The sequence below is a fragment of the Apium graveolens genome, chromosome 6, assembly GCF_009905375.1.
Source record: "Apium graveolens cultivar Ventura chromosome 6, ASM990537v1, whole genome shotgun sequence".
Taxonomy (NCBI): domain Eukaryota; kingdom Viridiplantae; phylum Streptophyta; class Magnoliopsida; order Apiales; family Apiaceae; genus Apium; species Apium graveolens.
Window position 1 is genome coordinate 301,956,594 of NC_133652.1, and position 72,089 is coordinate 302,028,682.

Below are 72,089 nucleotides of genomic sequence, written 5' to 3' on the forward strand. Positions count from 1 at the left end.
CTTTCCCCAGCTCCCTTGTATCTGAACACCAATCTCTCTGGTAGCTGTCTGTAGGCAGCTATTCCCCTTACTTCCTCCAGCTCATCCAGATAGAGATTAATGTCTGAAGCTTCTTTTATGTCACAGATGTGAACATAATCATCTTTAGAAATGGGTGGCTTAGGGTTAGGTTTTTGTTTCTGAGTGAATTTCTTAGAGGTTAGGGGAGGTGTAGATTTAGATTTTCTTTTCTGTTTCTTTGGTAGTGGTAGAGTGGTTAAAAAGGTAGGCAATGTGATGTTGTCCCAATCAATAGGTTCCTCTTTTGGAATGATTGGTTCACCATGGATGTTTATAGAGGGATCAGCAATAAAGGGTTCAGGTATGGAAGGTAGTGGTTTAGATATAGATTTGGTTTGTTCAGGGTTATCTTCACTCCTTCTGTGTGCCTTGGCCTTTCTTCTGTTTCCCTTCTGCCATTCCTCTCTTTCCTCCATACTCTCACCAAATATACTCCCAAAAACCTCATCTAGGTTTGCAATTTAGTCTTCACCCCTGACTTCAATTCCTTTCTCTCCTTCAACTTGACTTGACTTTAGCTGTTGTTCAAGCTTTGCTTGTGCTCTTTTATCAGCCTTGAGTTTTACAGCTTCTTTCTTCAACCTTCTGGTTTCTTCCCTCTTGGCCTTTGTAAATTTGGGATGTCCTTGCATCACACAGATACTCTTTCCCTCTCTATAGATAAAGGCCATGTTCATTCTCTCAGCTTTGTCCTTGGTCTCCTTCTTTTTAATGATGCTAGCACTCAGAACTTTGTCTTCATCAGGCTTTGGAAGAGGAAAGTCTTCTTCTTTCATCTGAGCAAAGTCTAAGGGGTTCTTTGTGGAGTCCATGCTGGATCTAGTGTTGGGCTTAAGAACCATAGGTTTTAAATTCTTGAAAGAGGTCTCTCCACCCTTATTTCTCCTTTCTGGCTTGTGCTCCATTTTGATTGGCTCAACCTTTGTGCTATGTTTCACAGATATTGATTTATCTTGTGTAGAGCCAAACAACTGTTGCACCCTTTCATCAATTCTCCTCCTTTGCTCTTTTACTTGAATTTCAGCTGCTGCCAGTTGAATTAAATCAATTCCATCAGGCTTTCCTTTGATTTGAATGATTGGAGAAGTAGTGATGGCAGGAACTAGCACTTTAGATATCTGGATTTTTGTAGATGGCTCTCCTTCCCCTTCCCTTTTACTCTCCCCCTTTTTGTTATCATCAAGGAGAGGGGTCAAGCCCTGTGCTTTTGCCAGCTGCATGAGTAGACTTGTTTGAGATTGTTGGTTGTGAAGAATGGTGGCCACAGAATCTTCAATACCTTGAACTCTATCTTCCAACTTGGCCAGTCTCTTTTCAGCATTTGTTTCCTTTTTCAATCTCAACAGCAAGTCCTGCATGGTACCATAAGGCATGACTGAATCCAATTTTTCAGAATTGTAGGATTTCAAGTCAGCAATATCCTTTCTGAGTTCATCCACACTCAGATTCTGTCTTACTTGCTGCAGCTTCATGAGATGCAGTGAGTCTAGATGAGCTGTTAGGATTGCCTTGGTACCAGCATGGGAAGTCTTCTGAATGGCCTGTTGTATAGTACTGATTTGTTTGACTAAGGAGACATTGAATTGCCCTGGTGTAGACTCCTTTGTCCAGGCCCATTCAGGTAGATTTAAAATTGAACTAGGGCCTTCATCTCCCCCTAAATTCATGTTTCCATCAGTAGAAACAGAGTCATCATCATCAGAATTTACTCCAAATTCCTCAGATGACTCACCAGCTGTAGAAGGCATCTTGTTAATAGCAGCTTTATCCCTTTGAAGAGATTCTGTTGTATGTACTAGATGTAGTGTTTTCTCTGCCTTCTCATTGCCCTGAGCAGCCAACAATTGATAGGCTGACACAGGATGAGTAAAAGTGTCAGCATCCAAGGAAATGTTATCAATTACAGCTTTGTAATGTTGCTGAAATTGTCTTTCCTTTTCAGCATCATCCACAATCATTGACTCATTAGCAATGGCCGGATCCACCCTTATAGCTTCTGTACCTGCTATTCTCTCAAGTTCTCTATATTCTTGCATCAGGGGCTCCCCCTGGCTCACACAACTCACTCCCTCACCTTCACCTACTAAGGTGGAACTCCTCTCACTTACTTTTGCCATGCTGGAAGAAATAGCATGCATTGTGTGACTCTCAACCTCTCCTTTTGCCTGGGAGCAACCCAGCCTCTCACTCAAAATGTCACTCCCTTCCCTCAAGCCTAAAAGAGATTATACAGTTGCCATGTCCTCTACAGTTGGAATAGTTTCTGTTAAGTGTGTAGAGGCCATCAACGGATAAGGAGTATCCGTTGAAGTGGAAACTGATGATATCAACGGATAACTGCTGTTAAGCTTATCCGTTGAAGAACAACCACTTGTCAACGGATGAGTGATATCCGTTGAAGAAGGAAAAGAAGTAGAAATTGAAAGTGATATAACTGTTGAATCTGTGTGGATTGATTTGAGAATTGGTGACACAGATTCTTCAATTACATCTGAAAGAATTTGTGGGTGATCCAACAAATCATCTAAAAGATGATGATCACCTATATTTGAGTGGGGCTCCTCCCTGAGTTTTAATGAGGGAGAATCAGGAATTGATGTGAATATCATATCCACATCCAGAGAGGGTGTTGGGGAGTTTGATAAATGGTGTGTTTCTATATTGAGAGAATGGGGCTGTGATTCCATATTTGCTGGAATCACATCAAGCTGAATTTGAGAAGGCACAGATACTGGTGGATGTATCTGTGCTGTGTGTGTCCCTTGTGTGGAAACTAGGGTTTTGGCCTTCTTCTTTCTTGAAAAGGCTTTAATTGGTGAATGTGTGGCTTCAGTGTCCCTCCCTCTTTTGTTCTGTGTCCCTGGTTGGGGACTCTTTTCAATAGTTACATCCTTTTGGGAGGATGCAACTAGGGATGTGCTGGACTCCTTTTGAACCACCACAGTCTTTTGAGAGACTGTGGCTTGGCTGGTTTGGGTACCACTCACCTCTCCCACCTTATCCTGGGGGGCTTTTTGATGTTCACCCCTCCCCTCACCACTCACACCCTGTTCACTCCCTTCAGGGTTTTTGGTAGTTGTTACAACTGTTGTCTTTTGAGAGACAACAGAGGTAGGCTTCTTTGACTTGACTTTGGAAATTTTAGTTTTGGTGGCTTTGGTAGGAGCCTGTTTGGTCAAAGACACAGGTTCCATAGCCACACTAGAAGGCAAAGAAACAATGGGGTTGGAAATAGTAGGAGTTATGGAAACATTTACCTCACTTACCTGTGGTGCATTCATAATTGGCAAGTATACCAATGGCACCTGGCTGTTGAGGTTCATTCTCAAAAGGTCTGCAAGGACCCTTTTCTCTTGTGCCCAGCATTTGAGCTTATTATTCTCATTGGATATAACCAAACCTTCAGCAACATGGTTAGCTAACAACATAAAGTATCTAGCAAAGTAGATGTTATGTGGTCTATTAGCTTTGTTACCTAATCTGGAACCTAATTCTAGCATAACACAGTTGCTAAAATTAAAATACCTATCAGAAACAAGCATATAGAGCATATTAATTAGAGATGAAGTTATGGCATCAAAATTACTAATTTTCCCAGAGAAAACCTTGATAAAGGCATCTCCAAGAAAACTCCATTCTTTCCTAAGGCCTTTCCTTCTAATACTACCTAAACTAGCAGAATCAAAAGCATAGCCTATGGAATCTAGCATTGCAGAGACATCTTTATCAGTGTGTGGTGTCATGGCATTATTCTCAGGCAACTTAAAGCAAGATTGTATATCATCACAATTAATGCAATAGTCCTTACCTTTGAGAGAGAAGGCAATAGTCATATCTGTGGAGTTAAACTCTGCAGTTGTCCAAATTTCCTCTACCACCTCACAGTAGATGGTTGGGGCTTCCAACATCGCATAGCTCAGTTTGCAGTTCTTGATGAAGTCCATCATCTTGTGATAATCAGAATGGGCTTCATTCTTTTCAACCAAGACTATGAAATTATTCTTTTCATAAACAAATCCTGTTTGAGACATAATTTTGACTACTGGTGCCATTGTTGTGAGTAGAGGTTGCAGAGAAGAACTTGAGAAATAAGAGAGAGAGAGAGAATGATAATTGCAAGAAAGCGTAAAGTGAGAATAAGAAATCAATTGGGCTTTTATACTTTCTTGAATTAAAACGTAAATAAAATAATTAAAAGATACTTTTAAGTAAGTGATAGCCGTTCAGGAATAAATAAAACTGTAGAAATTCTGAAAACTACCGTAAATACACATACATACAACACTGTATATTTGTATCAACGGTTGAGTAAAAGAATCAACGGCTGTGAAACACCTGAAACGACTGATGTGACATTTCAACGGATAAGGTAAACTATTATCCGTTGAAAAGCACTTCAGCTTTATCCGTTGACGGATAAAAGTTCCAGAAATGTATTTGTCTTTCCACGGATAATGAACATCCGTTGACAGAACAATTTTGACTTTCAACGGATAGGGAACATCCGTTGATGGAATAATCTGTGTTAGAAGTCAAATTTGTTCTAGTAGCTAATACATTTCAGGCTTCAGTTCAAATTGCAATAAGGACATGAATTTTAAGAGTAATTAAGCATACCTAGCTCACTTACTAACCTTGTGAATGTTGATTCATCAAGTGGCTTGGTAAATATGTCTGCAATTTGTTGTTCACTTGGAACAAAATGTAGTTCCACTGTACCATTCATGACATGCTCCCTAATGAAGTGGTACTTGATATCAATGTGCTTGGTTCTTGAGTGCTGTACAGGATTCTCTGTTATGGCTATGGCACTTGTGTTGTCACAAAAGATAGGAATTCTATCAACATGAAGTCCATAGTCAAGGAGTTGATTTCTCATCCATAACACTTGAGAGCAGCAACTTCCAGCAGCAATGTATTCAGCCTCAGCTGTAGAAGTAGAGACTGAATTTTGCTTTTTGCTAAACCATGATACAAGCTTGTTTCCCAGGAATTGGCAGGAGCCTGTTGTACTTTTCCTGTCTATTTTACAACCTGCATAGTCTGCATCTGAATAACCAATTAGATCAAAGCCAGATTCTCTAGGATACCAAATACCTAAATTTGGTGTACCCTTGAGATATCTGAAAATCCTTTTGATAGCTATTAAGTGAGACTCTCTAGGATCAGCTTGAAATCTAGCACACAGACATGTAGCAAACATTATATCTGGTCTGCTAGCAGTTAAATATAAAAGTGAACCAACCATGCCTCTATAACTTGTAATGTCCACAGACCTTTCAGTCTTATTTAATTCAAGTTTGGTGGCAGTGGCCATGGGAGTTTTTGCAGATGAACATTCCATTAAGTCAAACTTCTTTAAAAGATCATGAATATATTTAGTTTGACTAATGAAAATTCCATTACTAACTTGTTTAATTTGTAAACCAAGAAAATAGGTTAGTTCTCCCATAAGGCTCATTTCATAATTACTTTGCATTAGCTTAGCAAACTTTTTACAAAGTTTATCATCTTTAGAACCAAATATTATGTCATCTACATAAATTTGAACAAGTATACTAGAGCCATTAACATTTCTAAAGAAGAGAGTTTTATCAACAGTACCTCTAGTGAAGTGATTCTCCAAAAGAAATTTTGATAAGGTTTCATACCAGGCTCTAGGTGCTTGCTTCAGTCCATAGAGTGCTTTCAACAGATAATACACATAGTCTGGAAAATTTGGATCTTCAAATCCTGGAGGTTGACTTACATAGACTTCTTCCTCTAATTTCCCATTTAGAAATGCACTCTTGACATCCATTTGATAGACTTTGAAATTGGCATGAGCTGCATAGGCTAGAAAAATTCTGATGGCTTCAAGTCTTGCAACAGGAGCATATGTCTCATCAAAATCTATTCCCTCTTGCTGAGAATAGCCTTTAGCAACCAATCTGGCTTTATTCCTTATGATAATGCCATTTTCATCCATCTTGTTTCTGAATACCCATTTTGTGTCAATAGGACTCTTGTACTTTGGTTTGGGTACCAGCTTCCAAACTTGGTTTCTCTCAAATTGGTTTAGCTTTTCCTGCATAGCTAATATCCAATCTAGATCCAATAAGGCTTCTTCCACTTTCTTAGGTTCCTCCTGAGATAGAAAACTACTATACAGACATTCATCTTGAGTAGCTCTTCTTGTTTGCACTTTAGATGATGCATCACCAATGATCAGTTCAAAGGGATGATTCTTGGTCCATTTCCTTTGAAGTGGAAGATGTGCTCTAGATGAGGTGGCCTCAGTATTGTCATGATGTGAGACAGAGTGTTGACTAGTTGAAACTCCCCCTATGTTGTTGGTCCTTTGCAGGGAACTTGGAGTTCTATCAACTGATGATGTAAATCGATTATCCGTTGATAAACTATGATCAACGGATGCTTCATTTAGTACTTCAACGGATGATACACCATGTCTTTCAACGGATACTGCATTGCCTCTATCAACGGATGCAGAATTCTGACTTTCAACGGATGCAGTATTTTGTGCATTATCCAAGGGCATGTTTTGAATCCCTTTTGAAGTGTCATCTCCATCAGTCTCCTCTTCACTATCATCACAATATATCTCAATGTTGTCAAATTTGAGTCTCTCATATTGTCCCTCATCTGTTAGTCCATCAATATTTTTATCATCAAACACAACATGCACAGATTCCATAACAATGTTGGTTCTTAGATTGTAGACCCTATAAGATTTTCCAGCTGAATAACCAACAAATATCTTGCATCAAACTTCCCTTTATGGTCAGATTGATTCCTTAGTATAAAGCATTTACATCCAAAGACATGAAGAAAGTTTAGAGTTGGTTTTCTTCTCTTGAACAACTGATAAGGAGTCATGCCTTTAGCTTGATTGATCAAAGAGATATTTTGAGTGAAACAGGCACAATTAACAGTTTCAGCCCAGAAATATGTTGGTAACTTTGATTCTTCAAGCATTGTTCTGGCAGCCTCAATTAAAGATCTGTTCTTTCTTTCAACTACCCCATTTTGCTGAGGTGTTCTTGGAGCTGAGAACTCATGCATGATTCCATTTTCTTCACAGAACAGCCTCATTGATAAATTCTTGAACTCAGTTCCATTGTCACTCCTGATATTCCTAACCTTCAGGTCAGGATGATTATTGACTTGCCTGATGTGATTGATAATGATTTCAATTGCTTCATTCTTTGATCCAAGAAAATAGACCCATGAAAACTTTGAGAAATCATCTACAATCACTAAGCAATATCTTTTTCTTGCAATTGACAATACATTGACTGGTCCAAACAAATCCACATGTAGCAGCTGTAAGGGTTCATCAATTGTTGTTTCAAGCTTCTTTTTGAATGATGCTTTCCTTTGTTTGCCTTTCTGACAAGCATCACACAAACCATCCCTTGAGAATTCAACAAGAGGAATTCCTCTTACTAGGTCCTTTTTGACTAGATCATTCATTGTCTTGAAATTCAAATGGGATAGCTTCTTGTGCCATAGCCAACTCTCAACTGAACTTGCTTTGCTGAAGAGACAAGTAATAGATTCTGCATTTGCAGAGTTGAAGTCAGCTAAGTACACATTTCCTTTTCTAACTCCAGTTAGAACCACTTTGTTGTCTTTCTTACTAGTGACAACACAGGCTTCAGAATTGAAGGAAACTGTATTCCCTTTATCACATAGTTGACTGATGCTCAGTAAGTTATGTTTGAGACCATCAACTAATGCAACTTCATCAATGATGACATTCCTTGTTGAAATCAAGCCATATCCCATAGTAAACCCTTTGCTGTCATCTCCAAAGGTTATGCTAGGGCCAGCTCTTTCCTTAAACTCTGTGAGCAGGGAGAAATCTCTTGTCATGTGTCTTGAACAGCCACTGTCCAAGTACCATAGATTTCTTCTATTTCCCTGATTGCTTGATGAACTAACTTCATTTTCCTCAGAATCAGCCATGAGAGCTAAGTTGACATACTCCACATCTTCATTCTCTTCCTCTCCATCAGCTGCCCAATCTTTTTCTTGAGTAATGAAAGCCCTTTCCTTTTGCTTGAGCAGATCAAAATATTTCTTCTTGTAATCTACTTGGTCAAATTTCTTCTTTTCAGAAGTTGGCTTTCTGCACTCACTTGCAAAGTGTCCACTTATACCACAATTGAAACACTTGAACTTTGATTTGTCCACCATGTTCTTATGAGGTTTAGTGGCTCTAGTGTTTTTCTTAAACTTCATCTTTGCAAATCTCCTGGACAGAAATGCAAGATGCTCATCAACACTATCAGAGTCATCTTGACTGGAGTTGTCTTCATTCTCAGCAACTTGCTCTTTTCCTTTGCTTGATTCCTGATATTTTGTACCACCTTTGGAGTTTGATGTAGATCTCACAGTTTCTTGTCTGCATTCCCTCTCATTTTCAGCTACCAATGCAACTGAACTTCCTTTCTTTCTCCCCTTCTCCAATACCTCATCCTGTTCCAACTCTAGTTCATAAGTCTTCAAGATTCCATATAATCTTTCAAGAGTGAAGTCCTTATAATCCTGAGAGTTTCTTAAGGAGACAGTCATGGGTTTCCATTCCTTTGGCAAGGATCTTAAGAATTTAAGATTTGAATCATTCACCTGGTACACTCTACCATACAGCTTCAATCCATTCAACAGCTTTTGGAATCTGTTAAATGTGTCATTTAAAGATTCATTTTCTTCAAAATGAAAATACTCATACTGTTGAATGAGAAGCTGCATCTTGTTCTCTTTTACTTGTTCTGTACCTTCACACAGCAGCTGAACTGTGTCCCAAACCTCTTTGGCAGTTGAGCAATTTATCACATTATCAAACATATCCTTGTCAAGACCATTAAACAAAATGTTCATAGCCTTCTTATCCTTGTGGACTTCTTCTGTGTCTTCCATTGTCCATTCTGCTCTAGGTTTTGGAATGGATTGACCAACAGCAATTGTGGCCGTAGCAACTGTAGCTACTTTGTGGGGAATGTGAGGACCATTCTCAATACAGTTTACATAACCTTCATCTTGGGAGAGTGGATGAAGGTGCATTTTCACCTTCCAGTGGTGATAACTGTCTCTGTCAAGAACTGGGATTTTTACTCCAATATCCTTCTTACTCATCTTTATTAGATTCCAAGATCTTTAAACTCTTTGTTTGTCAAGAGCCTGCTCTGATACCAATTGTTATTTCTAGTGAACTAACAATGAGATTTACAGAAGGGGGGTTGAATGTAAATCTCAAAACTTTTTCAAGTTTTGAGCAGTTTATAAAGACTGTGTGTTCAAGATGAACAAGTGTGTGAATTGCTTTAGGCTGATACAGACAGATATATATTCAAACACAAATGTAAAGAACACAATAAACCTTTAAAAACTTTTCTGGTGGATTTGTTGTTCCACCAGAGATGGTATTTCAGAAATTCTGTGATCTAAGAATTTGATCACAGCTGCATCCTAGTACAAACTAGATAATTTTTCTCTCAAGATTTTTCTAAACAGCTCTGGAAAAATTCTTATCTAATTACTAGCTACTACTTGGTTTATATATTACCAAGTTTACAAGTGAAGACAAGGATATAATAAAATAATAAAGTAAGATCTCCACTTGTTTCTTCTCCAGTTCACTCCAGTACTTTGTTGACTTAATGTCTCTTTATACTAGAGTAGAACGGCTGCTTTTTCTGATGTTCCTGAAATTAGGCTGCCACATTTCAGTTATCTCTGTTCACCCACGTGCCTCTGTTTGTAAGTACAACTACCACTTATCAACGGTTAATCACCAGAACATCCGTTGAAGCTTTCATCCGTTGATGCACTCATCCGTTGAAGGATGTTATTCGTTGAAGCTTTCATCCGTTGATGCACTCATCTGTTGAAGGATGTTATCCGTTGAAGCTTTAGAGACATCCGTTGAAGCTTAGCTTCTCATCCGTTGAAGGTCTTTAAGTCATCCGTTGATACCACTTCATTTATACAAAATTACAAGGCATGAAATATTTACAATTGGCCTTCCTATCTGCATATCTTCTAGTAGCCAACATGACTTATAGTTTCTCTCAACTTCTAAGAATTACATCATAAATACAGAGACTGAAATATGCTATAACACTAGACTTATTTCTAAGTAAAGCTACACCATCAACGGATGGCCAAAGTGGTCTTATCCGTTGAGGCTACAGACACTAGATTTCTACTTAAGTGTTTTGTTTAATATATCATCAAACTAATACATATATATTCCTAACAGCAAGACAAAGTTTTCTCTCATTCTTCTCAATTAAGACTAATTTCAGCAAATGATATGAGCTTAGGGAGTATGGAAAGAGGTCAATGCTCATCCATCAAATCTCCAAAGGCTAGTGTGATTTTTAAACCCAAGAGAAATTATCCAAAGAAATCAGATAAAAATTCATTGGACCTAAGGTATGAAACTCCTAAGCCAGATGAAAAGAAGCTGCTTGGAAGGTCCATTGCTTTCTTCAAAGATCCCAAAGACACAGTGTCAAAGAAAATAATTACTAAGATCTACCGGAATGGTAATTAATCTGTGTAGTCGCTGGACATCCACAGTTTGCAGAGGCTAAGAAAGAAGAAAAGGTGAGGCTCATACAACAACAATATCAAGCTGCCTTAGAAGCCAAGAATCTAGCTAAGAAGACTGCAATCACAGAAGTTGTTATGCCTACTGAGACAACTGAGAATCTGGTTGGAGAAAAGCAAGAAAAACCAAATCAGACAAAAAGGAAGTTTAACTACAAGCTCCATGCAAAGAGGAAGCTAAATTTCAGTGAAGACAAGGAAGAATGCATGGCAACCCAATCTACAACTTCAAGTCAAACAATCTTACCTATATTGAAGGAGGATGAATTCAAGGTTGATCCTAACATTATTTTCCATGGTGAACCAGTAATTCTAAAGGATGAACCCATAGATTGGGATAGCCTGCCTCTTCCTGATCTAATATTCCAATCTTTGCCAAACCAAGAAAGACAAAGAAAAGAGTAGTCAAAACAGCCAAGCCTATCAAACTTCAATCCAAGACAGTGGCCAAACCCAAACCTATTGTCAACAAGGGAGATCAACTCTACATTTGTGACATCAAAGAATTCTCAGACATAAATTTGTATCTGGAAGAGATAGATGAAGTAAGAGCCATTGATGCTTACAAACATCTTCCAGAAAGATTAGTCTTCAGGTACAAGGGTGGAAGAGAGATGACATGGCCACTTCATAAAATTCTCAATGAAGGCTATTCAACTTTGATGATTGTCTTCTCCTCAATCAAGAAAAACTTTGGATTTAAAATAATTGCCAAGAAAATGGTACTAAACAAGATTGAGGAGATAAGGAATAGATGGAGAGGACCAAATGCACTCCCAAGAGTATTGACAATTCCTTTTACTGGAAATAGGGTGCATTTGAGGCCTTACTGGATAATGGAGTTCAAGGATGAGAAATGCATCAGAAGATTCTTCAGACTGGAAGATCAGCTAAAAATCTCTAACAATGAAACTCTCAAGGAGATGCAAGAAAAGCTGGATCAGTCAAATGAAGATGAATTTGAATTCTATAGGAAGCTCCAACACCAGATTGAGGAAAATAATGTAAAGCCAAGAAATAAGTCAAGGCAATCAAGGAAATGATCTAAATTTGCTCAGTCTAAAGGAGCACCTTGAAATTGATCTGTAAGACACTCTACAAATCTTTCTTTGTGAGGATTTTCAAAAAGTTGCAACACTTGTTAATTCTATCTACCAGAAATCTATCTGTATTCATAGGGTATTTTGTTATCATCAAGTTTCTCTTAATTTATGGCTACAATTACAATAGACATAAATTGGGGGAGATTGTTAGAAATATGTTGTGCACTTGATGATATGTTGAACAAAACACTTAGTAGATTTAATTCATTGATATTGTAGCTTTCAACGGATGATCAATTAAACATCCGTTGAAAGAGTAGCTTATGTAATAATGAGTTTAGTAGCACATTCCTGCATATAATAATGCTTTAGTGATCTAGATATTGCAGAATGTTTTAGTCATATTGACTACTAGATTGATATGCAAGATAGGTTGGTTAAATGTAAATATTAGATGCCTTGTAATCTTGTATAAATGAAATGGAGTCCACAACCAAGAAAATAGTTTCAACGGATAATTCATGAAGCTTCAACAGATGATCAACTGAAGTCTCAACGGATGTTCAATCAGATCCTCAACGGATGAACAAATTCAACAGGGCAGTTGATAGTGACTTGACAGTCACATTCGTTGGTTGTATGCAAATGGAAGGTGGCAGCCTAATTCAGGTTTTAGAGAACAAAGAAGCATTCCCTTTTTCATGCTAAACTGAAGATATTCAAAGATTCTGGATTGAGAAATGAAGAAGCATGAAAATTAGACTAGAGACATTTTATCTTATTTGTTTGTCTTTTTGTCATGTATCTTGGTGATATATAAACCAAGAGTAGCAAGTTGAAAAATAACCAAGTTAGTAAGCAATTACCAGAGAAATAGACAAAGCTACATCTGTAAAGAATTTCTCTGTTCTTTGTAAGTTCAACTTGTAAGCAGCTGTGTGCAAACATTGCATCACAGAGTTCTCATATCAATATGTATCTCCGGTGGAAAAGATCAATCCGCCAGAAAGTTTTTAAATACTTGTATTTGATTACTTTGTGCTTTGATTTCAATACTACTTTTATTCCGCACCATTGCTAAATCAAACACAGTTATATATTTATAGAATAACTGTTTTTAAAATTGAAAAGAAGCCAGAATTACATTCAACCCCCCTTTCGTAATTCTTGTCTAGATTGTTTGGGAATAACAAGTATAACTTTAAAATTGCAGCTGTCTTCTTTAACCTCGGTCTATACCATGTCTTCAATTATTCAAATTCTTATGCTTCGAACACTTTTATCTTCAATCAATGCCAATACACTAAAATCTTCTGATGGCACTTTTACACTGAATCTTCAACACTTCCGAAATCCTGAAAGTCTTTAACCTTTATTCTACACTGACGCATGAACATACTAATGAACTTCTTTTATTGACCTGTAAACAGACTTCAAGCCTTCTTCTAATCTTTTAATTCTTTGCATTTGCCTTGTCTGCATTTCTTCCTGATATCTTGTGTAGACATGGTATTATTCACCTGTCATGTTCTAGTGTTGAGTTATCATGTCTACTGTTCATACAGCTTCTTAGTCTTACATGCTAATATTGTTTAAAATTTAGATGTGATTTAATTTTCTAATAAAAAAATCATGACTGAAATCATTTCATTTTGAACGAACAAATACGCTAATCTTCGCATAAAAAACGCAACGAATTAGTAAAAATAACGAGCCAAATATGAGAGATAAAAATATAATTAATTGATTCAAATATAAGCCGAATCGAATCACATGGCTGATATTTATAGATCTTCAGCTCGGATACAGTTCTAATTGCCATTAGCATTATAAACAGTTTATAAATAATGTAGATCATGTTTTATACCAAACAGGCCTTGGTTAAGCCAGTATCTCAATGTCTCTCATTCTATTTTTCTAATTTTCTCAATATTTTGAGTTAATAAATATCAAAAACTACAATTACATTATATTCATCTAAATATATTTTCATTGTTCGTAATATTCTCCTAAAATTTCTATAAAATCTTCCAGTACGATTTTTGAAATCAACTTACCATTATATTCTCTTAAAACTTCTACTTTCTATTTAAATCAACTTACCATCTTGATATTCTCATAAATTTCATTTTTACTAAAATTCCTCCTCTTTCTCCAAAAATCAACTTACTATATTCTATTTTTTAGCCTATGCATTATTACAAAGACGGATATCTATAACATTTATCACCATTAATAATATTCTCATAAAATTTATACGACATCTTTCATTAAGATTTTTAAAATCAAATTTGTCATCATAATATTCTCTTAAAACTTCTAATTTCTCTTTAAATCAACTTAACATCTTCATATTTTTCTAAATTTCCTTTTTAATACCACTTCCCCTCTTTTTTCTTAAAAGCAACTTACTGTATTATTTTTTCTGAAATTTTTCTTTTTAATTTTTAACTTTTGAAATATTACAAACACACGTATCTATAAATATATTTTCTCAATATTTTTAAAAATTGTTATATTATATTATATATTATATAAATTATAGTAAAGGAGAAGACGATGACGGTGATGTGGCACCTCTCATATATATTTTTGTAATTTCTCAAATTTTTATATTATTAAATAGACAAAATTATTATATTGATTATTGACTAATAAATAATATAATTTATGATATTATATTCAAACGTAAAAAATTATTATATTGATTATTGACTAATAAATAATATAATTTTATGATATTATATTTTTGAATAATGAGAGAGCGACTTATTGGAGTAAACACGTTTAACGAGAGAACGATTTTATAAACTTTTTGATTTATTTTATTTATTTATTATTCATAATTTCATAATGACAAAGATCAGATAAGAAATAAAAAAAATCGAAACATTATTTTAGAAGGGCGCTGCGAAGCGCGGCTTAAGCAACCGTTTCATTCAAAAAATAATACTTGTTATAAAATACTGGCTATAGTTACACTAAAGAGCTGCTAGGTATGCATTTTGCTTCTTACCGAATGTGGCTATTTATAGCCAAAAGAGGGAACAAGTACATTAAATGAATTGCAAGTTTTCTACTCCTACATGTAGTTTTACTATTTAACCTTTGAATATAACAATCAATTCATAACACTCCCCTTTGATTGTAATTATATAATGGATCATAGACTGCCTCGTTAAAAACCTTGTCAAAAAAACCAGTGGGATAAAAAATTGACAAAGTAAAAAGAGTACAATCTCCCCTTGGAAAAACTAATCATTCTCTGAATTCTGTTGTAATAAATTCTTGAGTCGACGCATTCCAATGTTATGTCGCAACTTCACAAATGTTGAATTTGGTAATGACTTCGTGAATAAATCAGCAAGGTTGTCACATGATCGAATTTGTTGTACATCAATTTCACCATTCTTTTGAAGCTCATGAGTGTAGAAGAATTTTGGTGAAATGTGTTTCGTCATGTCTCCTTTGATATATTCTTCCTTGAGTTTATCAATGCATGCAGTGTTGTCCTCAAACATGACAGTAGGACTTCTTGTGATATCTGGTAATCCACATGATTCTTGAATATTCTTGATGATAGATCGCAACCAAACACATTCTCTACTGGCTTCATGAATTGCAATGAGTTCTGAGTAATTTGTTGAGGTTGCCACTGTAGTTTACTTCGTAGATTTCCAGGAAATGGTTGTACCGCAATATGTAAACACATATCCAGTTTTTTATTTACCAAAATGAGGATCTGACAAATATCCAATGTCTGCATATCCAATCAACTAAGATGTCAAGTTTTTCAGGAAGAATAATCCAAAGTCTGTTGTTCCACGAAGATAACGGAATATATGTTTGATCCAATTCCAATGTCTGTCCATCGGAACAGAGCTAAACCTAGCCAATAAATTCACAGCAAATGCAAGATCTGACCTTGTATTATTTGCAAGATACATAAGTGCACCAATTGCACCTAGATATGGGATTTCATGACCAAGAACCTCTTCATCATCTTCTCGTGGTCGAAATGGATCTTTATCAGGCTCTATAGATCTAACCACCATTGGAGTAGTCAATGGATGAGATTTATCCATGTAAAATCTGTTCAAAACCTTTTCTGTATATGTAGATTAGTGGAGGAAAATTCTCGATGACAAGTGCTCAACTTGAATACCAAGGCAATATTTTATCCTTCCAAGAACTTTCATTCAAACCATGTATTTAGATATATGACAACTTCATCAACCTCCATAGTTGTTCCCACAAAGTTTAAATCATTCACATATACAACAATAATCACAAAACCAGATTGTGATTTTTTGATAAAAACACATGGAGAAATTTGATTACTAATATACCCATTCATTTGTAAATAATGACTAAGTCAGTTATACCACATATGACCAGATTATTTCAGTCCATACAATGATCGTTGAAGTTTAATGGAGTATATATGACGAGGTTTCTTGAACTCATCTATTTTTAACCCTTCTGGGATTTTCATAAAAATTTCACTATCAAGTGAACCATACAGGTATGCAGTAACGACGTCCATAAGACGTGTTTCCAATTTTTCTTTAGATGCCATACCTAATATAAAACGAAAAGTAATTTCATCCATCACTAGCGAGTATGTTTCTTGATAATCAATGTCAGGCCTTTGAGAAAACCCTTGTGCTACAAGTCGGGCTTTATATCTCGTAATTTTATTCTTTTCATTTCGTTTTCTTATGAATATCCATTTATTCCCAACAGGGTTCACACCAATTGGTGTTTGGACAACAGGTCCAAATACTTCTCTTTTACGCAATGAATTTAATTATGTTTGGATTGCGTCTTTCCATTTTGGCCGGTCTTTTCTTCGACGGCATTCATCCACACTTTGTGCTCCAGGATCATAATTTATGTCTACATCCAATGCTGCGGAATACACAAATACATCATCGATTATGACTTTACTTTGAACAAAGCAGAGCTATATGCTCGGACACTCTTAAAATCATAAAGTCTTAAATTAGCTCAATCATTTTCAGCTGCAGGTAGATAAACTAGTTTCTGGTTATCGAACCTATTCTTTAGATTTTCCCATAAAATAAAGGGATCTTCGACTTCTAAGTAATCAAATTTTAAATCTTCATGGATGTGGTATCGGAGAAAAATTATAGAGGTAAAGTTTTCTTCAGCCGTGGAATTATTTTATGCCTTTATTGCATCGCTTAATTTCTTTGAACCCAAGTGCAACTTTACATCTTGTACACATGATAAATAATTATCGCCAGAAATGTCCAAGGCAACGAACGACAAGCTTCTAATATTTGTCATACTAAATCTTAATTAACACGAAAATTATTAAATTTTAATTCATCAATGTAAATATTACATAAAATACTAATTAATCGGGTGCGTTAACAAGTACGCAATAATCAATGTATATATCATTATTATCATTGATATTATGAACAGATCTATATATAAAATGATAAATGGATTTTCACCCGCCATACGGACGTCTGCGTATGCAGGTTATCTCCGACCAATAATAAATTAAAGTGGACAATCCTGCATAAGTTAGTTAGGGGCAAAAAGTTATTATTCGATAAGTATGCAATTTATAAATTAAGGTTCCCACTATAATTCGGTACTACCCAAAATTAAATGGTACCATAAAATAATTTTAATAGGCGGTGCTCCGGCCATATATATTTAAATCATTAGTAGAGGGTGTAACCACGTCTACTTCGGTCATATATATATATATAAATTATATGTAGAGGGCGTAACCACGTCTACTCATATATTTGTATATTTAAATTAAAATTATACCTTCTCAGTTTCGGCTGGGCTTCGTGCTGATAACGTGTTATAAAATACTGGTTATAGTAACAATAAAGAGCTGCTAAAAGAACTACTATATTTGATCGAAGAGAGAGCAAGATGAGCAGGAGAAAGAGCGGAGAAAGAATGCTCGGTGTGCATTTTGAATGTGGCTATTTATAGCTAAAGGAGGGAATAAGTACATTAAATGAATCGCAAGTTTTCTACTCCAACATGTAGCTTTATTATTTAACCTTTGAATATAACAATCAATTCATAATAATACTCAATTTTTACCTTTACCATAATTCACTATCTTTGTTTTTGTCAAGGGTCCTGTTCCGTAGCAAACATGTGTTAGGAGACCCTTATCCAACAATCTGCTTCTCAGCCGTTGGATCAACTTTTTAAATGTCAGGATTAAAAAAAAATCTTGCTATCCACTATAAATATCCGCGCAAGGAAAAAGTCTCCGCTGAAAGTTTTCGTGGAAAGAGAAGCCCTAGTTTTACATCCACATCAAACAAATAACTTAAAAACGGTGCTAAAATGAAATGTTTTAAATAATTAAACTCAATGAATCAAAATATTAATATTGTTACTGATCATCTTTTTTTACTAATGTTTTTTGTCTTCATTTTCTTCATACAACCTGTTTTTTTATATTTGTGTTTTCATATTAATATTATTAATAGTTCATTGTAATTGAATGTAAATTTTAAAAATATCAAAACAAACAAAAAGTATTGAAATTAAATATATAAAATAAATAAAAATTCAAATTTAAATATAGTAACGTTGTTTTTATTATTAACATAAAACACATTATAATATTCATATAAAAATAATATTATAATGCTAGTAAGAATCATATATCTTTTAGGGACAATTAACTAGTAATAAGACTTAGCTATTTTTAATATGTCAGCAATTTTATATTAATTATTTTGATTTCTATGTTATCTTAATTTTTTTTATGAATTTTTTAAAAATTTTATTGTAAATTTTGTATAATGATGACATACAATAAGAAATAAAAAATAAAATTTACAAATAAATTTTTAAAAACTTTTTATAAAAAAATTTTGTATAACATAAAAAATAAAAATAATTAAAATAAAAATGCTTTCATATTAAAAATATCTAAGTCTTATTATTTGTTAATTTTCCTTAAAATATACGATTTTTACTAACATTATAATATGAATATTAAAAGTTATTTTATGTTAATAATAAAAATAGTATTACTATATTTATATTTTATTTTATTTATTTATTTTCAATACTTTTTGTTTGTTTAATATTTTAAATTTACATTGAATTATAATGAAATATTAATAATATTAATATAAAAGCGCAAATATAAAAAAAAACAGGTTGTATGAAGAAAATGATGACAAAAAATGTTAAGGAAAAAGGATGATCAATCTTTTGATTTAATGAGTTTAATTATTTAAAATATTTCATTTTAGCATTATTTTTAAGTTATTTGTTTTATGTAGAAATTTCGGCTGAGCTTTTCTTCTTGGGCAACATTCATTACAGAAGTACAACAGAAGTAAAGAGGGTAGTAAATGATACTAAACTCTGTGAATACTCTCTTTTACAAGTGTTTCTCTAGAATATTGCTCTATGTAAAATGTTACACAATCTATTTATACTACTTGTAATCTATCACTTCTAGTTTCGAAAGATAAGATATGAGTGGCCCAATGTTGTCCCCGTGAATTTTATCTGGTCTTGAAAGCTTGGAAATCTGCCACCCAGATGATGCCAAGTGTCATGTTGAAACTGCTCTCTACGTAGAACTTCTACATAGGAATGTCTACTTAGCTCTATCGCGAACATTACGTAGAACTTCTACATAGAAATTTCGAGATAGCTTCCCCTCTTGGGTATTGATGAATCTGACAATGACTTGACTGCACGTAAACACAATGTGTCAAAACATGGGGCTAAAGCAATAGCTGAAAACACTAAGCAAAATGGAGCAGGGTCACATCCTTTGTCAAAGTCACCTGAAAGATGCGAGGTCAAGAAATTCCTATCAAGCTCACCTCAAAATAAACCTGTCAGTTCAACGGTATGCAATTGAGAGGAGAGTAGTAAAGAGGTTGTTCCAAAAATATTTATGGATAAAGAACCGTCTTTAGATAACCAGTCCCAGATATTGATAAACCTGAACCTCCCCCACCTACCTCCAGGTTCTGGTACTGATCTCCTTTCTTAACACCTTTCAATTGATTATCTACACTTTTCCCTTGATTCTTTACGCCTCTTAATCCACCTCTTAATCCACCCTTACCAACACTTTTCTTATCAACCCTACCTTTTTTCAAATCATTCATGTTCTTACCACCAAGATTTCTCCTCTTAGTACCAACCCTTGCATTATCATCAAAATCACTATTTTCCAACTCACTGACAACATCACTACATCCACCATCCTAAACCTCCCCCCCCCCGAAATTCTCCATTTCCACGCTGCATGGATAAACAAGCTTCCGCTGCAAAACTCTCACTTCCTTGCATCTTAACATCTTCTCTTAAAAACTTTTTTCGTAGAACACAATTACTTAACTCTTCGAATTTCTCTTGATTATCTAAATAGCCCTTGCATGCAGTTCGAATCGATAATATTTCCTCTCAACATTAGGAGCAGAGTAACGAGGTTCTCTCTTACCATATTTTATCTTGTCTTGAAAGCTTGGAAATCTGCCACCCAGATGATGCCGAGTGTCATGTTGAAACTGCTCTCTACGTAGAACTTCTACATAGGAATGTCTACTTAGCTCTATCGCGAACATTACGTAGAACTTCTACATAGAAATTTCCAGATAGCTTCCCCTCTTGGGTATTAATGAATTCACGAGCCCATATCACCCCTCAACTAGATCCGTTGTGTTCTAATTATATACAAAGATATAGAACATATATACGCACATAAAAACTAACATATCGACATAATCAAATGGTATAAGATGTTCAACAAGTACCAACTAAATCAAACAATAAACTGATGCGATATACAGAAAAACAACAGCATATAATCAAATAAATAATTAGATCAAGTTGCATAACTCAAGAAAAACACGAGATAAATATGTATATATTCAACTTGAGTATCGACATAGAGCCTAACTCGAAAAATTCCACCACAGCACAAACTCCAGGGAGATGTATATATTCAACTTGAGTATCGACATAGAGCCTAACTTGAAGTTCGAGATACGGTTCGAGTTATAATATAATATTAAAATCGAGTTATAATATAACATAACTGAGGATCTCTTTTCTGTATAAGCAACTTAGAATTTTTCCAAGTACTCTCCTTCTGGTCGCAACTAAAGATTCCCCTGTAATCGCAGTAGATGGTGCTAGGAATTATTCTAACTAGAGCTGTTCACGAACCGAGCCATTCGCGAACAAGCTCGAACTCGGCTCGTTAACGGCTCGGTTCGACTCGGTTCGTTAAGGGCTCGGGCTCGAGTTCGAACACAAAAATGTGTTCGTTAAGAAAACGAGCTCGAGCCGAGCTTTTGGCATGTTCGGCTCGAGCTCGGCTCGGCTCGGTTCGGCTCGAGCTCGGCTCGAAAAAAAATTAAAAAAAAAATATTTTTTATATATTTAATTATTATGAATTTTATTCAGATTTCTTATAAATATTTTTAAATTATTGAACTATACGAATGTCAAAATATATATTTTAGTAATTTGAAAAAATTCAGATATTAAAAATTAATTTTTTTAATTTGATATTTTAATAATTAAAAAGTGATTTGACTACTACTTGTAACTAGTATTTATTTTCTGATCGGTGTTTCGATTTTTTGAAATTATTTATAAATTATCCAACCGTACGGATGTCAAGATCTATATATTTAAGTGATATAATAAAAAATTTAGAAAAAATAAATATATTTGGTTTGCTATTTTAACAGTTAACTAGTAGTTTGACTAGTACTTCTCCCATAATAATGTTTCGATTTTTTAAAAAATATTTATGAATGATCCAACCGTACGAATGTTAATATCTATATATTTTAGTAATATGACAAAAAAAAATTAAAAAAAATAAATATATTTGATTTGTTATTTTAACAGTCAACAGGTGTTTTGACCTTTACTTGTAACTAGTGTTTAGTCTCATATTAATGTTTCAATTTTTAAAAAATATTTATGAATGATCCAACCGTACGGATGTTAATAACTATATATTTTAGTGACATGATAAAAATTTTAGAAAAAAAAAATTATTTTGTTTGTTATTTTGACAAACAACCAATTGTTTGAACAGTACTTAAAACTAGTGTTTAGTCTCATATTAATGTTTCAATTTTTTTAAAAATATTTATGAATGATCCAACCGTACGGATGTTAAGATCTATATATTTTAGTGACATGACAAAAGTTTTAGAAAAAAATAAATGTATTTGATTTGTTATTTTAACAGTCAACCAGTGTTTTGACCTTAACTTGTAACTAGTGTTTAGTCTCATATTAATGTTTCAATTTTCAAAAAATATTTATGAATGATCCAACCGTACAGATGTTAATATCTATATATTTTAGTGACATGATAAAAATTTTAGAAAAAAATAAATTTATTTTGTTTGTTATTTTGACAATCAACCAATTGTTTGAACAATACTTAGAACTACTGTTTAGTCTCATATTAATGTTTCAATTTTTTTTAAAATAATTATGAATGATCCAACCGTACGGATGTTAATATCTATATATTTTAGTGACATGATAAATATTTTAGAAAAAAATAAATTTATTTTATTTGTTATTTTGACAATCAACCACTTGTTTGAACAGTACTTGTAACTAGTGTTTTAGTCTCGTATTCATGTTTTGATTTTTTTAAAAATATTTATAGATGATCCAACCGTACGGATGTTAAGATCTATATATTTTAGTGATATGACAAAAAATTTAGAAAAAAATAAATGTATTTGATTTGTTATTTTAACAGTCAACCGGTGTTTGGACTTGTACTTGTAATTAGTGTTTAGTATCGTATTAATGTTTCGATTTTTTAAAAATATTTATGAATGATCCAACCGTACGGATGTTAAGATCAATATATTTTAGTGATATGACAAAATTTTTAGAAAAAAATAAAAGTATTTGGTTTGTTATTTTAACAGTCAACCGGTGTTTTGACCAGAATTTTTTAATTCAGCTCGGCTCGGCTCGGCTCGACTCGTTTTGATGGAGAAAGCTCGTGTTCGGCTCGTTCGTTAACGAGCTCGAGCTCGAACACAGGTTTTTGTTCGTTAAGAAAGCTCGGCTCGGCTCGTCAGAAAAAAAATTAAAGCTTGGCTCGGTTCGATCAAAACTTGGTTCGGCTCGGTTCGTGAACAGCCCTAATTCTAACTGCTTATGGTCGCAAGTAAGGACGCCTATCGTCGCAACTTTGAGTTTTTGTTGGCTCAAAACCCCGAAAAATGGCCCTTAATCTCAAAATTTGAGAATAAATGGTCCAAAATATCATAATTGAGGGAAATGATTCGTAATATCACAGAAAAATGCAACAAAAGAATGCGTTTATCACTTTTTACAAAATTATTAAATTTTTTTATTGGGCCAAGAAAATGGGCCTATGAATTTGTTTGGACAACCATATTTTTTGTATACGTTTAGCAATTCCAAACTAGGGTTGTCAAAAAAATTCGAAAAATCCGATATTCGTCGAAAAAATTCGCAAATCCGAGAAAAAACGGATATTATCCGTATTCGACAAAAAGCGGATATTATCTGTATCCGAATTCGGGATATTTGAATTTGAAACTAAATACATATATGATATTTAAATTATATAAATATATATTTGTATATAATTTAAAATTTATTTTTTTAGTTTATAGTGTGTGTAAATATATTAAATAATACGTTTATACAAATTTTATATAATTGTACACATACTTTAAACATATATAAATATATTATTTGTATTTAATCGTAGAAAATGTTCTACAGTTGCGTTTATAGTATAAACGCATCTCTAACATGCGTTTTCAGAAAATAATTTTTCAGAAAATAATTATTTTTTAAATTTTTTTTGCTTTCATAAAATAATTTAAAATCAATAAAAACGCATTATATAGTTGCGTTTTTTAAAATAGCATATAAAAAATGTGTTTTTAAGTGATAAAAAAGACCATTTTACAGCTTTTGTGAGATTTTGGTCTTTTCTCCCCAAATTATGTTCAATCAAGGGCCATCGCCCAAACCCCCCCGCTATATTCGCAACTTAGGGGGTGTATTGAACTTGGATTTTAATGTATTATATATAATTCATGGATTTTAATGGATTCTATCAGATTTTGATTTTACGCGGATTCTAGATAAAATGTCGTAGAGTTGATAAAGAGTCTTTAGGATTTAAACACAATCCTTCAAAATCTCATTAATTATGGTGTGATTTCAAAAACCATAAAATACATTGAAAAATGCCACAAAATCCATCATTTTATGAAGTCCAAAAAAATTTTTGAGCATGTGAATACCATCAGATTTTAATGAATTTTAAATAATCCCAATTTAATACCTTCAGATTTTTAAGCATAATTTAAAATCCCGATTGAATACCACTAGATTTTGTAGCATAATTTAAAATACTAGTTAAATATCATAAAATTCTGATACATTTTTTAAAATCTCAATTGAATACACCTAAATTTCATCGATCAATTTTTTTTTAAGAATCCTAGTTCGATACGCCCTTAGTTTAATTCCATTAGATTTTATTTTGTAAGTATTGACCACAGAAATCGCCACTTGGGAGTTGCAATTTTCTTTTCCCTGCTGGGGCTTTTCGCTCAAATACTGATTAGGGCTTTCGTCTCTGCCTATGGCTTCTTCAAGCTGTGGAGAAACCCACACGATCAAATACGTCGAGTTCTTAGGACAGCGTAGGCCAATTATTCTTCAAAAGGATGCTGGTTCCTGTCCTCTGGTAGCGATATGTAACGTTTTATTGTTGAAAGATGAGTTAAAATTGAGTCCAAATATTAGAAACGTATCTCAGAAGAAATTACTAGCAATGGTTACTCAGAAGTTTCATGTAAGTGCTTGCTGCTTCTTTTTATTGTCTTTCTTGCAAAATCAATTTCTGACCCCATGTATGCTAGGGTTTAAGAAAGATAACGATAATGTTCGTTTTGCTTCGTGCAGAACAAGGATGCAGGATATGTCAAGAACCCTCAACAGGACATTGCCGATTTGATCCCTCGTCTTGCAACTGGGATTGATGTCAATATAAAATTTAAGGGGTATTGTTTCCTTTTATATATAGTACCCCCCTGTAGGTCATATATAGTAGGTACTATATAATAATCGAGCGCTGCCTTTATACAGTGTCGTGTCGTGGGTATGCTCTAATTTCTTTTCAGTTTTTATTAACATTCTAAAATTGGTTTTTGAATTCTCGCAGTATTAGCGAATTTGAGTTTACAAGGGAGCGTGTTTTATTTGATTTGTTGAAGATTCCACTTTATCATGGGTGGATAGTCGATCCTAAGGTATCAACTATATGGATATTATGGGTACTTTTTGAAGCGCTTAATATTCACTATTCTTTAGTTATGGACTGCTTATAATATGTCATACCTCCTTTGATCTTCACGTGATAGATATACCTATGTCACTTCTCATTTGGCAGACTAGTTATTTTTCTTGGATGGGTTTAGCATTTATCTTCCTGACTTGACTTAATAGTGTCGGTGGCCTTAATTAATTAAAAGGTCACTAGTTAATTATTTGGTGCATAATGTGCAGGATAGTAAAACTTACGATGCATTTGGATCGAAGTGTTACAACACTATTGCGGGGGAACTTGTTGGCCTTGAAAATTTACTTGTGGGAACTGATCACGAGAAAAGGCCTGAAGAAGATTCTGTTGATTCTATCCCTGCAACATCTGCAACTTTAGGAGTTCCTTCTCCTAGTCTTTTAAGAGGTTTGTCTTTTGATGTCTCTACTGGTTCCGAGCCTAAAAAAGCTAAAAATGGAGAACACGCAAAAGAAGCAGAGCTGATGAGAACCTTGAAACTGTCGGAGGTTGACTTTTCAAATTCATCCGAAGATGTATCTCTCGACAGTAGTGATGCTAGAAATGTAGACCTCAAAGATGCTGAGTTTCTGAGAGCCATGGCATTGTCACAGGGTAATTTTACAAATTCATATATCTGTGTTTGCAAGTTTATCCTTGAGATCTAAGTTGATTACCATATCAATTCTTAACAGGGAAACTGATAAAAAAATTCTTGGACACAACTGCTAGTCAATTGACCGTACATGGGTATGTTGATTTCCACTTTGTCTATGCATCTGCACTATGTATTATGTAAGCAAAATACTCAATATGATGGATGAGCGGAGGTATTTAATATATTGAAATTTAACTTTTGCAGCCTGATCTGTTTGCGAAAGGAATTAAAAGAACGTGAGCTTTGTGTGCTTTATTGTAATTATCACTTGAACACCATGTTCAAGGTCAGTGTTGCATCTCTGCATGTTAGCTGTTGGTGAATTTCTAAAAAATAACTAAAAAAGAGCTTATAGTTTCTGTTCCTTTGAAATGATTTTCTTCTTGCATATGCTAATTGCAAATTTATTGGCAGTTTGGGGGTCAGCTATATCTCTTGGTAACAGATGAAGGTTATAAAGACCAGCCTAATGTGGTATGGGAGATGCTGAATGAGGTATGTTTTCCTTTACGAATGATTGCTGTTACGTTTTCACAACTCTGTATTCAAAATTCCAAAGTTGAAATTGTCAAATTATGGGAATAATTCTTCTAACTGGAGAAGCACAATTTTCCGGATTCGTTAACTAAGATTAACCTCAACGGTTTTCAGGTAAATGAGAATACCCCGCTCATGACCGGGAGTTTTAAGGAATTTAGGCCAGAAGATGAATACGTGAGCAATACCTGCATTGAACAGAACTCCTGGGCTAGTATTGCAGTACTTTCTTCTTCCCTCTAAATTATGATACTTATTTGTATTATTTGATATTTGAAATTCAGGGTTTTCACTGTAACTTTGTAAAGGACTTACTATGGCTAAATTTTGCAGGAGCATCTTGCCTGTAGCGATGATGCAGCACATGATAATTCAGGGTTGGTTCAGGTTGGTTTTCTGAACTTCATTGAACTAGGTCTGTGTCAGGATTGACATATATTAGTATTAGTTTGGGATATTAAGTAGTTAGTATTGAGTATTGAGGCAATTATGTCTTTTAAGAAGTAGTTAGTTACAAGTTAGTAGAGTCTATAAATAGATCTATAAGTTGTAATATCAGATTATGAATTGATATATGAAAATGGAATCTCATTCCAGCACTCTGTTAGGAATAGCTCTGCCTCAGTATTATATAAGTAGTAATAAGAGTGTATTAGTAAGGGTAGTTGTGTCTTTTCCATTTAAAGAGTTAGTTACAGGAAGTTGAGTCTATAAATATAGTTGATAGAGTCTTGTAATGGAGACTATGCAATATGAATATATGAAAATGGAACTTGTTCCACAAGTCTCTCTCTTCTCTCTCTAGGGTTTCTCTCTCTAGAAATCTATCTCCTTCAAGTTTCTATCTGATTCTGTCTCTCTCTCTGCATTTTCTGACTCAATCTCTCTATTTCTGCCTCTAATCTGCTGTTTCTCTCTGTTTCTTTGCTATATCTAGCTGGTATCTCTCTTATATAATTAGAAAATACCAAAAACAGTTACAGAACTAGTTCAGGAACCACCAATTCCTGACAAATTGGTATCAGAGCTTCAGATTTTGTTCAATCCACTGCTTCAACTGTGTTGTGCACTCAAATCCGAGCCGATCAAGCTTAGGTTCACTGTAATCGCAGTTAAAAGATCAGAACTTTAGTATTTCTCATCTCAGGTGCTTTCTTTCAATCTCTGTTCTCAGATGTGTTCTTAATCTGTTGAAATAAGAGACTGATTATGTTGTTACTGCTTATTCAGTTGCATTTAGACTCAATTAGTGTTAGTAGCTGTTATTGAAGAAAAGTACAAAAATATTAGGTTAAGTTCTGTTTCGTGTTGTTAGTAATTCGCATAGTCTATTAGTGCTTATACTGGTTGTTAAGTGTTGAGAAGGTGAATTGTTGTGTGATATATGGTGTATTGGTGTACTTCGGCGGTGTTGTGATTGTGTACTGCTGTTGTGCAAGTACTGGTGTAATTTTTATGCAAAACTAAGTAGTGCACCGGAGGTGTTTGATATTTCTCCTGAGTGAACTGAACTACTGTTAGAATTGTGGAGTGATATGCAGTTTTGAAGTGTGTAACAGTTGTTTGAGTAATTGCCTAAGAGAAGTGAATGTGTATTGATTTAGTATCTAGAAGTAAATGTACTCAAGTTTATTACTGAGATTGAAATTGTAGTATTGTTGTGTGTCAATTGTGGTCTGGTGTGATTGATGAACATTGCTTGTTGTGGTAAGTGAGATTGAGGATTTGATTGATCTGTGGAGTACTTGTAGTACTAGGACAGTTATTGGATTCAAGATCAGCAAACTGTTGTGAAGTTTTGTTTTCATTGATTGTGCACACCAAGTGTTTGTAAAAAAATTAGTTTGAAGAAGTTGCGAGTAACTGAAGTTGAAATTGCAAGGAGAATTAGTGTTGTGTGGATAGTAAAGTTACTGAACTGCTGAAGTATTGAGACTGATCTGGAGAACAAGTGTGTGGTAGTTTGATATAGTGTTGTGACTATTACTAGTGTTGAGAATGCCAGAGATGGAGACATTGATAAGAACAGCAGAGGATAAGGCGTTTGATGAAGCTGTGTGTATGGTACAGCAGCTAATAGCTGAATATAAAGATAAAACAAGTAAGAAATTACAGAAGCTAGAGGCTACAATAGAAGTAGCCAGGAAAATGATGGTAGAAATTTTGCATATGGAGGTTCAGGAGCTTGAGGAAGGATCTGCAAATCCTTTTGTTTGGCAGAATGGAAGGAAGGAAAATGCTAGCAAGTTTAGTGACTGTCAGGTGGTTGAAGAAGCTGGAGACGAGGAATCTTTACAGGACTGGGAGCAACTGTTGGCAGTTGAAACTATTTGTAATTGTCAACCTGTCTATGATAAAGAACCTGTATATGATGAAGAATCAGGATCTAGCCAGGAGTTTTGGCCTGAGCAAGAATTTATCTTAACATCACTAGAAGAAGGTAACTCCAAATTATTTAACCTCTTACAATTTGAAATTTGTACAACCGAAAGATCAAAGGAGCTGGTTGAACTTTCAAACCTGCAAAGCTTACAAAAGAAAAGGAGCAATAACAAGGCACCATATGGAGGTACACCAGGTCAGTTGAAAGATAGAGTGAATAAACGCTTGTTTCCTTACTATCCTGAGTTTAAGGATCAACAATATGTGTGTCAGCAAGCTTGCCTAATTTTACTGACAAAAGAGGAACCTGCAAAATCCTTTGCCCACAAACCAAGCAAGGGACTTGAAGATGGTTACAAACCAAAGTTGGTGGATTACCAAGGTGCTGCTGATGAAGAGTATATCAAGAGTGGTATAACAGAGGAAAGCAAGGAAGAGAGTAACATGAAGTTAAGGTTCTCTGGACTTGTACTTGGACCCATGTCCAAGATTGTTGGTAGTTACAAAGTGGGAAAGAAACAAGGTGGCAACAATGCAGTATCCTCTAGGATTTCTACCAACACGGGAGTGGTTGCTGAGGCTTTCTTTAGAAAAACGACTATCAAAGATTTTCCAACAGCTTACAATTCATATAGCTTGTGTAAGAAGTCTAGCATTATTGTTTTTGGTCAGCTGGGGCAATTGGAGGATATTATTTGTCGGAAGCTTACGATAGACCAACTTATGAAGGAGCATCAAATAAGGAAGAAGGTGTTTATGATCCAAATGGCGAATGCAGATGGAATTCAAGGAGTTGGTCATTAGAATGGAGTTAATGAATCCAGTCAACATCATGTTGATATGGTAAGAGCTGGAATGAAGGCGATAGGAGAATTGATTGATGATGTTCCTTGCAGAGATAGTCCAACCGCTGCAAATTCTTTTCTGGAAAGGAAATTTAGCCATCTTCCTGAGAAGAGAATGATAATCTTTGATCTAGGTGGTCTTGTGCAAAAAGATCATTCAAAAGGTGGTAATGTGATGTTCAAAGACATGATCAGCGGTAAAGAAGTGAAGCTAGAGAAAGCTACACTAATAAACTCAGTTTGTGGTGGCCAACCTGGACAGTGGCAGGGATACCCCAAGGTTGCGGTTCAAACTGAAATTTCAGATGTAAAACAAGGCAGACTAGGTAAACCTGGAAAAGTACCGAGACTTGAAGTTTATGAGGTCTCAAGAAAAAGGGTTACTATCACTATTTTTGATCCAGGAGGATGTAAAAGTTGTTTGGATGAGGTCCAAATTGTTAGCAACTGCTGGAAAATAAAATGGACCATGAGCAAGATCAACCATGAGGACATGGTTATTTCTCAAGGGGGAAGGATTGTTAGGAATAGCTCTGCCTTAGTATTATATAAGTAGTAATAAGAGTGTATTAGTAAGGGTAATTGTGTTTTTTCCATTTAAAGAGTTAGTTACAGGAAGTTGAGTCTATAAATATAGTTGACAGAGTCTTGTAATGGAGACTATGCAATATGAATATATGAAAATGGAACTTGTTCCACAAGTCTCTCTCTTCTCTCTCTAGGGTTCTCTCTCTAGAAATCTATCTCCTTCAAGTTTCTATCTGATTCTGTCTCTCTAGCTGCATTTTCTGACTCAATCTCTCTATTTCTGCCTCTAATCTGCTGTTTCTCTCTGTTTCTTTGCTATATCTAGCTGGTATCTCTCTTATATAATTAGAAAATACCAAAAACAGTTACAAAACTAGTTCAGGAACCACCAATTCCTGACACACTCTCTCTCTATAACTGCTTTCTCTCTCTAAAAATAGACACAAATTAGGTCAGAATCTTACTTGATCCTAACAGTCTGATAAGTTGTATTCGTATGTTTACCTCTTCTTGTTACATGATTGTTTTTTCCTTTTACCAGGTTCTCAAAGCAATGGGGAATAAAAAGAAAAAGAAACAGAATCATATTTTGAACTTGATAGATAAGGTCAGTGAATCAGACGAAGAGTTCAAGAACTTTGAAGTTCCTATTCCCGAAAGACAAGTGATGATTGAAGAAAAATTTCCTCTTCATCTGATTGATTTTAATCGTCCGTCTATTCAATGGTGTTGCAATAATATTTGTACAATTCATTATGGCATTCGGGATGCAGGAGAAAAGGGGCGTGAGTGGTTAAATGCATGGAGCAACTTGTACACTATGGAGACAGTGAAGCCTGGGCGCGAAGCATTTAATGATTCTCCCGAGGAAGATCAAGAGAAATTTTTATCCCTAATGTTGGAGGAAATAAATAAGTCAAGGGCGAGGATTTATTATAAAAAGTGGAAATTTGCCTTGATGAAGGAAGAGGAAAGGAAGGAAGAGGAAAGGAAGCGTTTTCAATCTAAAGGCATTGATCGAACTAGGTTAGGGGGAGGAGAAGAGGAGGGTGGTAGTGGTGTTATTAGTGAGGAAAGAGAAGAAGAAGAATATTTTGAAAAGGAAAGAGATGGAGTTGAGGGAAGTGAAGTTAAAGAGTCTGAAAAGGAAAGAGATGAGGATAAAGTGGAAGTGGATGAAGACATTGCTCCATTAGATCCGGTTAATGAAGTTGGCGTTCCCCTGGTCGATAATACAAGGTTGTTGAAGTTGCGTAAATCAATGGGATTTTCTTTCATCCTTCCAATTTTTAGGGACAATGATGGTATTCCATGTTACAATCGTCCTTTCACACTAAAAAAGTGGTTCGATGATCATGAATCTGTTGAGTCCAGGTGGCGTCCAACTGTTTTAAATAACTCAGAGCTGGATGTGGTGTGGAATGGAGACAGGTTGAAAAGGGAATGCTTGTATCTCATGCATTCTTTAGTCATAGCGGTCCTAGATTTTCATCATGACACTGGTCGTCCACATGGCGGTCTTCGTCTTGAAAACCATCGAAATATCAAGCTTTTTCAGTACATACAAAGTGTTGGGGGTAGTCAAAATGTTCGCTTTCGAATCGAATTACCTAAGCCTCGTGAAATTGAGGATTCTGAGTTTTTGGTGAATTTTGCGGCTGACATGAACGAAGTGAAACTCATGTTAAAGAAAATTCTTCGTGGGAAACCGTTACATCCCGAGATGGATTATCTCTTTACAGAACTTTTAGACGGCTATCCTTTCTCTTACAAACCCTGGAGAACTCAGCTCCTCCGAAATTTCACAGGTTTTTGGGATGGCAAGTCACGTGCAAAGTTCATGGTTCTTTTGCACTATGCTATGAAATCTGACATGAATTTTAAGGAGCGTACAAAGATTAACACCTCCGTCGATGATTCTGTTTGCATTTCTGAAGAAAGTCGCCCTCGATTCGAAGCATATAGATGGGTACATAGAATCCCAGAGGGTACCTACTTTCATGATGTCCTTGTATATGACAGTTCTGCTCAAGTTGAAGAACCTGAAACTACGACTGAAACTGAAACTACAATTGAAGCTGAGAAAGAACCAAAAATTGAAAAAGATCCAGAGCCGCAATATTCAGACATGGACGCGATGGAAATGATAAGATATGTGAGGGTGGGTTTGCATCATAACAGAGAGCGTAGAGGTAGAGGCTGTGGCACGTCACTGGACATTAATGAGATTGAGATATGCATGTCGAATCTCTTTGAGGGTCTCATATTAGGTGCATATACGGCCATGTGCCGATACAATTTGTTTTTGTGATAATTATCACTAGGAAGAAGCGATAGTATACTTTGAGGTATGTTTTTTTTTGTATCACTATTTTGAAACTAGTATCGTTTATGAAACTAGCACATTAGTATGTTAAACTTAGCATGTTAAAGTGATAATATGTCATTTGAAATTCACTGATTGTAGAATGTAAATGCCTTAATTTTGTGGACAGATCTGGAGCTCGTTGCTGGCTGCTGCTACTTTGTTTTGCCCATGCGTCCCGAAGAATGAAGATCATTTTCATTTTCCACAGATTGTATATTAGACTTTAGCGACATTTCTTATGCTTATTTCGGAAGGACAAACGAACTTCAACAATTTGATTTTAAATTTGTCTACACATTTTATTAAGCAAGTATTTTTTAAGTCCTACTAGTCACCTTTGTTTTGTGAATTTTGTGTGATGCGGTATTTTTACCCTAATGTTCGCCCAGATATCTCATTAGATTTTGCAATGGATGTATTAGGCCTCATGATTGTGTCTAGTTACATTAGCCACAGTAGAAGTCCTAATGTGATGGTTCAGTTTGTGTTGCATGAAACACGATAGTTCAATGTTTCCTCGCCTCATGTTGTTCACGACAAAGACTATCCCTCCTTTTAGGGAATTTACTCTTGATTATGGCGAGGTAGCTGATGACTCGTCTCCAAAGATTGCTATGTGTAAATGACTGTATGTTCCAGATTGGGTTTATATTATAGGTTACAGGTCATGTGTTTACTGTAGATTGGGTACTGAATTCAAAATCAAACTCTAGCTCAGTTGGCACTTAGCATCAATTTTCCTGAGTCGTCTCCAAAGCTTGTTATTTGTAATTGACTGTGTGTTCCAGATTGGGTTTATATTATAGGCTAGTGTGTTTACTGTAGATTGGCTACTGAATTCAAAATCTATACTCTAGCTCCGTTGGCATCAATTTTCCTGTGCACAATTGGCCCTTCTTGCTTTTTAGATTACTAATGACTGCAGTGTCTATACATGATTAAGATACCAATTTTATATATAGCATTTTATCGAGATTAGGAAGCAAGCTGCCTTTTTAAGTTTTAATTATGTCTTTTGCATAACTCCTATTTTTTAATTTGTTTAATTTGCTATAATTTAACACTAGTACTATAATTAGTTGAAGTGTATTTGCTCCCAGTATTTTTTACAAAACATGCGTCATTTTTTTTTGGTAAGATTCAAAAGAAACTAGCTTGAAAACATGTGCTAGGCGCGGGTCTTTTTATATATCAAAAAAATTTCTCGCACGAACTTATATATTTATCAAAATGAATTCATATTTAAAATACTGTACATTATAAAATTTCCGATTTATATTAATTTTTATAATATTTCTGAGACAATTTTCTTATTTTGGTAAGACTATTATCTTGTGTAAACCGGTATGATTTTAATAGTATATTTGAAATATATATTTGATAATGTATGTAAGATGAACAAGTCAGAATATCCATTATTATTATGTACAGATCAATCATCATTCTCATATTGTCGATACACTAAATTTATAGGAGTAATAATATATAATGCAATTATGCAGTATATATAATTTTATAATTGAGATTTAAATATTTTCTGAAGCTAAATATTATCAATATCTTAATTTTTATATATATATAAAAAAAAATCCGGAGTTCCAGAATCTTTTGAAAATTATTTATTTATTTGTTTAGTGCTCCTCTATTTTAATCAAATAAAATTAAATTCCTTATTTACATTTAGAACTAAATGGGAAAAAATAAATTTTTAGAAATCAATCCTATATATAATTTGTTTAAACTCTTACCTTTTTTCAACAATGATGAGGTTTACACTTTTAGTTTTATTCTATTGTAATCCAATAAAATTAAGTTCCTTATTTCATATTCGAATTAATACAGAAAAGAATTCATATTTAGAAGTCAATCATATATAAAAGTTGTTTAAACAAAATATTACCTTTCCTCAATTAACTGAAATACTAAAATTCTATTTAAATTTGAAGTTCATTATACTTATTATAAAAAAGAGAATTATGGATTTTACATTTTTAATTTTAACTAGCGTTTTAGCCGTGTTACGCACCTAACCGCCCCACAACTTTCAATAGTCTTTACGATTAAATTAGATAATAAGGATCTCAAGGTTAATTTTAGAATATTTTTCATGAGATTATGAGAAATTCATGTTCAAAAATGTTGACATTTATTTACTTACAATATTTGTTTTGTTTTTAAATTAAGATATTGAATATTTATATTTGTAATAAAATAAATACAAATCGATGTATGTCTTAGGAATTTTTCTTTAGATCTACCTAAGAATTCTTAAACTAATATTACAAAATAAGATATTATAGAAAATACATTTATCAATTTATTTCAAAAATACAGTCTCCTTTTTTATTTCGTTGCTATAGTTTGTACTCTATTTTCTACATAGAAATTTTGAGTTAACTTCCCTCGAAAAAATGACAAAAATAGCCAATTTTTGAAAAAATTTAACAAAAATAGCCATTCTGAAAAAAGTGGTCAATTTTGGCCGATTGAATACTCCACTGTCAGTTGGGTATCCCAATTTGTATAAGATACTCCACTGGTAGTTGGGTATTTCATATATGGGATACTCCACTGCCAGTTGGGTATATTATATAAAGTGGATACTCCACTGACAGTTGGGTATCCCATCGGCCAAAGTTGGCCAACTTTTCAGAAATTTGTTATTTTTGTCAATTTTGTGTAAAAATAGGTTAAATTTGTCCTTCACCCACTTCCCTCTTGGGTAAAAATGTTTCTACCTTCGGAATTTCTACTTAAACTCTATCTCGAACATTAAGTTGAACTTCTACATATAATTTTCTACATAGGAATTTTCTAAATAGCCCTTGCGTGCAGTTCAAAGCGATAATATTTCCTCTCAACATTAGGAGCAGAGTAACGAGATTCTCTCTTACCACATTTTATCTTGTCTTTGAAAGCTTGGAAATCTACCACCCAGATGATGCCGAGTGTCATGTTGAAACTGCTCTCTATATAGAACTTCTACATAGGAATGTCTACTTATCTCTATCACGAACATTACGTAGAACTTCTATATAGAAATTTCAAGATAGATTCCCCTCTTGGGTACTCTCCAGAATTTCTACTTAGACTCTATGTCGAACATTAAGTTGAACTTCTCATTGGAGGATTATGTGTTCTCATTAAGAGATATGGTTGGTGTTGGTGTGCTTTTAGAAGCAGTATCTATTGGCAAAGGGAAGCTCTCAAGTATCACACACTTGACCTGAAATTCCTAGTGGACAAGCATGCTCTTAGCTTACAAAAGGTGAAATTATTTAGTTTTTAACTGGAGTTCAACTAAGCAAAGCTAAAGCTAGTGATCTCTTCTGGGAAGCAGTTTGGCCTCGCCTGTTAGCAAGAGGATGACACTCTGAGGCTCCTGAGAATGAGGTCTATACTGGTTCAAATACTTTTTTGGTGTTTCTTGTGCCCAGTATCAAGAAATTTTCAAGAAGAAAACTTAAAAAAGGGAGTCACTATTTTGATTCTCTTACTGATGTCTTGCAAAAAGTTGCAGAAGAACCTAAGCATCTTGAACTTGAACCTGAAACAGAAAATATTATTGAAGACAAGGAAGAAGGCGGGTCAGAGCCTGACGTAGTACCCAACAAGAGACGTCGTTGTTATCTCCAACCAGTCACTTCAAAATGTAAGTAAGAATCGATCAAGTTTACCATCGTGGATACCGGCCTATTTTCTGCTGGAAAACGAGGTAAGGTAACAGAACTGAGAGATTTACCTGTTGACGCAATGAATTTGTGAATCAATTTTCTGTTTTATGTGATACTGAACAAGATAATCCAAAAGAGTACCAGAATAATACAGGAGCGAACTATAGTCAAAAGCATATGGACAATATAGTTGAGAATGGAGCAATAACTAACTTAAAGGAATGTGTAATCAACTATGCAAGAAATCACATGCCAAGTAGCCCAGATGCCAGTAATGCATCTTTAAGAAATCAGAAAACCAGCATTAGCAATGACATGCAATCAAGCAAGATGATGAAGTTTCACTTCAGCCGGAAGAGGTAATCTGAAAAATCAAGTAATGGTGAATCTGACAATGACTTGACTGCACGTAAACACAATGTGTCAAAACATGGTGCTAAAGCAATAGCTGAAAACAGTAAGCAAAATGGAGCAGGGTCACATCCTTTGTCAAAGTCACCTGAAAGATGCGAGGTCAAGAAATTCCTATCAAGCTCACCTCAAAATAAACCTGTCAGTTCAACGGTATGCAACTGAGAGGAGAGTAGTAAAGAGGTTGTTCCAAAAATGTTTATGGATAAAGAACCGTCTTTAGATAACCAGTCCCAGATATTGATAGACCTGAACCTCCCCCACCTACCTCCAGGTTCTGGTACTGATCTCCTTTCTTAACACCTTTCAATTGATTATCTACACTTTTCCCTTGATTCTTTACGCCTCTTAATCCACCCTTACCAACACTCTTCTTATCAACCCTACCTTTTTTCAAATCATTCATGTTCTTACCACCAAGATTTCTCCTCTTGGTACCAACCATTGCATTATCATCAAAATCACTATTTTCCAACTCACTGACAACATCACTACATCCACCATCCTAAACCCCCCCCCCCCCCGAAATTCTCTGTTTCCACGCTGCATGGATAAACAAGCTTCCTCTGCAAAACTCTCACTTCCTTGCATCTTAACATCTTCTCTTAAAAACTTTTTTCGTAGAACACAATTACTTAACTCTTCAAATTTCTCTTGATTATCTAAATAGCCCTTGCATGCAGTTCAAATCGATAATATTTCCTCTCAACATTAGGAGCAGAGTAACGAGGTTCTCTCTTACCACATTTTATCTTGTCTTGAAAGCTTGGAAATCTGCCACTTAGATGATGTCGAGTGTCATGTTGAAACTGCTCTCTATGTAGAACTTCTACATAAGAATGTCTACTAAACTCTATCGCGAACATTAGGTAGAACTTCTACATAGAAATTTCGAGATAGCTTCCCCTCATGGGTAAAAATTTCCCTCCAGAATTTCTACTTACATTAAGTTGAACTTCTACATAGAATTTTCTACATAGGAATTTTCAAAATAGCCCTTGCAGTTCGAAGCGATAATATTTCCTCTCAACATTAGGAGCAGCGTAACGAGGTTCTCTCTTACCACATTTTCTCCTCGAATAAGAAAAAGACCAACCTGCTACTAACAGATGTTGTTTAGCTTTCACTACCAACTTTTTCAAGTCTTTTCTTTAATAATAATCAACTATGGCTTGAGGGTTAAATTCGGGTTTAATGCTCTGAGTTTCGACTACACAAGCTAATTTCATGTCAAATTCTCTCCTCTTTCTTTCCCTCTTCATATGCATTATTGTAAACTTTACGATTGCAAGAGCAAAAAACATTAATAAACAATAAACTTGTTTAATAGACAATCGTTGCAACAACAAACTTCTTGATAATACAGCAACATAAAATTCATACATCTCCTAATTGTTGTGCACCTAATTTAAATTAACAATCAAACAAAACAAGCAAATATGTTTTTAAAGAAATAAGTAGTTGTTTATACTCATCTGTAATATTGGAAACAAGCACAGCTAAATGAAAGCAACATATCACAATACGGCCACCAATTATCAAAGGCATCAACTACATAATGAAGTTCGACTTCACTTAATCTTAAAGAACTAAAACCAGCTACCAAATACGATTTTCAAAGAGGAATTCTACCTTTTTATCACTGTTTCTCCGGGCAGTGATCTGTAAAACTGAACCATCAACAATCAGACGTTGAAGAATTCTTGTGATATTAGTTGCGTCATCAATTCCAAGATGGTGGTTTCCAACTAATGGAATCCGAAGCTGCCCCATCATTGCGAGCATAGATCTACCCCTCCTCCCGTAAAAGTTCAAGTAGATGTCCTTGAGATTTTGATCCATTCCATGAAGTATGGTGGAAGCTCCATCCGTGATACTTTGCATTGGTAAGGGATTTTAGTCTTTATATCCCAATTGCCGCAGGTTATGAATGCAACTTTATTCAAATGCCCACCAAGCTCCTTTGTCAACAAATTATGTTTGACAACCCAATCTTCAAACTGTGGTATAACATCCTTGAATGGAATTGATGTCTGTTGCCAGATACAGTTACTACCAAATTTCCCAAAGTGCTGTTCGACAATCTGCTCTAATCATTCTTTCCTCAATTTTCGTGGGCTTACGAATCGATGGAAGAAATCAACAAGCTCCAATGTTTTAGCATCAATCAACAGAACATGAAATTCAAGAATCTCAATGTTTCCCTCCAAATCAAGCACAAGGAAATAGTTGAAATTCTGAGGCTGTACCTTGCTGAGATCAAAAGACTTTGTGTTGAGCTCCGGTGTAGTGTCCTTGAAAACATCAAAAAAGTCCAGCTTAAGGCTCGATAATTCAGTAGAGAGAGAATCAGATTTTCCCATAGGTGTTGGTAAGGAGAATTCTACGGCAGAGGCAACTGAAACCATAGCTGTAGCAAAAAATATAATAATATTACAATAATAATAAGAAAAAAAATCAACAGATGATTATATTTACCATATTCAATTTGTAATGTGGCTTTCCAAAAAATGCTTTCCTGCTTACTCACTTGAATCAATTAGCCTTATTGATACTGACAGTTATGATCTTGATTCTTTAAGTTACAAATCACTGAGGCATGAACAACTTTGACTTGAACTTCTTCCAGTGATTTCTTCTTTGATTGATCATAGTTAACATGTTGAATTATATCATTTACCTTGTCTTCATTTAGCATTGATTTCCTTGTGACTTCTTATTCTTGATTATTTTCCGGTTAAGCATCTTTTCTTTAGTTGAGTTACATAAGTTACAGTGTTACAAGTTTAGACACTCTGCCTTTCAATCTCCCCCTATTTGATTGTCTAACAATGATCAAATTAAAGAAGGATAATTCAACTAAACAATGAGACGAGAAAAGATAAGTAACATTAATGTCTTGCTATTACAACTGAATAGAACTTGGAAAACAATACAAAAAGCTTGATAAATAACAAAACTAGAAAGAGAATTCGAACCTCAAATTAAAGACCCTTGGAATGATTCCTATCACCTGGATTGTTTCATGCCTTTCAGTTAGAGTAACCAAAAGATATGAAGTTTTTCCAACTTCTAGTTCACACTCCTCCGAACTTCAATTCTAATTTCGTTTCCCCTTCCTAAGTTCTCTTTCAGCCTTGCGCTCTCGATCACGTAGCTTTTCCCACCTTGCATTCAACAGACTTACTGCTTCCATTTCTAGAGGATTCTGGGGTTCAGTGTTAGATATATTTGAGATGTCATCTCTAATATGTTTCACGTTTAGTTTTTAGATCTTAACAAACAGAAAATATCAGTAGTACTTACTGGAAGTCAGAACTTAAGGATATCAGAAGTTAGATTATCAGAAGATAAATATCAGAAGATAGATATCAGAACTTAAGTACAGAGGACTAACAACTAAGGAAGGAAGCTAATTTATAGGAAAGAAGATCGAGAATAATACAAAAGAAGATATGCATGGAAAGAGTTAGAAGATAAGAAGACTTGTATAAGATATTAGATTGATATATTTTAGGAGACATAATTATATTCCATATCAATTAGAAGTTATCTTGTAACTGTGTACTATATAAACACAGACATAGGTTTACACTATATTTGTTATCATTATTGAGAAGATCATACATTGTAACCTTGCAGATCTCATGATATTTGTTCATCACTGAGAGAGAACAGTTCCATTGTAACAGAGTTTATTATATCGAATATATCTGTTTACTGTTACTTGTGTTCGAAATCGATTTGATTGTATTCTACACTGTATTCAACCCCCTTCTATAGTGTTGTGTGACCTAACAATTGGTATCAGAGCCTATCTGTTACCACACATATAGTAAAGATCTAAAACAATCATGTCTGAAGAAGCAGAAAATCCAACCAAGCCCGCCAAAACTGAAGAAACTCAAAGGACTCAAATCCATAGTCGATATGAGACCATTAGGGTTCCCATACTGAGACCTTCTGAGTATCCCATATGGAAAGTGAAGATGGATATGTTTCTGGAAGCTACTGATCCAGAATACCTTGACAGAATTAATGAAGGACCGCATAAGCCAACCAAGCTCTCTGTTGTAGTTGCAGATCAGCCAGCAAAGACTATACCAAAGGAGAAAAGTGAGTATACTGCTGAAGATATCTCATTCATTGCCAAGGATGCAAAGGTAAGGCATTTGCTGCATAGTGCCATTGATAATGTCATGTCAAACATGTTAATTCATTGCAAGACTGCAAAGGAGATATGGGATGCTTTGGAGACAAGATGCAAGGGAACTGATGCAATCAAGAAGAACAGGAGTACTATACTCACTCAAGAGTATGAACACTTTGACTCAAAAGCTGATGAGTCATTAATTGACTTATATGACAAGTTTGTCAAACTCTTGAATGATCTGTCACTGGTGGACAATGAATATGATCTTGAAGATTCAAATATAAAATTCCTTTTAGCTCAACCTGAAAGTTGGGATTTGAAGCCTACTACTATAAGAGACAACTATGCTCTTGATGAAACTACTCTTGATGAAATCTATGGTATGCTTAAGACTTATGAACTTGAGATGGATCAAAGAAGCAAGAGATATGGGAGAAAGTCAGGGACAGTTGCTCTTAAGGATGAGGAGGATTCCCCCAAAGTGGCTGTCTCAAACAAAGGCAAAGGAAAGGCTCTCATCATAAAGTCTGATTCAGAATCATCAAGTTCTGATGATGATGATTCAGAAACTGAAAGTTTACCTGAAATAGATGTTGATGAAGAGATGATGAAATTATGTGCTCTTATGGTAAAGGGTATCACAAAGATAGCCTACAGGAAATTCAGAAGGGGAAAGAAGTTCTTCAAGAAAGGTGGAAGTACTGATAAGAAAGGTTTCAGAAAATCTGAAGGCAAAGGTGCAAAGTCTGACAGAGGAGATAACTCAAATGTCAAATGCTACAACTGTGGTGAAAGAGGCCACATATCTCCTGACTGCAAGAAAGGAAAAAGTGACAAAGGCAAGGCACTTGTCACAAAAAAGAAAAGCTGGACAGACACTTCAGATTCTGAAGATGAGGTAAACTATGCCTTGATGGCAAATGCTGATGGCAGCCCTGAAACTGCTGAACTGAAGGTACCTCAAACAACTTATGCCTTTCATACTGATAATATTACTGAGTTGAGATCATATCTTAAAACCATGTTTATTAGTTACAGAGATCAAACTTTAACATGTGAAAGATTAACTTCTTAAAATCTTGCTTACAAGAAAAGGAATGATTATTTAGAAAAAGAGTTAGTTATGCTCCATCAAACTTAGAAAGAGAGAGATGATGCTTTTTAATTTAGAGATGAATTGCTAAAATTGAATAAACCTCTCAAAACTAAGTTAAAAAAAGAAAAAGAGATTATCAGGACTTGGACTAACTCTGGCAGAACAACTCAGAATTTATTAAGTAGTGAAAACCAGAAAGATGGCTTAGGTTATGGAGATGATAAAAGTGAAAAAGGAACTGAACAAATTGAGTCAATTGTTGTTAAACAAGCTGTTAAGCCAAAGGTAAATCCTTTTAAGTTTGTAGCTAAAACTGTGAAGTCTGATTCTGAAAAGATGAAAGAGTCTGTGACAGAAGTTAGGGAGAAGTCAAGTTCTGACAAATTAGAACAGGATAAACCAGCTGAAGTCAACATAGGCTTAATGACAAAGAAGCAGCTTAAGTATAAGCTGAAAGAAATAAGGAATGTCAACAAGGTTAAGGCAGCTAGGAAAAATAGGAATGGAAAGGAAGGTGTGAATAAAAGTAACAATTATATGCCTGTTCCTAATGCTCATAGAAAGAAATGTTATAACTATGGAAACTCTAACCATCTTGCTTCTTTTTGTAGGAAGAATAAGAATATAAATCTTTACCTCCTAAGTCAGGAGTTAAGAGTCAGTCTGTTAGGTTTAAGCCATAAAATCCTTGTTTTTATTGTGGAAATTTATGGCATTCCATTTATACTTGTAAGGAATATCATAGTCTATACTATGATTATTATCAAATAAAAGCTTCTTTGAAGAAAGTTGCTTTAATTCCTTCTAGTGTAAAATATGATGCAAAGTCTGATATAAGTTCTGATAAAGAGCATGTTAGCATAAACTCTGATATTAAATCCGCTGCAAATGCTAACAAACTTAAAAAGGCCAAAGGATCCAAGCAAGTCTGGGTCCTTAAAACTAACTCTTAGTGGTCTTTGTGATTGCAGGGCAACAGGAAAAATATGCTAGTACTGGATAGTGGATGTTCAAGACATATGACTGGAAATAAAGCCCTGCTCTCAGACTTTATGGAGAAAGCTGGCCCAGGAGTTTCTTATGGAGATGGAAACATAGGAAAAACTCTGGGATATGGCAGTATTAATCTTGGGAATGTCATCATTAAAACAATAGCTCTTGTCTCAGGACTTAAACACAATCTGCTAAGTGTGAGTCAAATCTGTGATAGAGGTTATCATGTGGATTTTTTTGAAGAACACTGTGAAGGGTTCTGAAAGGTTACAGGCATGGTAACATTTATGAAGCCAGACTTTCAACAAGTACTGATGGTTCTGCAATCTGTCTGTTAAGTAGAGCATCGATTGAAGAAAGCTGGAATTGGCACAAAAGACTCTCTCATTTAAACTTCAACAACATAAATGAGCTTGTAAAGAAAGATCTTGTGAGAGGACTGCCAAAATCAGTATTTGCTCCTGATGGCCTTTGTGAATCATGTCAAAAGGCAAACCAAAAAAAATATTCCTTCAAGAGCAAAACTGAGTCATCAATTCTTGAGCCTTATCACCTACTGCATGTTGATCTATTTGGTCCAGTCAATGTCATGTCTATTGCAAAGAAGAAATATGCTATGATTATAGTGAATGAGCTCACAAGGTACACTTGGGTGTACTTCTTGCTCAAGAAGAATGAAACTGCATTTACTCTAACTGATCATGTCAGACAGCTGGATAAGTTTGTCAGAGATTCTGTTAAAATTATAAGAAGTGATAATGGCATTGAGTTCAAGAATTCAATCATGGAAGAGTTATGCAAAGATCATGGAATCAAACAGGAATTTTCTGCACCTGGAACTCCACATCAAAATGGAGTTGTAGAAAGAAAGAACATGACTCTCATTGAAGCTTCACGAACTATGCTTGATGAAGCAAAGCTGCCAACCTACTTTTGGGCTGAAGCTGTGCAGACTGCTTGTTTTACACAGAATGCAACACTCACAAACAAGTATGGAAAAACACCATATGAGATGGTAATGAAAAAGAAGCCAAATATGAAATACTTTCATGTATTTGGATGTAAGTGTTTTGTTCTTAAGACTTATCCTGAACAGCTGTCAAAATTTGATCTAAAAGCTGATGAAGGAATTTTTGTTGGATATCCACTTTCCACAAAAGCCTTCAGAGTCTACAATTTAAGAACAAGGGTTGTCATGGAATCTATCAATGTATCTTTTGATGATAAGAAGATTACTGGACTTGAAGATTTCAATGATCACGATCAGCTGAGATTTGAAAACGAAGACTTAAATAAATTCTGATGACTTATACTCTGATCATGTAAGTACTGATGTCATTGAATCTGTGGTAACAACTCCAAAGGAAAATGCACCTGTCCAGGGGGAGCAAGCTGAAGATCCTACCACATCTCAAGACTCTCAAGAAGCATCAGAACCTGTCACTGGCTCTTTAAGTTATGATTTATCTAGTTTTGATGAGCCAAATTCTGATAATTCTGGATGCTCTGATACTTCAAATCCTGAAGTATCCAAGTCTAGTTCTGAAGTCTCAAAGAGCATAACTACAGGGGGAGCATCAGAAAACGCTGATGGAGACAGCATGGATCATGGGGGAGGATCCAGTTCTAGAAGTCACCTTCAATCTGCAAGGAAGTGGACCAAATCACATACACCTGACTTAATTATTAGAGATCCTGAAGCAGGTGTCAGAATTAGAACAACAACATCAAGTGAATGTCTCTATCATTCTTTTCTATCTCAGACTGAACCAAAGAAAGTGGAAGAAGCTCTTCAAGATGCTGATTGGGTGCAAGCAATGCAGGAAGAGTTAAATGAATTTGAAAGAAATAAAGTCTGAACCCTAGTGCCAAGACCAAAGAACATATCAGTTGTTGGCACAAAATGGGTGTTCAGAAACAAAACTGACAGTGATGGCATAATTACAAGGAATAAAGTAAGGCTGGTTGCTAAAGGCTACTCTCAACAAGAGGGTATTGATTATGATGAAACATTTGCACCAGTTGCTAGGTTAGAAGCCATAAGGATTTTTTTGGCTTATGATGCTCACAAAAAGTTTGAAGTCTTTCAAATGGATGTAAAAAGTGCTTTTCTTAATGGAGAATTGGAAGAAGAGGTCTATGTTGAACAACCTCCAGGATTTGTAGATTCAAAATTTCCAAATCATGTCTACAGGCTTGACAAAGCACTTTATGGCCTTAAGCAAGCTCCTAGAGCATGGTATGAGACTTTAGATCAATTTTGACTGGAAAGTGAATTTCACAGAGGTACAATTGATAAAATATTGATCTACCTCAACCATGGAAATGACTTACTTTTGGTACAGATATATGTTGATGATATCATATTTGGTTCTACAAATGCCAAACTCTGTGAGAGGTTTGCAAAGCTAATGCAGTCAAGATATCAAATGAGTATTATGGGAGAACTTAGTTATTTTCTGGGACTTCAAGTTAAGCAAAATGAAGAAGGTACTTTTATCTGTCAATCCAAGTACACCAGAAATTTACTGAAGAAATTTGGAATGCAAGATTGTTCAACTGCATCCACTCCCATGGTCACTGCAACCAAGTTAGATAAAGATACTGGCTCACCAGTAGATATTACTAACTATAGAGGAATGATTGGTTCACTACTCTATTTAACTGCAAGTAGACCTGATATCATGTATGCTACCTGTCTTTGTGCAAGATTTCAGTCTGATCCAAGAGAACCTCATTTAATAGCTGTGAAAAGAATTTTCAAGTACCTTAAGGGTACAACTCATCTGGGATTATGGTATCCTAGAGAATCAGATTTTAAGCTAATAGGTTACTCAGATGCAGATTTTGCAGGATGTAAAATAGACAGAAAAAGCACTAGTGGAAGCTGCCAATTTCTTGGAGGCAGATTGGTTTCTTGGTTTAGCAAGAAACATAAGTCAATTTCCACATCGACTACAGAAGCAGTATATATCGCTGCAGGAAGCTGTTGTGCACAGATTCTTTGGATGAAGGAAGAATCAGTTACTGGATTATGGGTTAGAATTTTCTAAAATCCCTATTTACTGTGATAATCAAAGTGCTATTGCTATGACAGGCAATCCAGTTCAACACTCAATGACAAAGCACATCAGCATTAGGTACCATTTCATAAGGGAACATGTGATGGAAGGTACAGTGGAATTATATTTTGTTCCAACAGATCAACAACTAGCAGATATCTTCACAAAACCACTATGTGAAGCTACTTTTACACGACTGGTAAATGAACTTGGAATGGTTTCAGGTTCTTTCTATAAATCTGCTTAGTTTTTGTTCTCATGCATCAGACTTTATGATCAGTGTTTATAGATTCTCTTATCTTCATGAAATCTGTTTTTTAATTGAAATTCACTAAATACTGATTGTTATCTGATGTGGATCTTTAAACTCTGATAGTGTTTTGAATGTTCTGTGACTATTCAATCCAATGAGAATAACTGTGCTAGATGCTGACCTAGTAGTCTTTAACATACTAGAAATCCCATGTTTGAATTAGTTGTTTATGTGGAAACTCAATAACACAAGCAAATTCTGATTTTGAGCTTAGTCAAGTTTACTTTGTATATCTTATTACTAAGTCATAAACTAGATTCTTGCTTCTTATCTGTCAAATTCTGTTGTCAGTAAATTTTAAGAATGAACTAAATGCTGATAAGTCTCACTTATCAAAAGGTAAGAAAATAAAAGAAAATACAAGTCAGGTACTCCTTTGAGATCTAGAGTAAATATGTGGAAGGGAAGATCCAAGTGCATTGCTGGTATTAAGTAATATGCATTTAAAAAGCAAATAAATTTTCGTGGTGACTTTTCATATTCTCTGATTACTGGAGAAATACTATAACAACAGCATAAATTCTGATAAGCAGTCGTGACTCACTTACACTGAGAAGCCACTGTAAAAAGGAATTTCAAAAGATGCATAAAATGAGCACAAACAGTTGAGGTGGACTCTTGCATAACTTTATTCTATAGTAGACTTCATGAATGATGACAGATTTTAAGCACTTTTCTTAGTTATGCCTTATTTCTAAGATGTACTGAAGTTTATCAAACTCTAATCTTTATATGAAATTCTGCTGAATGCACACACTTTTACTCCATATTAATGATGAAAATTACTGTGGTAATTAAGTTATTTTTAGCAAACAGTTAAGTGTCATTAGCATAAATTTTGAGGACAAGTTCTGATGATTAAATTCTGAAGAAAACAAGTCAGTATTTGTATGAAGAATCACAGAAAAAGAAATTCACTTTTTGAGTTCAGAAGCCATATTCTGATGACTGTTAAAATTTGATATAAGTCTAAGTTCTGATATTAAATCCTGATGGAATCCTTGATGCTTACGTGGCATTATTCTTTACTTGACTTATTTATGGTAAAAACTGAAATAGTCATATTTAAATTAGAATATATTTGGGTAAGATAAAAACAGTCATAATCATTAAGGGTTAGTGGTAAACGTGTTTGTCTTGAAAACCTGCATGTGCACAGTAATCATTGTTTATTTCTCGTGCACATTAACTCTTGTTTTAACTTTTTACTGACTGTTATTATTACACATCGGTCTAGGGAGACGATGCATCATTATTTTTTAATCGTTACACATTCCTTACGTCCCTTGGTATTCCATTGGCTATTTAAATCATCAATTCATCTCGGCCAAATCATCTTCCATTTTCTCACAAACTCACTCTCTCTTTTAATTCTCATCATTCTTATTCTTCATAAACAAAAATGGTTCTTTTTAACTTGTTCATGAACTATGAAACTTTCAATATAGAATTGAGTTGTGATGACTGGCAACAGGAGTGGCATGTCACCGCCATTCCTGCAGAGCTCTGGAACTCTGTTCCACAAGAGGTTCACATAGACCTCTTGTTCTTCTCGATGGAGTACCAACTCCATCTTGATCGATTGGAAGAAGAAAGGAGAGAGGCTCTCCTTCAGCAAGAACGGGTCATCCGTTTTGCAGTGCTCTTTGTCAGCAGCAGGAAGAACTAGTCGATAGGTTTTCTTAGACTAGGACTAAGGCGGTTGATGTTAAGATCTTTAGACTAGGACTATCTTGTAATTTTTACATGTCATCTATAAATTTCATGAAATGTACTTGTTTGATATATTAATGGAATTTTCCTTAATTGCAAGATTTAGTCTATGTTTCTTTCATATTATGTGACTGTGCATGTTCTAATTGTAATTTGTTAATCTTTACTTCATCTATTTGAATTTTATCCTTTGATGAATGTTTTGATTAAAATTATGGTCAATAATAAATTGTGATGATTTGAGGAAACAGTTGAAGCACGGGTTCATGCATCAGAACCTGTGATAGTTGAAGCTGAGAATGTTACTTCTCAGAAACAAACAGCAGCTCAAAGTTCTGATACTTTGAAGAAAAAATCTGTATGTTCTGTTGCTGCTGAGGAAACTCCTTCATTGGCAAGGAGATTGACGAAAATGAAGGCTAGGAGGTATTTGGCTAAGGCTCCATCAGAAGATCCTGAAGAAGCTGAGGAAGGGGGTCAGGAATCTCTGATCTCACAAGAATCAATTGTTATTGAAGCCCTTCCAGCTCAGGCCAAAGACACTGCTAATGATACAGTGATTACCCCTCCTGTCTCTCCTATTAAAGCTACAGATGATGCTAAAGAACAAACTGAAAACTCTGAGATAGATATTCATAATCTGAATATACAAATGTTCTTTATCTGGAAGCTCCATCTACAGAAGCTTAGCCATCTACAGTCAACTCTCCAATCTTAGATGCTGAGAGACCATCTACACCAGCTCTGGAGATAAATTCTGCTGATCAGAATTTAAATGAAGTTGTTCCTGAATCTCCAGTTGCTTCACACACTGTTGTGCTATCAGAACATAATGAGTCTTCCTCAAGTTCTGATGCCAGTATTTCTGCTGAGACTCCAGTTCCTATACTAGGCAAGGAATAGTTGGTGAAGAAATTTGTTGAAAAGGAAGCACCTATTTCTTGGGAGGATACTCACAAAGGTGTGGAGTGGACCAAGAAGTGGAATGACACTGATTTCATTCCAAGTTCTAACGGTTTGACAGAGCATATTGCTAAAGCTGATGAGTTGCTCACAAATGCTGATTTAAAGACACAACTCGAGATCACTGCTCTATCTACCAAACATCTTCAAGGTCTACATTCTTCTACTCATGAAAAGGTTGGTATACTAAAGGAGCATGCTGATAAGCTAGATGTACAGATCAAGCTTGACAAGAACAGATATATCAGACCTACTCTTGAGAAAATTGAAGCCATTGAGAAGATTCAAGAGAAGCAACAGGCCCAAATTGCTGAGGTCCTGGCTAACCAAGTTTCTCAGAAAGCTCAATTGGATGAAATCCAATCTTCAGTTGAACTTCTTCTTTATCTTTTACTTCCTGATGATGCCAAAAAGGGGGAGAAGGTAGTTAAGTCTAAATGCTTACCTACTGAAATACTGAAGAAAAAGAATGATAAAGGTGATGACCAGGGAAACTCTGATAAGAGTAGAGGTCAAGGGAAAGTTCAAGGAAATTCTTCTACACAGAACAAGTCAAGTTTTGATGTTGTGAATGCTAAAAGTCTAAGTTAAGTTCTGATAAGCAAAGTCTGATGTCAAGTTCTGATATTCTGATTCAGTCAGGATCTAAAGCTTCTCAGAAGTTTTTACAAACTCTGAAGCTAAAAGGGAAGCAGACTACTGTTCATTACAAAAATCCTAAAATCCAGACACTTGTTGAGGAGATAGCTAGAAGATTATTTCTGAAACAAAATCCAGGAATGGATTTGGAAACTCTCAAGGAGGAAGAAGCTAGATTTGCAGATGAGAAGACAAATCTTAAGTCCAAAGCTTCCGATGCAAAGAAACCTCCGAGGTTTAAGGAAAAAGGCATTGTGATCAGGGAAAAGTCAAATTCTGAGACTTCAAAGTCCAAGACTAGATCACAAACTGAGATTGATCCTAAGTTAAAAGGAAAAGAAAAGGTTAGTGAACCTTTAAAGATTGAGAAAAAGGTAAGTTCTTCCATTCTAGTCTATCAAACTATAATGCATGATGATGATTTGATAGAAGATGAAACTGTTCAAATTCTGAAGAGAAGAAAGATAATTGAAGAATCTAAAAAAACCTCTGACACTGCTCAAGTTGTTCAGAATGAAGAACATCAAGGTATAGAAGAAACCACAAATTCTGATCAAATTAATTTGGAAAAGATGACAATTGCTGATAAGAAGAAGCTGTTATGGAAGAAAGCTACTCCAGGTGAACCAAAATCCAATCTTATGATGAATCAACACGCAACATTTGGGTTGAGATCCAAGCAACCTAGAGATAAAGCTGGATTAGGTTCTGATGAAGAGAAGATACTAACAGGAGTAGAAGTTACTTTAAGAGATCCTTTCATGTTGACAGATAAATCATATGAACAAATCAAACAAAAGCACCTTGACAAAGTGCTGTCAGCTCAAATTATGATAGATGCTCATGATAAAGATAATCTAAAGGAGAAATTGATTTTATTTCTCTATGATGGATTAACTTACAGACTAGCTGATACTGATGTGCTAAAGAAGTCTGTCAGAGAACTTCAACATATGCACTATCTTCTGGAAGTAAAATCTGATGTTACAAGAAGATGGTCAGAATACATTTTGAAGGCCATAAGAGATCTATTTAGAATCTCTGGTACAAAGACTTGTTGGTGAGACTGCGTAGCTGTATGAACAGTTACGTGATAACTCAACACGATAACAACACTAGAACATGACAGGTTAATAATACTACGTCTACAGAAAAATCAGGAAGAATGAAGACAAGACAAATATAAAGAATCAGAAGATTAGAAGAAAGCCTGAAGTCTGTCTACAGGTCACTGAAAGAAGTTCATTAATATGATCATGCCTCAGTGAAGAACAAAGGTTAAAGACTTTCAAGATTTCAGAAATGTTGAAGATTCAGTATACAAGTGCTACCGGAAGATTTCAGTATATTGGCATTGATTGAAGATAGACAGTGTTCGAAGCATAGAAATCTGAAGAATTGAAGACAGGGTATAGAGAGAGGTTAATGAAGACGTTGTCTAAAGTACCAGAAAGGATTCCAGTGAAAGTACAATTGTTTATTGACAGTCAGTGTTCGAAGCAATAAAGTTGAGGCAAGCTTAACAATGTAATCAAGGCTATAGTACGAAGACCTGGATCGGGGTTAGTCGTCTGTGAACCAGACCAGTTGCACTAGGCGTCAACAGCTCGTGAAAGGAATCTGGGTATTATTTATAGAAGAATTGTTAACTTGAGAAACGTAATTGGATTGAACGTTTATCTGTTAAAGTACGAGAAGAGGTGCGCGGGGTATACAGCTAAATAGCTGAGGGGCCTAGCGTAGCTCAAAGTTTAATTGTTAAATTAAATAAATTATTTAATGGACTTTAATATAATTTATTTAATAAACTTAAAATGATTTATCTTATAAACTTTAAATAAGTTTATTTTATAAATCTAAATTAGTTTATTTATATAAGTTATATTCAAGTTTATTTTATAAATTAATTTAATTACAATTTAAACTTAAAAAGAAAAGAAACAAAAAAAAGAAAAGAGAAAAAGAAAAGAAACAAAAAAAGATAAGAAACAAAAAAAGAAAAGAAACAAAAAAAGAAACAAAAAAAAAAGAAAAGAGAAAAAGAAAATAAACAAAAAAAGAGAAAACAAAACAAAAAGAAAACAAAAGAAAAAGAAAAAGTAAACAAAAAAAGAAAAACAAAAACAAAAAAAGAAAAACAAATAAATAAATTAATAGGATAATCAAAACATGTACACTGTTGTACATGTTGTTTTACTTAACATGTACTTTAACAAAACATGTCGCCACAGGCTCCCCCTCACCTGTCGCCACACAACCAATTTACTCCCACTTGCACCCGTTGGTCGCCATATAAAGGATTTGTCGTCACAGAAGCTTCATTCAACCTCAGCCACACATTTTATTGTATAAACACTACACTTTGCAGTATATTTGAATCAGTTATGTTTATCTTCTTCTCCAACAAAAAGAGCTGATAAAACAAGAAGCGGAGATTTATAGAGAAGCTCCGACACCTTGAATATCCGTTTAACTTCTCTTTGGAGTAACGTTATAATGCCCGATTTAACTCTTGTATATTCTTAGGGGCATTATAATCGTTACCCGGTAATTAAATTCTAGTACAAACAAAAGCTAGATTATTGTATAGGATTTGATTTATAAATCTTTGTAGTAGCTAAGAACTTTGTTGTTCTTAGATTGTAGCCGGTTAATTTATTTACCGGAGTGTAGCAACACCCTCGAGGATTTATATACGAATATATATTTCCCCAAATATCTTGTGTTCCTCGTTTTATATTCCCAAACATTATTCAGCTCAAGAACACGAAACCACTAACAGAGCACTAAATATTTTATCCGCTAAAGATTCGAAAGAATTTTTAATTTAGTGATTATCGTATTCAACCCCCCCTTCTACGATAATTCGGGACCTAACAATTGGTATCAGAGCCGACTGATTGATAAACAAATCAGGATCCTCAAATAAATTTATTTTATTAATTTGAATTTTTATAATTTATTTTATAAATTTGAATTAGGAAATTTATTCTATAAATTTAATTTAAATAATTTTATTATTTAAACTTGAATAATTTTATTTTATAAACTTAATTTAAATAAATTTATTTATAAATTTGATTTAAATTAATTTATCATTTAAATTATTGTAAATATTTTTTTTTAATTTTTCTTTGAGTCTATTTATTGGCTGCTAGTTTTTGATTTTGGAAGCTCAAATATTAAATTAAGGGTACTCAAGGCACTTGTCCTCGTCTGGCATACACGCGTCTGGATGTCAGGAACTCACACGCGATTGTCCTCGTCTAGCATACACGCGATTTAAATTTCTCTTAAATATTAAATCAAGGGTACTCAAGGATTGGTAGACTCAGGATTCCTCCGGGCTTTTAAAGTGGATTTTAATATTTTGAAGAAAAAGAAGACCATATGCTATTCAGACGGAAAATTCCCGAACACGGAAATCATAGGAAATGGTTTTCTTACTCCAATGAAAATGATTTCAAGACCTACAGACGAAAATTGTGTAACATCATCAAAGGCTTACTCCATAGGATAACACTGGGTTTTCAGACGTAGGAATTGAATGAAATTTCTACGGGTACAGTTTTTCTCGTAAATTTTAAGACAACTCTATAATTCCAGATTATACAGTCACACAGTGGTTTGTACCAATGCTATATTTATCAGGGAATCAATGAGATCATACAGGCAGGAATTGTGGAGGTCAGAGAGAATAGCGGGGACAAACAAACATCTCAGTCACATGTAGTAAAGTTGGAACCTCGGGACAGAATGTAAGAGTTATTGATAGCTGAATCAGAAGAAGCTCAGGTAGAAGTACTTGAGGGACTGAACGTCGGGGCAGTGTTTCACTTGTCAGGGAGGTTTGGTCGTATCAGATTCACAAGGAGTACATAATTTATATCCAAGGATCAAGCCTATCTTTTCTGAAGCAGAGATTCTTACAGATTCAGTTCAAGGGGTGATTACAAGACTGAGAATGGGACATATACAAGATTTGATAGCTATAATTATGACAAGACATATGTGTCAAATAACTATCAGGGGTTTTGCTACAACAGAACAAGGAGCTTGACAAACTATGATGATTAAGGATTCAGTTGAAGAGTTGAGACAAAGGTGGAATGTTTTCTTAGGGAAGCAGCCAGTCAAAACTTATAGTTCACGGGAAAGAGTTGGGATGGATCAGATGACGAGAATCATGAATATCCTGCTTTCATAGCAATCTCTGAAGATGGTCCAACTCACATATCTCAGGTTTCAAATTCTTGAACCACTGCAATACTTTGTTCTCAATATTCAATGCATGATAAGATCTTAGTGTTTAAATGTTTAACCCTCGCACAAGCATGATAGCATTACACATAAATAATGCTGAACTAGTTCACTAGATTATTTATAGGTAACTAGGATTGATGTTTAACTTGTGCATATTACATTAGATGATCTTAAATAATTGTTTGAATATTTATTGAACATGATTAATTGTTTTAGTGAGGTACATGTTTTTCCAGCATATAAGACCTTTGTTTATGCGTACTCTCTGTATCCTAGTACAATGTGATTTATTCATTTGATTTGAATTGTTTGTTAAGATGTATTAGTTTATAATAGGATTGAGATAGCTAGATGAGATTCTTCAACATGATTGGACTAGATATAATTAGTGATTTATTTGTTAATTCTGTTTGTTCCAAATCATGCCTGTCTTGCTTAATTCTTATGCGTAATATTTCTGAATGAATGCCATGTATTCCCAACACAATGCTTGCTTATCTTTATGCCATGAATGCATATCTTAGTACTTGCATTAATTATAGAAGAATCATGTTTAGGTTTACAATAGGGCAAAGACTACTAGTCCTCCTTATGTAAGGTTGGAACCAATTTTCCCCTAGCCTAGAGACAATATGTCAAGGGTATTAAATTGGAGAAAATGGTCAGTCAAAGATAAGAATTAGCATGATAAAGTTGCAGCTGTTGTTATCTCTGATTATAATAATATCTCTAATCCAACTGGACCCAAACTGATAAGTTGGGTACCAAGAACTGTTAATCCATTTGTGAGTGCAGGACATAACAGGTCAATTGATTCATATGTATTCATGGTAATTCATACTCAAGACATATGATCAAATAAAGAGCCTCACAATCAAATGTGTTCCACAAAATCTATTCCGTCAATAATCTTTGGAGATGACAAAAAATGTTTTCATTACGGGACAAGTTATACAGAAAAAGGGATGTCATCATGAATTGAACAATTGGTATCACTGATAACAATTGAAGCATCTTTCTTGCTAGAGAATCAAGGCACAAATCCTCTTATCAGACAGTTCTGCATCAAAGGACAAAATGTCAATTCAAAGAAGGACTGGTGTCTCATCTGAAGCAGGAAGGTTGAGAAGCTTGCTCTTCTTAGAGTAAGGAAAGGAAATGCTCGTGGCTAGACTGGAAACTCTGGAAAGGTGAAGTCAATGGTTTCTACTACAAAGCTTCATCTGAAAAAAGTTTAGCTATGGCATTAGAAGCTCTCACCCTTGAACATCAACTCAAGGAATTATTTTGTGAAAAGTGGTTAGTGAGAGGACTGCCTCATCTGGAATTCAGAGGAAGATAAATGTGAGGCATGTCAGGAAGAGAAGTTGTTAGGAATATATGTGCATTAGTTTGATGATATATTTAACAAAACACTTAAGTAGAAATTTAGTGTCTGAAGCCTCAACGGATAAGATCACTCTGGCTATCCGTTGATGGTGTAGCTTTACTTAGAAATAAGTCTAGTATTGTAGCATATTTCAGTCTCTGTATTTAAAAATGTAATTCTTAGAAGTTGAGAGAAACTATGAGTCATGTTGACTGCTAGATGATATGCAGATAGGAAGGCCAATTGTAAATATTTCATGCCTTGTAATTTTGTATAAATGAAGTGGTATCAACGGATGACTTAAAGACCTTCAACGGATGAGAAGCTAAGCTTCAACGGATGTCTCTAAAGCTTCAACGGATAAATGCATCAACGGATAACATCCTTCAACGGATGAAGTCATCAACGGATGAAAGCTTCAACGGATAAATGCATCAACGGATAACATCCTTCAACGGATGAAGTCATCAACGGATGAAAGCTTCAACGGATGTTTTGCTATTTAGCCGTTGATAAGTGGTAGTTGTACCTACAGACAGAGGCACATGGGTTGATAGAGAAAACTGAGATGTGGTAGCCGAATTTCCGGATCAACAGAAAAAGCAGCCGTTCTTCTTTAGTACAAAGATGCAATAGTCAACAAAGTACTTGAGTGAACAGGAAAAGAAGCAAGTGGAAAACTTATTTTACTATTGTAATTTTAATATTGTTTTTCACTTGTACACTTGGTAATATATAAACCAAGAAGAAGCTAGTAATTAGAGAGAATTTTTCCAGAGCTGTTTAGAAATATCTTGAGAGAGAATTCATCTAGTTTGTACTAGGATGCAGCTGTGATCAACATTGTTGAACACATATTTTCTAACACACCATCTCTGGTGGAACAACAAATCCACCAGAAAAGTTTTTAAAGCTTGTTGTGTTCTTTACATTTTGTGTTTGAATATATATCTGTCTGCATTAGCTCAATAGCAATTCACACACCTGTTCATCTAGAACACACTGCTTTAATAAACTTCTCAAAACTTGAAAAAGTTTTGAGATTTACATTCAACCCCCCTTCTGTAAATCTCATTGTTAGTCCTCTAGGAATAACAATTGGTATCAGAGCAAGCTCTTGACACACAAAGAGTTTAAAGATCTTGGAATCTAACAAAGATGAGTAAGAAGGATATTGGAGTAAAGATCCCAGTTCTTGACAAAGACAGTTATCACCACTGGAAGGTGAAAATGCACCTTCATCTACTCTCCCAAGATGAAGGTTATGTCAACTGCATTGTGAATGGTCCTCACATTCCCCACAAAGTAGCCACAGTTGCTACGGCCACAATTGCTGTTGGTCAATCCATTCCAAAACCTAGAGCAGAATGGACAATGGAAGACACAGAAGAAGTCCACAAGGATAAGAAGGCTATGAACATTTTGTTTAATGGTCTTGACAAGGATATGTTTGATAATGTGATAAATTGTTCAACTGCCAAAGAGGTTTGGGACACAGTTCAGCTGCTGTGTGAAGGTACAGAACAAGTAAAAGAGAACAAAATGCAGCTTCTCATTCAACAGTATGAATACTTTCATTTTGAAGAGAATGAATCTTTAAGTGACACATTCAATAGATTTCAAAAGCTGTTGAATGGACTGAAGCTGTATGGTAGAGTGTACCAAGTGAAGGATTCAAATCTTAAATTTTTGAGATCCTTACCAAAGGAATGGAAACCCATGACTGTTTCCTTAAGAAACTCTCAGGATTATAAGGACTTTACTCTTGAAAGATTATATGGAATCTTGAAGACTTATGAACTAGAGTTGGAACAGGATGAGGTATTGGAGAGGGGGAGAAAGAAAGGAGGTTCAGTTGCATTGGTAGCTGAAAATGAGAAAGCATGCAGAAGAGAAACTGTGAGATCTACATCAAGCTCCAAAGATGGTGTAAGAAATCCAGAATCAGACAAGGGTAAAGAGCAAGTTGCTGAAAATGAAGAAAACTCCAGTCAAGATGACTCTGATAGTATTGATGAGCATCTTGCATTTCTGTCCAGGAGATTTGCAAAGATGAAGTTCAGGAAAAATACTAGAGCCACTAAACCTTATAAGAACATGGTGGATAAATCCAAGTTCAAGTGTTTTAATTGTGGTATTAGTGGACACTTTGCAAGTGAGTGCAGAAAGCCAACCTCTGAAAAGAAGAAATTTGAACAAGTAGATTACAAAAAGAAATATTTTGATCTGCTCAAACAGAAGGAAAGGGCTTTCATTACTCAAGAAAGAGACTGGGCAGCTGATGGAGAAGAAGAGGATGAAGACATGGAATATGTTAACTTGGCTCTCATGGCTGATTCTGAGGAGAATGAAGTTAGTTCATCAAGCAACCAGGAAAATAGAAGAAATCTATGGTACTTGGACAGTGGCTGTTCAAGACACATGACTGGAGATTTCTCCCTGCTCACAGAGTTTAAAGAGAGAGCTGGCCCAAGCATAACCTTTGGAGATGACAGCAAAGGGTTTACTATGGGATATGGCTTGATTTCAACAAGGAATGTCATCATTGAAGAAGTTGCATTAGTTGATGGTCTCAAGCACAACTTACTGAGCATCAGTCAACTATGTGATAGAGGGAATACAGTTTCCTTCAATTCTGAAGCCTGTGTTGTCACTAGTAAGAAAGACAACAAAGTGGTTCTAACTGGAGTTAGAAAAGGAAATGTGTACTTAGCTGACTTCAACTCTACAGATGCAGAATCTATTACTTGTCTCTTCAGCAAAGCAAGTTCAGTTGAGAGTTGGCTATGGCACAAGAAGCTATCCCATTTGAATTTCAAGACAATGAATGATCTAGTCAAAAAGGACTTAGTAAGAGGAATTCCTCTTGTTGAATTTTCAAGGGATGGTCTGTGTGATGCTTGTCAGAAAGGCAAACAAAGGAAAGCATCATTTCAGAAGAAGCTTGAAACAACAATTGATGAACCTTTACAGCTGCTACATATGGATTTGTTTGGACCAGTCAATATATTGTCAATAGCAAGAAAAAGATATTGCTTAGTGATTGTAGATGATTTCTCAAAGTTCTCATGGGTCTATTTTCTTGGATCAAAGGATGAAGCAAGTGAAATCATTATCAATCACACTAGGCAAGTCAATAATCATCCTGACTTGAAGGTAAGAAACATCAGGAGTGACAATGGAACTGAGTTCAAGAATTTGACATTAAGGCTGTTCTGTGAAGAAAATGGAATCATGCATGAGTTCTCAGCTCCAAGAACACCTCAGCAAAATGGGGTAGTTGAAAGAAAGAATAGATCTTTAATTGAAGCTGCCAGAACAATGCTTGAAGAATCAAAGTTACCAACATATTTTTGGGCTGAAGCTGTTAATTGTGCCTGTTTCACTCAAAATATTTCTTTGATCAATCAAGCTAAAGGCATGACTCCTTATCAGTTGTTCAAGAAAAGAAAACCAACTCTAAACTTTCTTCATGTCTTTGGATGTAAATGTTTTATACTGAGAAATCAATCTGACCATAAAGGGAAGTTTGATGCAAAGGCTGATGAAGGAGTATTTGTTGGTTATTCAGCTGGAAAATCTTATAGGGTCTACAATCTAAGAACCAACATTGTTATGGAATCTGTGCATGTTGTGTTTGATGATAAAAAGATTGATGGACTAACAGATGAGGAACAATATGAGAGACTCAAATTTGACAATATTGAAATATATTGTGATGATAGTGAAGAAGAGATTGATGGAGATGACACTTCAAAAGGGACTCAAAATATGCCCCTGGATAATGCACAAAATTCAGCATCCGTTGAAAGACATTGTGCATCATCCGTTAAAGTACTTAATGAAGCATCCGTTGATAATAGCTCATCAACTGATAATCAATTTACATCATTAGTTGATAGAACTCCAAGTTCCCTGCAAAGGACCAACAACTCAGGGGGAGTTTCAACAAGTCAACACTCTGTCTCACATCATGACAATACTGAGGCCACCTCATCTAGAGCTCATCTTCCACCTCAAAGGAAATGGACCAAGAATCATCCCTTTGAACTGATCATTGGTGATGCATCATCTAAAGTGCAAACAAGAAGAGCTACTCAAGATGAATGTCTGTATAGTAGTTTTCTATCTAAGGAGGAACCTAAGAAAGTGGAAGAAGCCTTAATGGATCCAGATTGGATATTAGCTATGCAGGAAGAGCTAAACCAATTTGAGAGAAACCAAGTTTGGAAGCTGGTACCCAAACCAAAGAACAAGAGTCCTATTGATACAAAATGGGTATTCAGAAATAAGATGGATGAAAATGGCATTATCATAAGGAATAAAGCTAGATTGGTTGCTAAAGGCTATTCTCAGCAAGAGGGAATAGATTTTGATGAGACATATGCTCCTGTTGCAAGACTTGAAGCTATCAGAATCTTTCTAGCCTATGCAGCCCATGCCAATTTCAAAGTCTATCAAATGGATGTCAAGAGTGCATTTCTAAATGGGAAATTAGAGGAAGAAGTCTATGTAAGTCAACCTCCAGGATTTGAAGATCCAAATTTTCCAGACTATGTGTATTATCTGTTGAAAGCACTCTATGGACTGAAGCAAGCACCTAGAGCCTGGTATGAAACATTATCAAAATTTCTTTTGGAGAATCACTTCACTAGAGGTACTGTTGATAAAACTCTCTTCTTTAGAAATGTTAATGGCTCTAGTATACTTGTTCAAATTTATGTAGATGACATAATATTTGGTTCTAAAGATGATAAACTTTGTAAAAAGTTTGCTAAGCTAATGCAAAGTAATTATGAAATGAGCCTAATGGGAGAACTAACCTATTTTCTTGGTTTACAAATTAAACAAGTTAGTAATGGAATTTTCATTAGTCAAACTAAATATATTCATGATCTTTTAAAGAAGTTTGACTTAATGGAATGTTCATCTGCAAAAACTCCCATGGCCACTGCCACCAAACTTGAAATAAATAAGACTGAAAGGTCTGTGGACATTACAAGTTATAGAGGCATGGTTGGTTCACTTTTATATTTAACTGCTAGCAGACCAGATATTATGTTTGCTACATGTCTGTGTGCTAGATTTCAAGCTGATCCTAGAGAGTCTCACTTAATTGCTATCAAGAGAATTTTCAGATATCTCAAGGGAACACCAAATTTAGGAATTTGGTATCCTAGAGAATCTGGCTTTGATCTAATTGGTTATTCAGATGCAGACTATGCAGGTTGCAAAATAGACAGGAAAAGTACAACAGGCTCCTGCCAATTCCTGGGAAATAAGCTTGTATCATGGTTTAGCAAAAAGCAAAATTCAGTCTCTACTTCAACAGCTGAGGCTGAATACATTGCTGCTGGAAGTTGCTGTTCTCAAATGTTATGGATGAGGAATCAACTCCTTGATTATGGACTTCATGTTGATAGAATACCTATCTTTTGTGACAACACAAGTGCCATAGCCATAACAGAGAATCCTGTGCAGCACTCAAGGACCAAGCACATTGATATTAAGTACCACTTCATCAGGGAGCATGTCATGAATGGTACAGTGGAACTACATTTTGTTCCAAGTGAACAACAAATTGCTGACATATTTACCAAGCCACTTGATGAATCAACATTCACAAGATTGGTGAGTGAGCTAGGTATGCTTAATTACTCTTAAAATTCATGTCTTCTTTGCAATTTGATGTGAAGCCTGAAGTATATAAGTTGCTAGAACAAATTTGACTTTTAACAAAGTTTATTTCATCAACGGATGTTCCCTATCCGTTGAAAGTCAAAATTGCTCTATCAACGGATATTCAAGTATATTTCTGGAACTTTTATCCGTCAACGGATAAAACTGAAGTACCTTTCAACGGATGACAATTTACATTATCCGTTGAAATGTCACATCAGACGTTTGAGGTGTTACACAGCCGTTGATTCTATTTTCTTAACCGTTGATACCATACATACATCTGTATGTATTGGTTTTAAAGGTAGTTATTAGAATACTTACAGTTTATTCTTAAACGGCTGAAATTCACTAACACCTATTTACTGATTAATCTTTTATTTATTTATTTTCTTTTTCTTTGAAAGCATATAAGCCCTTCTGATTGTTCATTATTACTTTACGCTTTCTTAGAATTTCAAGCATTTACCATTTTCTCTCTGCAAAACCTTCAAGTTATTCTCTTCAATTTCTACTCACAACAATGGCACCAGTCGTGAAGATTATGTCTCAATCTGGGTTCATCTACGAGAAGAACAATTTCATAGCTCTGGTAGAAAAGAATGAAGCCCACTCAGATTATCACAAAATGATGGACTTCATCAAAAACTGTAAACTTAGCTATGCAATGCTGGAAGCCCCAACGATTTTCTGTGAAGTAGTTGAGGAGATTTGGACAACTGCTGAGTTCAACTCCATGGATATGACTATCTCCTTCACTCTCAAAGGTAAAAATCACTGTATTAACTGTGATGACTTACAAGCATGTTTTAAATTACCTGAGAACAATGCCATGACACCACACACTGATAGTGATGTATCCAGCATGTTAGATTCCATAGGTTACTCTCTTAACTCTGCTAATTTAGGGGGTATTAGACGAAAAGGCCTTAGGAAAGAATGGAGTTTTCTTGGGGATGCCTTCATAAAGGTTTTCTCTGGGAAAATTAGTAATTTTGATGCCATAACTTCATCTCTTGTTAATATGTTCTATATGCTTGTTTCTGATAGGTACTTTAACTTTAGCAACTATGTGATGCTAGAATTAGGTACAAGATTAGGTAACAAAGCTAATAGACCTAATAACATCTATTATGCTAGATTCTTTATGTTATTGGCTAACCATGTTGCTGAAGGTTTAGTCATTATCAATGAGAATAATAAACTCAAGTGCTGGGCACAAGAGAAAAGAGTTCTTGCAGACTTATTGAGAATGGATCTCAACAGCAGTGTGCAATTGGTATATTTACCAATCATGAATGCACCCAAGGTAGGTGAGGTAATTGCTTCTACAACTCCTACTTCTTCCAACCCCTCTATTTCTTTATCTTCTAGTGTGGCCATGAAATCTGTGTCAATGCCCCAACAGATTTCTACCAAGGTCACCAAATCTAAACTTTCTAAATCCAAGACAAAGAAAACCACCTCTGTTGTTTCTCAAAAGACAACAGTTGTAACAACAACCATTAACCCTGAGGGAAGTGAACAGGGAGGTAGTGGTGAGGGGAGGGGTGAACATCAAAGAAACCCCCAGGATAAGGAAGGAGAGTTGAGTGCTTCCCAAGCTAGCCAAGCCCCAGTTTCTCAAAAAGCTGTGGTGGTTGAAAAGGTTTCTAGCACATCCCTAGTAGCATCCTCCCAAAAGGATGTTACTATTGAAAAGAGTTCCCAACCAGGAACACAGAGCAAAAGAGGGAGGGACACTACAGCCAAACACTCACCTACAAAAGCTTTTATTAGAAGAAAGAAGGCTAAAACCCAATCTTCTACACAGGGTGCACACACTGCACAGATACATCCATTTGTCTCTGTGCCTTCTCAAACTCAGTTTGATGTGACTCCAATAAATGTGGAGTCACAGCCCCATTCTCTCACAATAACTACACATCAATCACCAAATACTTCTTCACCATCTCTGGATGTGGATATGTTATTCCCATCAATTCCTGATTCTCCCTCTTTACAACTCAGGGAGGAGCCCCACTCAAATACAGGTGATCATCATCTTCTAGATGATTTGTTGGATCACCCGCAAATTCTTTCAGATATAATTGAAGGATCTGTATCAACTCATATCAAATCAATCTATACAGATTCAACAGTTATATCACTTTCAATTTCATCTTCTTTCCCTTCTTCAACGGATATCACTCATCCGTTGACAAGTGGTTGCTCTTCAACGGATAAGCTTAACAGCAGTTATCCGTTGATAACAACAGTTTCACCTTCAACGGATATTCCACATCCGTTGATAGTCTCTACACAAATAACTGAAATGATTCCAAGTGTAGAAGACATGAATACTGTGCAATCACTTTTAGGATTGAGGGCAGGGAGTGAAAATTTGAGTGAGAGGCTGGGTTGCTCCCAGGCAAAAGGAGAGATTGAGAGCACAAAAATGCATGCTATTTCTTCCAGCATGGCAAAAGTCAGTGAGTGGAGTACCACCTTAGAAGGTGAAGGTGAGGGAGTGAGATGTGTGAGCCAGGGGGAGCCCCTGATGCAAGAACATAGAGAAAAAGAGAGAAAAGCAGGTACAGTTGATACAAGGGTGGAACCAGCCATTGCTCATGAGTCAATGATTGTGGATGATGCTGAAAAGGAAAGACAATTACAGCAACACTACAAAGCTGTAATTGATAACATTTCCTTGGATGCAGACACTTTTACTCATCCTGTGACAGCCTATCAAATGTTGGCTGTTCAGGGCAATGAGGAGGCAGAAAGGACACTTCATCTAGTGCACACAACAGAATCTCTTCAAAGGGATAAAGCTGCTATTAACAGAATGCCTTCTACAGCTGGAGAGCCATCTGAGGAATTTGGAGTAAATTCTGATGATGATGACTCTATCTCTGATGATGGAAGAATGAACATAGGGGGAGATGAAGACCCTAGTTCCATTCCTAATCTACCTGAATGGGCCTTGACTAAGGAGCATAGAACAGGTGAATTCAATGTCCACTTGGTCAAACAAATCATCTCTATTCAACAGGCCATTCAGAACACTTCAAATGCAAATATCAAGGCTATCCTCCAAGCTCACCTGGACTCACTGCATCTCATCAAGTTGCAGCAAGTAAAGCAAAATATGAGTCTGGATGATCTCAGGAAAGATATTGCTGACTTGAAATCCTTCACTTCAGAAAAATTGGATTCAGTCATGCCCTATGGTACTTTGCAGGACTTGGTTTCGAGATTGAAGAAGGAATCAGTTACTGAACAAAGGCTGGCCAAGTTGGAAGACAGAGTTCAAGGAATTGAGGATTCTGTGGCCACCCTTCTTCTCAACCAACAATCTCAAACCAATCTCCTAATGCAGCTGGCAAAAGCACAAGGCTTGATCCCTCTCCTTGATGATAACAAAAAGGGGGAGAATAAAAGGGAAGGGGAAGGAGAGCCCTCTACAAAGATTCAGATATCTAAAGTGCTAGTTCCTGCCATCACTACCTCTCCAATCATTCAAATCAAGGGAAAACCTGATGGAATTGACTTGATTCAGCTAGCAGCAGCTGAAATTCAAGTAAAAGAGAAAAGGAGGAGAATTGATGAAAGGATGCAACAGTTGTTTGGTTCTACACAAGATAAATCAACATCTGTGAAAGTTAGCACAAAGATTGAACCAATCAACATGGAGCTCAAGCCAGTAGGGAGAAATAAGGTTGGAGAGACTTCTTTCAAAAATTTAAAACCTATGGTTCTAAAGCCTAACACCAGATCCAGTATGGACTCCACAAAGAATCCACTAGACTTTGCTCAGATAAAGGAAGTAGACTTTCCTCTTCCAAAACCTGATGAAGACAAAGTTCTAGGTGCAAGCATCATAAAGAAGAAGGAGACCAAGGACAAGGGTGAGAGAATGAACATGGCCCTTATCTATAGAGAGGGAAAGAGTATATGTGTGATGCAAGGACATCCCAAATTTCTAAAGGCTAAAAGGGAAGAAACCAGAAGGTTGAAGAAAGAAGCTGCAAAACTCAAGGCTGACAAAAGAGCACAAGCAAAGCTTGAAAAACAGCTAAAGTCAAGCCAAGTTGAAGAAATGAAAGGAATTGAAGTCAGGGGTGAAGAAAAGATTGCTAACTTAGATGAGGTTCTTGGGAGCATATTTGGTGAAAATATGGAGGAAAGAGAGGAATGGCAGAAGGGAAACAGAAGAAAGGCCAAGGCACACAGAAGGAGTGAAGATAACCTTGAAGATACCAAATCTATATCTAAACCACTACCTTCCATACCTGAACCTTTTGTTGCTGATCCCTCTATAAATATCCATGGTGAACCAATCATTCCAAAAGAGGAACCTATTGATTGGGACAACATCACATTGCCTACCTTTTTAACCACTCTACCACTACCAAAGAAACAGAAAAGAAAATCTAAATCTACACCTCCCCTAACCTCTAAGAAATTCACTCAAAAACAAAAACCTAACCCTAAGCCACCCATTTCTAAAGATGATTATGTTCACATCTGTGACATAAAAGAAGCTTCAGACATTAATCTCTATCTGGATGAGCTGGAGGAAGTAAGGGGAATAGCTGCCTACAGACAGCTACCAGAGAGATTGGTGTTCAGATATAAGGGAGCTGGGGAAAGAACATGGCCTCTCTACAGGATTCTAAATGAAGGCTACTCTACCTTGATCAGAGTCTTTTCAGCCATCAAAAAGGATTCTGGCTTTACCAGAACAGCCAAGACTGAAATTCTCAACAAGATTGCCAACATAAGGAAGACTTGGAGGGAACCAAATGCTTTGCCCAGAACCTTACTCATACAAGAAAGGGGAACTACAATTCATAAATCACCTCATTGGTTGATGGAATTTAGAGATGACAAAGGAGTCAGAAGATTTTTCAGACTTGAAGACCAACTCAAGATTGCCAGCAATGAAACTCTCAAGGAAATGCAATCTAAGTTGGAAATCAGTGATGAAGATGAAGCTGAATTCTTCAGACAACTCCAACTCCAAATTGAGGAAAATGACAAAGGGCTAGGAAAGAAAACCAGGGAACAAAGAAGAAAATGATGATTTGCTCAGGCTAGAGGAGCACCCTTGGAAATACTGTAAATCTTCAATTACCTCCTAGTACATACACTTTTGCAGCACTTTTATATTTCTACTTAGTTTCAATTCAAATATTTGTTAAGTGTTTTGTTATCATCAAGTTAACCCTGAATTTATGCCTACAATTCTTATAGACATAAATAGGGGGAGATTGTTAGGAATATATGTGCATTAGTTTGATGATATATTTAACAAAACACTTAAGTAGAAATTTAGTGTCTGAAGCCTCAACGGATAAGATCACTCTGGCTATCCGTTGATGGTGTAGCTTTACTTAGAAATAAGTCTAGTATTGTAGCATATTTCAGTCTCTGTATTTAAAAATGTAATTCTTAGAAGTTGAGAGAAACTATGAGTCATGTTGACTGCTAGATGATATGCAGATAGGAAGGCCAATTGTAAATATTTCATGCCTTGTAATTTTGTATAAATGAAGTGGTATCAAAGGATGACTTAAAGACCTTCAACGGATGAGAAGCTAAGCTTCAACGGATGTCTCTAAAGCTTCAACGGATAAATGCATCAACGGATAACATCCTTCAACGGATGAAGTCATCAACGGATGAAAGCTTCAACGGATAAATGCATCAACGGATAACATCCTTCAACGGATGAAGTCATCAACGGATGAAAGCTTCAACGGATGTTTTGCTATTTAGCCGTTGATAAGTGGTAGTTGTACCTACAGACAGAGGCACATGGGTTGATAGAGAAAACTGAGATGTGGTAGCCGAATTTCCGGATCAACAGAAAAAGCAGCCGTTCTTCTTTAGTACAAAGATGCAATAGTCAACAAAGTACTTGAGTGAACAGGAAAAGAAGCAAGTGGAAAACTTATTTTACTATTGTAATTTTAATATTGTTTTTCACTTGTACACTTGGTAATATATAAACCAAGAAGAAGCTAGTAATTAGAGAGAATTTTTCCAGAGCTGTTTAGAAATATCTTGAGAGAGAATTCATCTAGTTTGTACTAGGATGCAGCTGTGATCAACATTGTTGAACACAGATTTTCTAACACACCATCTCTGGTGGAACAACAAATCCACCAGAAAAGTTTTTAAAGCTTGTTGTGTTCTTTACATTTTGTGTTTGAATATATATCTGTCTGCATTAGCTCAATAGCAATTCACACACCTGTTCATCTAGAACACACTGCTTTAATAAACTTCTCAAAACTTGAAAAAGTTTTGAGATTTACATTCAACCCCCCTTCTGTAAATCTCATTGTTAGTCCTCTAGGAATAACAGAAGTCAAAGATAACATCACATCAAAGTAAAGATATACCTCAGTGATGGTGGTTGACTACTCTTATTAAACAAAGTTGTTGTTCGTGCGTTCTCAAGACAAGACATCACAGATGGTGATTAATCATATCAGGAGATCAAGCTGGAAGCAACTGTAAAAGAAATGATCTTGTGGTCAGATAATGGGACTGAATTCAAGAAGCAATTCTTATTAATATCTGTAACATCAAGAATATTCTGAGACATATTCAGCACTAGGAGCTCCGTGTCATAATGGAGTGGTACAAAGGAAGAACCGGAACTTGATTAAAGCAACAAGGACAATGTCAAGCTAATCAAGACTTTCTAAATACCAAAACGCTGGAGCAGTCAACACAGTTTGCAACAAGTAAGGTCAAGCCTTGATCAAGATGTATACATGAAGACCACTAATGAGTTAATGGCCGATAGAAGCAAACACTGGATAACCTGAAAGTGTTTGGAGAGAATGTTCTACAATGTGAGGATATTCTTCATGGCTACTCAGTGGAGTCTACAACCTACAGGGCATTTGTGGTTGATCAACAGAAGATGATAGGCAGTCTAAGTGCACAATTCAACAACTCCATGCTCCAAGCTGTTAAAGGAGAAATTAATAGTATTGATGATTCATACCCAAGCAGTGGAATGGAAGTGTATAATATAACTCATTATTTCAATGAAGCCAGTCAGCAAGGGTAAGGATTTTCAGGAAATCCCAGCAACAACTTAGGGGGAGCAATAGAAGGATCAACTAGTCAGACACTACACCATATTGAAAATTAGAGGACACTAAAGAACATATCTGCTGAGACAAAGGGTTTGATGTCAATATTATTCCCAGAGTCTAGTTCTTAAGTGATCCAGATGGTGGAGTAATGATTAGCAGGGCTACTGAGTGTTAATGATTAATTCTCTAGTTTTCTATCTGATGAAGAAACTGAGAATATTACAGAAGCTCTGATAGATCCGGATTGATTGGGTGATTGTAAAGCAAGATGAATTCAATCAGTCATCAAGCAGATTGTAGGGAAGCTGGTATCCAAACCAAATGACAACTTTGTAATTGGTACAAGGATAACCAAAAGTCAATACTGGATGACAATGGCATTGTTACGAGGGACAATGCCAAACTGGATGCTAGGTTATTATCAGGAAGCAGTATCTGACAGAAAGCACCAGTGACGAGACTTGAGGATATTACGATATATCAGGCATCTGATGCACATTCTACCTGGAATTAGACTCTGGTAAGTGTGTACAAGTGCACTCCTGGTTGGTGAGTCAAAAGAGGAAGTCAATGCACAACAGTTCATGGACTTTACAGTTGTAGACCTATTGGACTACGTATATCTCTTCTTCATAAGCTCACTTTAGGTTGGTATGAACTAGTATACTACTCAAGCAATCGTCAAGGACATGGTATGGCACTCTAACTGAAGTTACAATTTAATGTGAACTAGTAGAGTCGTCATGTTAATAACCCTCTTATCACTAGGCACAAACATAATGTTATATATGTGCTCTGATATAATGATAATGTTATATGTTGGTCTACTAACAAAAACTTGTGCAAGATTATTTGCTAAGTAATTGCAGAGTAGGTATGGAGGAGCATGTTGGAAAGGATGCAATTCTTTTTGGAGCTACTTCAAGCAAGCCATTAGGATAATTCTTTTAGGAGCTCAAGCAAGCCAAAATAACAATTCTTTTAGGAGCACAAGTAGACCAAAAGGATGATGGCAATACAAGTAAGTATAAGGATCTTCTGAAGATGTAAAATTTTGGAAGATTCTGAACATGCCAAGACTACTTACCAACAGAAACCACTAAAGCTTGATCAATGCAACTCAGGTAATTATTACAAGCTATAGAGGTATGACAAGCTCACTCTTTTACTCAAATGCTAATAGACAACATGTAATGTTCTCAAGATGCCAATGTGCAAGGTTCCAAGTGGATCCTAGAGAATCCAATCTTATAGCTATTAACTCCTGGAGTAAAGTACCCTAAAGATATTATGTTTAACATGTTTTGCTATATAGATACAGAATATGTAGGTTGTAAGAAAGACATGAGAAGCATCTCTAAAGCTGTCAACCTAAGTGATAGGAGAAGCATCTCAGGAAGCTGTCAACTTCATGAAAGAAGATTGATTTCTTGTTATGATGAGAAACAACTTCAACTCCAACAACTCTGTGGAACACTTTATGACAAGGCACCTTCACACCAGGTATCATTACTTTAGAGAGCATGTCTTTTAGTCAAAGAGTCACTTACAGAAACACTTGTTAAATCGCTTGTTAAAGTTAATTTTGCAAGACTGCTTTGTAAGTATGGGATATCATTCATTATATATTACTTGGAAATCCCATCTGTAAGGAATTCTTGATATAAGTTCACAAGTATTAAATCTTCAATATTTAAAGGACTTGTGAATTTATCAGTAATCAAGTACCTCGTACTTAGTACTACTATCTCGATTATCATGATTATAATGTCATATACATTTGTGGTAGTTAAGTATTATAGCATTAAATTTGGATATTATTTTGATTGATTTAAATAATGACTGCAGACAATTCCATTCCATATCTGTCTCATAATTTAAATTATATTAAAATAATATGCAACATAGTTATTTGTATCATGTACGAATAATTGTGATACTTTTAGTATTAGTGATATTATTTAGAATTTTTGTTCTAAGTAATAAATGCTTATTTCTAAAATCACTAATATTGAAAGTTGAAGTATTTTCTAAGTCATGTGTATGAAACTCTCAATAATTTATATGCTTAGTAAGTATTTCTAAAATGACTAATTATCCAGAAAGTGATTGCCATGTATATAAGTCATATATCCTATTGGTGATTATTCAAGGATAATTATGAAAATATTTAAGTTCTAGTATCTAACTCATAGATATTTAGTATTTATTTATTCAATATTTATTTTGGGTAGTTTGGATTATGGAAATTGAAGCAATTCAATGATTTTATTTGCTCCATAATTCAAACTAACTTAAAATAAATAAGCAGCATGATTGATTATAACCAAATCTGTCAACAATTGATATCTAGTATATTGATTGTAACTTATGTGTTATAAGTTAATTATGAGATTTTGGTTTTAGTGAACTTAACAATGCTTATATCTCAAGAATTCACTGAAATCAGAATATGATTGTATCATGATTAGTTGTGTGTAAATTCTTGACTTATATCAGTTAATGATATTAAGTTAAAAGTTTAACAAAGAACTAATTGTGAAGTATTAGTATTTGTGACATTACTTAGAACTCCTCTAAGTAATCAATGTTTATCCTCAGTCACTTATACTAATATAAAAAGTGTAAAAATCTTTCTTAAAAGTACAACTATGGTTATAATGTTTGATGCTTTATTATAAATAACCATATGTTGTCCACTTAGAATAATTTTTATACTTGCAAATTCCTAAACACTTTGATAATAGATGCAATACTCAATGGATCAAAGTATATGGAACTTAGAATATTTTTCTAAGATTGCAAACAAGTCAATGTTGGTTAATGTTGCTTTATTTATCGAACCAATATTGTTTGAGATACTACAGTTGTTAGGAGTTAACAATTTTATGATATATGAAATTGAATGCTAATATCTTTTTGATAAATGATTGGTATTTAATTCATTGATATCTGACTCTAATATAATTGAATTATGATGTTCGACAATTTCATGTCAAATCAGTTTCATGATTTAACTTATATTAAAGTAGGATGCAACATAATTATTGGTATCTAAAGTACTTGACAAGTATATATTGTTAATATTTTGTTGCAGGTGATTGTGAGACTTTAAGTTCTAGTGAATTTATATGAGTTGCTATATCTAACAGATTCACTACAATTTGAAATCAGCAGCATAGTCATTCTTATTAAGATTATTTATCAATACACAATGTTGTTGGTAATAATTTTATAAAGATAGATTATGGAGCTTTTGATATGAATGAGAATTGCTTAGACTTTACCCTAAGTGATCAATGATTTTACAAAAACTCATTCATCTTGAAAGATAAAATCTTTCTTTCTCTTCTTAATACTGCTAGGTCATCAGTCTGTGTCTTATCAAATCATTTATCTTTTAGGCATAAAAACAGACTTGTGCACTCGAACAGTTTTAGGAGAAAATCAAACTTATTTTTACAATGGTGATTGCTTATTTCATTAAAATCTTTTGAAATCACTATTGTACATTGTTATTCCTAGAGGACTAACAATGAGATTTACAGAAGGGGGGTTGAATGTAAATCTCAAAACTTTTTCAAGTTTTGAGAAGTTTATTAAAGCAGTGTGTTCTAGATGAACAGGTGTATGAATTGCTTTGAGCTAATGCAGACAGATATATATCCAAACACAAAATGTAAAGAACACAACAAACTTTAAAAACTTTTCTGGTGGATTTGTTGTTCCACCAGAGATGGTATATTAGAAAATCTGTGTTCAACAATGTTGATCACAGCTGCATCCTAGTACAAACTAGATGAATTCTCTCTCAAGATATTTCTTAACAGCTCTGGAAAATTCTTATCTAATTACTAGCTTCTTCTTGGTTTATATATTACCAAGTGTACAAGTGAAAAACAATATAAAATTACAATAGTAAAATAAGTTCTTCACTTGCTTCTTTTCCTGTTCACTCAAGTACTTTGTTGACTATTGCATCTTTGTACTAAAGAAGAACGGCTGCTTTTTCTGTTGGTCCTGAAATTCGGCTACCACATCTCAGGTTTCTCTGTCAACCCATGTGCCTCTGTTTGTAGGTACAACTACCACTTATCAACGGCTAAATAGCAGAACATCCGTTGAAGCTTTCATCCGTTGATGACTTCATCCGTTGAAGGATGTTATCCGTTGAAGCTTTAGAGACATCCGTTGAAGCTTAGCTTCTCATCCGTTGAAGGTCTTTAAGTCATCCGTTGATACCACTTCATTTATACA

At 35.1% G+C, this 72,089-nt stretch overlaps 1 protein-coding gene and 1 pseudogene across 1 annotated transcript; one reads left to right on the forward strand and one right to left on the reverse strand.

Annotated features, from left to right (window-relative positions):
- Positions 1-24,291: 24,291 nt before the first annotated feature.
- On the forward strand, positions 24,292-32,731 carry LOC141668565 (uncharacterized). Its single transcript, XM_074475499.1, has 11 exons — positions 24,292-24,600; positions 24,711-24,808; positions 24,970-25,057; positions 25,314-25,701; positions 25,782-25,836; positions 25,949-26,030; positions 26,159-26,239; positions 26,396-26,503; positions 26,615-26,668; positions 30,578-32,384; positions 32,532-32,731. The coding sequence occupies exons 1-10, from the start codon at positions 24,388-24,390 to the stop codon at positions 32,345-32,347; spliced, it is 2,937 nt and encodes a 978-aa protein (XP_074331600.1). The 5' UTR covers positions 24,292-24,387; the 3' UTR covers positions 32,348-32,384; positions 32,532-32,731.
- A 5,129-nt stretch (positions 32,732-37,860) lies between these two features.
- On the reverse strand, positions 37,861-39,713 carry LOC141668092 (putative exonuclease domain-containing protein At3g15140; annotated as a pseudogene).
- Positions 39,714-72,089: the final 32,376 nt, after the last annotated feature.

Coding starts and splice junctions, on each gene's coding strand:
- LOC141668565 (XM_074475499.1), top strand. CDS start 24,388: ATGGCTTCTTCAAGCTGTGGAGAAACCCACACGATCAAATACGTCGAG. Junction 25,837..25,948: donor AGTCAATTGACCGTACATGG/GTATGTTGATTT, acceptor TAACTTTTGCAG/CCTGATCTGTTTGCGAAAGG. Junction 26,669..30,577: donor ATAATTCAGGGTTGGTTCAG/GTTGGTTTTCTG, acceptor TCCTTTTACCAG/GTTCTCAAAGCAATGGGGAA.